Source organism: Erigeron canadensis, chromosome 3 (genome assembly GCF_010389155.1).
Source record: "Erigeron canadensis isolate Cc75 chromosome 3, C_canadensis_v1, whole genome shotgun sequence".
Taxonomy (NCBI): domain Eukaryota; kingdom Viridiplantae; phylum Streptophyta; class Magnoliopsida; order Asterales; family Asteraceae; genus Erigeron; species Erigeron canadensis.
The window spans coordinates 9,530,711-9,592,720 of NC_057763.1; the positions used below are offsets into that span (position 1 = coordinate 9,530,711).

The 62,010-nt window shown below is 38.3% G+C and overlaps 3 protein-coding genes across 3 annotated transcripts; all 3 read right to left on the minus strand.

Annotated features, from left to right (window-relative positions):
• Nucleotides 1-38,073: 38,073 nt before the first annotated feature.
• Nucleotides 38,074-38,941, minus strand: LOC122591476. Its single transcript, XM_043763743.1, has 2 exons — nucleotides 38,467-38,941; nucleotides 38,074-38,231 (listed from the first exon to the last, which is right to left on the minus strand). The coding sequence occupies exons 1-2, from the start codon at nucleotides 38,939-38,941 to the stop codon at nucleotides 38,074-38,076; spliced, it is 633 nt and encodes a 210-aa protein (XP_043619678.1).
• A 523-nt stretch (nucleotides 38,942-39,464) lies between these two features.
• On the minus strand, nucleotides 39,465-40,162 carry LOC122593996 (counting factor 45-1). Its single transcript, XM_043766468.1, has one exon. The coding sequence runs from the start codon at nucleotides 40,045-40,047 to the stop codon at nucleotides 39,697-39,699; it is 351 nt and encodes a 116-aa protein (XP_043622403.1). The 5' UTR covers nucleotides 40,048-40,162; the 3' UTR covers nucleotides 39,465-39,696.
• A 2,451-nt stretch (nucleotides 40,163-42,613) lies between these two features.
• On the minus strand, nucleotides 42,614-43,330 carry LOC122593585 (glycine-rich cell wall structural protein 2). The gene has a single exon (XM_043766015.1). The coding sequence runs from the start codon at nucleotides 43,250-43,252 to the stop codon at nucleotides 42,776-42,778; it is 477 nt and encodes a 158-aa protein (XP_043621950.1). The 5' UTR covers nucleotides 43,253-43,330; the 3' UTR covers nucleotides 42,614-42,775.
• Nucleotides 43,331-62,010: the final 18,680 nt, after the last annotated feature.

Sequence of the window (62,010 nt, forward strand, 5' to 3'; positions counted from 1 at the left end):
ACCACTGAAATTAAAAGATAAACCACCACCTGAATATTACACAACGGACTCTGTTTGAGTTCTTCAGGTAAAACCGTCCATAACCCAGGTTGCTGCTAGCAAGCAAATTAATAGCAGTCATGTTATTTGCTACGCAGGTTTAGTATGCCTCAGGATGCTACCCAGAGCGGCATATTAAAAATAGAGACAGTTCTTAACGCTATGGTGCCAAGAAGACTAGACTACCTTTTTTTTTCTTTTTAAAACGTTTTCCTTTGGCTACGGGTTATTTTTGGATCATTGTAGTGGTCTAACCAGGCTTTTCCCATGAATGGTTAAGTCTTTCCTTGGGTTCGGGTTATTCTTGGCTCATTCAAGTTTATGGTTGTATGGTTTATGCGTTTTTTAATGTATTTGGTAGTATGCTTATTTGAATGGCATTTGTTTTTTTTTTATATACTGAAGTGCACTTTTTTTTTCCAGGCCCGTTCTTTTCTGCGCACATTGCCTAGGCCCAATTCGAGGCCTTTGCCCATTGTGTACGCCCTGTGCCCTTGATAAACTATATATGGTATGTACCCTTGTTATCTCAATACAATAAAAAGTGTTTAGAATACGACTCTTATACCCCTCTCACGTTTAAAATGCAAAAAAAAAAAAACCATACAAGTGTACATGGCTAGTTAATTTTAAACTAAAATGACTCAACAATGTTTAAATGAGCTATATTTGTCGTTCTTCTACCATCCTTGTCCCTGTCCCAATCCCCATCTCTCACTCACTCAGTCATCGGCATATCAACCAGAGCAATATTTAAAAAAATGTATCATATGTAATGCAAAATACCTGTTTGACCAATGCAGAACCCACACCAAGAGGAATAATTGATATCAAAGAAAGAATGGCTAACTTGTTGCTCTGAGTGGCAAACCATATGTGGGATTCTGCCTCAGACATTGTCCTGTTATCCATACACCACCCTTAGATAATCATATACATAATGATTTACCATAATGAAATGCTTGTTTCAACTTACTTTTCAACGTCAAGATTTAGCTTCAAGATCTGTCAATCACCAAACATAAATTATTTATATGTGTGTGTGTGCGCACACGTGTGTATTGTAAGGAAAAAAGAAACAATATCAAATGACAGTTTGAAATCAGGGACCAGAAAGAGGGTTAGGCCGAAAGTGATAGTAAATTACATGGATATTAAGCATTAATTGAGCCGATACTCCCATAAAAAGACTTCGGATTGGATGCCTAAACTGCTCCTCGAACCTACATCAGTATTGCAGATTATAAATATAATAAAACTAAATCTTGTAACAAATTAGCTACACCCTCAGTATGGTCTAGGATTATTACAAGATGCTATAAATCAAGGCCAATTACTAACTTGCAAACATTCGATCTCACAAAGTCGTTGCAAGAAGAAGTGAAGAGCATGTTGGAATTAATCGCTATATTGATGAACAAATCACAGGTATATATATATAAACATTCTATTGGATTGATACTTGTAATATGTTCTTCATACAAACGTCACAGACTTCTCATCGGGTATGTAACCCATACCCTTTGATCGTACAGACACAAACACACTGTTGGCATATGATCATATTATTATAAGTCGCATGTCCGGGAATAATTTAAGCCTACGGGGTCACACGAAATGACACGGTAGCTCGATAATAACAATTGATATATTAAAGTAATATATTAATTAGTTTGATCACGAAATAATTAATTAAACATAGTTAAAGGATTAATTATATTTAATTGATTAAAAAGGTGGATTAAAATGTGAAAATTGGAAAGTGGACTTAGACCTAGGTCCATGACATGGGACGGCTCATCAAGGCTTTCCAAAGCCTTGATGATTGCTTAATTTCCAAGTAATATTAAACTAATTATTCCCTATAAATACAAGGGTTAATTCCAAGGTTTTCATTCATTCATTCACACATAATTAATACTCCTCTCTCCCTTCATATTTGGTTCGGCCGAAACCATATCTAACGGGTTTTGGTTTCATTCGACATTCAAAATCCATATGATACTTAGTACAATTAATGCCTATTATTAATTGTACATGAATTGTTGGGACAACAATTTGGTTACGGCTCATAAGGTTTTCGAATTAAGGGAATAAACAAAGGGTTTGTTTATCGTGATCGGGGTACTAGCATACATTATTCGGGGTGTCTAGTGTGCGATCGTGGAGGGGTTTTGCTTTAAACCCTAAACTAATAATAATCTTATTATTAATAATATTATTGGAAGCTTTGCGCAAAGGTACACGTTTCGATTATTTCTTTGTTAATTAATTTGATTGCATATATGTTTCGATTTCTTCCGTTGCGCTTATTCGTGATCTTGTATGTTTATATGTTTATATATTCTAACAGTGGTATCACGAGCCACATATGTGATCTATTAATTACAAAGATCAAAACTTGAAGGGGGGTTTAAGGGTTGGTTGAATTTTAATTAATTAATTAAAGTGGTTTTCTTATTTTAATTAATTATTAATTTCGTTTTAATTAAATAAAAATCAGGGTTTTGTTTAATTAAAAGTTTTAACCTTGTTCAATGGAGATTGAAACCCTCAAACAAGTTTTGAATTGTGAATTGATTATGTGATGAATTGCATGATTACGTGTATCGTTTTATTTAGTGTTAAATAAAATAGTAAAATCACATGAAATTCATGCAAAATTTTATTGTGATTTTACTGGATATATAAAGAGTTGTATTATGCAAAGAATGTTGATCCAATAATTAGGGTTAATTATTAGATAATTATGTGACAATGTGATTTTTGCGTGTAAATTTTTTGATGAGCGACAGTTTACTAGAAAAATCATATAAAATAATCTGTAATGAGTTAGGAGTCGTGTTTTGGACTGTAGAAGCCCAACACATAGGGATACAACTTTGTAGTTTTGGTCGAAAGCTGAATCGGATCAGAAACAGGTGTAAACTGGTCATCAAGCTGCTAGAAATTTCCAGACAGCAAGTTTTTGTGTTTTATGTGCAACTTCTTTTTGTTTAAAGGCTTACGCAATCAAGGTAACTTGATGCATGTGGTCCTTTTCTTCGGAAGGGGGAGCCGGAATTGAACTTTTGCATGAACCATAGTGACCATGTTTAGGTGGCCCACCTTAACTTGTTATTTGATTAAATAGTTCGGTAAATTAGTAAGTTTATTAATTTTGTATTTTATTTATAAGTTGTATAAAGGTGATGCAAAATTGGTTTTGAAAATAAACTTGACTAAGAACTATCGAAATAGAGATTTCTTTAATAAAATTGGAGTCTTGCAACCTTGAGATACACCGGCTCACCCATTTGAACAAACTCTAAGAGAGGTATAAGTCGCGTTTATCGCATACCTTTGCCCTTGCGCTTCTTTGTGCGTTCAAATGGAGCTACCGAGCTCTCTTGTGTTATAAGACTATACAAAAGATTTTATTAAATATTATGTTTTGAAGATTATGCATGAGTCTTCAAAACATAAACTTTTGATTCACATCAAATGCATTACCCATTTAAAGTTAAGTCAATGCCACCCACTTTGCTAAGAACACTTGCCAGTGCTTTTTGCTCTACGTGAGACGTAGGTGAATTGTATTTCTTCAAGGTGGATTACCACTCGTCGTGAGACGGCGGTGGACTATCTACATGTTCTTAATTCGGCGACTTAAAACGAGTTAAGAGGTGAGACCTTAACCCGTGGCATAAGATGGGACAAAACATGTTTACAAAACGCTTAATACCCCTTTACAGTGTTATTGTAAGTCCCATAAACCTAGGAGTTGCATGAATGCAATTATCGATTTTCGATTACCTTTTGAATGCCGTCATTTCTAGCAGATCAACTGATGAAATGATTGTATGTCAAGTTGGATCCTAGCCTTAGTGAAAGTAATTTGTTAGATGAATTTAACAAGGGTAAAATTACATTTCTTAAGGATAATTATCGGAATACTGATAATTGAACTTTTTGTCTGTTTTGTAGATGGCAACAATCAATACCACTCAAAACATACATCAATCGGCGTTCAGGCTGATGTTGGAAAGGGAAAAGCTTTCTGGACCGAATTTCAATGATTGGTATCGTCAGCTCCGGATTGTTTTGAGAGCTGAGAGGAAATACCAAGTCCTTGATGAGCCAAGACCCGTTGCTCCTGCTGCCAATGCTTCTATTGAAGCATTAGGGGAATATGCGGCTGCATATGATAGACATAATGAGGTAGCTTGTCTGATGTTGGGAAGCATGAATGCTGACCTGCAAAGGCAATTTGAGCATTCATTTCCGTGTGATATGCTTACTGAACTCAAGTCTATGTTCGAGAAGCAAGCTGGCGTGGAATTATATGATCTTATCGATGTACTCCATGACTTGCGACATGAACAAGGAACACCGGTGAGCGCTCATATCCTTAAGATGAAAGGATACTTTGAGCAGTTGGAAAGGTTGAAATTTCCTTATGCGAAGCAAGTACAAATTGGTTTGATTCTCAAGTCCTTATCTAAGGATTTTGAAGAATTCGGACGCAATTATACTATGCATAGCATGGATAAAACCATTCCGGAACTTCTTGCAATGGCTGTTGAATTTGAAAAGAAGTTGCCAAAGAAAATTGCTACTCCCAATTGTCTCATGATAAAGGGAGGTAAGGTCCAAAAAGGCAAACAACCGAAGGGAAAGGGCAAGGCTGATGGCAAAGGAAAGCAAGTTGCTGCTCCTAAACCTAAGAAGACCCCTCCGGCGAAGAAGGAACATCCCGCTAAGAATCTACCTTGTTACCATTGTAATGAAGTGGGTCATTGGAAGCGGAATTGTCCCAAGTATCTTGCTGAGTTGAAGAAGAAGCAGCCCGGTACGTCCGGGACTTCAGGTATGTTCTTCACCATTGAATTATATTCCTTTTTTAAGCGGAATTCATGGGTTTACGACACTGGGTGTGGTACTCATATCTGTAATTCTTTACAGGGGCTTAGAAGAGGAAGGAAACTGAAGCCGGGATCTTTACAACTGTTCGTGGGAAATGGCCTACCTGCAGCTGTGGAAGAGATCGGGGATTATCACTTGGTTTTACCTAGTGGTTTAATAATTGTCTTAAACGATTGTCATTATGCACCTTCTATTACTAGAGGTGTTATTTCAGTTTCTTTGTTGAAAAAAAACCGGTTACGTTAATGTCTTTAATGATATTGGAATTTCAGTTTCTCGAAATAATGTTCATTATTTTGATGCTATTGCTTGTGATGGTATTTATGAAATTGATATGCGTGGTTGTGATTCAAAGGATAGTTCAATGTATCAAGTTAGCAAACGAGTTAAGTCCACTTTGGACTCGACTTATCTTTGGCATTGTCGGCTTGCTCATGTTGGCAAGAAACGCATTGAAAGACTTCAAAGGGACGGTGTCTTGCAATCAAATGATGAATCATTTGAAAAATGCGTGTCTTGTGTTTCTGGCAAAATGACAAGGAAACCTTTTCCAAATAAACCGGAGAGGGCTAAAGATCTACTTGGACTAATACATTCGGATGTATGTGGCCCATTTAGACATGTGTCAAGGAAAGGTGCTAGCTATTTCGTCACTTTTACGGATGATTTCAGTCGTTATGGTTATATTTACTTGATTAAGCATAAACATGAAGTCTTTGAAACATTCAAGGAATTTAAAAGTGAAGTGGAGAATCAACTCGGTAAAACCATCAAGATCCTCCATTCGGATCGAGGTGGTGAATACTTAAGTCAAGAGTTTAAGAATTATCTCAAAGCTTGTGGTATAGTTCAACAGCTTACTCCTCCATATACTCCTCAACACAATGGTGTTTCGGAGAGGAGGAATCGAACCTTGTTGGAAATGGTTCGATCGATGATGATTCATACAACTCTTCCTTTTTCGTTTTGGGATTATGCCCTTGAGACTGATGTTCGCATTCTCATTATATGGTTCCAACTAAGAAAGTTGACAAGACACCGCATGAATTGTGGCATGGGAGTATTCCTCAATTTTCTTACTTAAAGGTCTGGGGATGTGAGGCGCTCGTGAAACGAGATACGCCTGACAAGCTTGCTCCTAGATCTGTCAAGTGCATCTTTGTAGGATACCCAAAGGAAACGATGGGTTACTATTTCTACTTTCCTATGGAAAACACTGTCAAGGTTCATCGATATGCTGAGTTCTTTGAAAAGAAACTCATATCTCAAGAAGACAGTGGGAGGATTGTTGAACTTGATGAGCATCAAGAAGATGTGTCAACTTCTAAAGATACTAGCAATCTTCAACTTGGGGGGGAAAATGTTCAAAGAGATGAATCTCAAGATGAACTTCAAGTTGAAAATGAAGCGATTCCACTTCGTAAGTCCTCAAGGACTATACGTGCTCGTGAAAGATTAAATCTTATGATTGAGTCTGAACAACACGTGGTAGGAGATTTGAATGAACCTCCTAATTTCAATGCTACATTATCAGATCCGGAATCTGAAAAATGGCTTGAAGCTGCGAATGTGGAAATGAAATCCATGAAAAAAAATCAAGTCTGGAGCTTGGTTGATCTTCCACCAAATGGTAGAACCGTTGGGTGTAAATGGATCTTCAAGAAGAAGACCGATATGGATGGAAATATACACACCTATAAAGCTCGTCTTGTAGCGAAAGGTTATACTCAACTCTTTGGAGTTGATTATGAGGAAACCTTTTCTCCGGTTGCGGACATTAGAGCTATTAGGATCATCTTAGCCATAGCGGCGTACTATGACTTTGAGATATGGCAAATGGATGTCAAAACCGCTTTCTTGAATGGTTTTCTAGATGAGGAAGTCTATATGGACCAACCTGAAGGTTTTGTCGATCCAAAACATCCCAACAAAGTATGCAAGCTTCAAAGGTCCATTTATGGACTAAAGCAAGCATCAAGAAGTTGGAATAAAAGGTTTGATGAAGAGATCAAAAAGTTTGGTTTTGTTCAGAATCCTGATGAGCCATGTGTATATCGTAGAGCTAGTGGGAGTAATGTTACTTTCCTTGTCTTGTATGTCGATGACATATTGATAATAGGAAATCACATTCCAATGTTGAAAGACGTTAAATCTTATCTTGGAAGGTGTTTTGCTATGAAAGACTTGGGTGAAGCGGCATTCATACTCGGAATCAAAATCTATAGAGATAGAAGTAATCGGTTGATCGGATTGAGTCAAAGTGCGTATATAGATAAAATCTTGAAAAGATTCAAGATGGAAAAATTCTAAGCGCGGGAACTTGCCTATGCAAGAAGGACTTAATTTATCCAACAAGAATGGTGCTTTTACACCTGAAAAGGTGGAGCGTATGAAGAGAGTTCCTTATGCTTCGGCGGTGGGTTCTATCATGTATGCGGTTAGATGCACTAGACCTGACATTGCGTTCGCGCAAAATATTGTAAGCCGATATCAGCAAAATCCCGGAGAGGATCATTGGACTGCTGTGAAAAACATTCTAAAGTACATGCGTGCTACTAAAGAATTGTTTTTGGTGTATGGAGGAAATCCGGATCAAGAGCTTAAAGTCACTGGATACTGTGATGCTGGATTTCAGACTGATAAGGATGATACCAAGTCTCAGTCAGGGTATGTCTTCATTCTAAATGGAGGAGCAGTAGATTGGAAGAGCAAGAAGCAATCTACCGTTGCTATGTCTGCTACAGAGTCTGAGTATATAGCTGCTTTGGATGCAGCAATGGAAGCTGTCTGGATCAGAAAGTTTATTTCTGGGCTTGATGTGATCCCATCAAATAATACACCTATGGATCTGTACTGTGATAATTCTGGAGCAATTGTCATTGCCAATGAACCTGGGGTTCAAAAGGGTGCCAGACATTACCAAAGGAGATATCACTATGTTCGAGAGCAAATCGAATCACGTGAAATCAATTTACTCAAAGTTCACACAGATAATAACTTGGCGGGTCCTTTCACAAAGGCATTGTCGAAGGGAAAGCTCAACAAGCATGCAGAAGGCTTAGGTCTTAGATATTGCTAAGTTATTTCATGTAAATCTGTGATTAGTATTTGAATAATGGGATGTTAAACAATTGTTATTTTCAATAAATGAATTTTTATACGCGGTATAAGTGGTTTCATTTTATAATAATTGTGTCCTATATTTGCATGTTTAAATCCATGAATATTAGTTCGATATTCTAAATGTCTATTGTCGATTAATTATGTGGGAATATAATTAAATTAAGACAATTGTGAGAGATTGGTGAAAATATTAAAGGGAATATTTTGAAGATGGTGGATCGTACCAAACTCACATGATATTCAAAAGGTGAATATTAGACTTACCCCACAGAACGAATTATCATTTTATGGATCGGCGTCATTAAATGAAATTCGTGAAATGGTTACTTTATTTATCCTTTGACTTGAGATACAAGTGAGTTATGCATGTGTGGATTGCATTTCTTGATATAGTTCCTAACTGTCCTGAATAAGGTAGTAATAAAGGGCTATTTTCAGAAATGTTAAGAAATGACATGGCCAGACACTTGTAGTCATTACAGGATTTGTTCCTTCAATTTGCAACTGAAGTATGATACCAATTGGGCCCCTCATTAATTAATTAAGATGTTTGTATGGCCGTACCCAAATGAACTCAAGAGGATTCTTGACTAATTTGGTAATCTTGATTAATTGTAGAAATGAGAAACATAATCGTTAAATTATGAAATGACATTGATCCATATTCATAATTAACAAGGGTATCTGAACAAAGGGATATTAAAGACTAAATCATTTCAACTTGGCAAATTTTAAGAATCTATTCTTAAATGTTTCCGGGAGCATTGGAGTGTTGCTAGACGCCAACCAATGTTATTGCGTTTATAATAACATGCTCAAGTGGGAGCTGTTGGCATATGATCATATTATTATAAGTCGCATGTCCGAGAATAATTTAAGCCTACGGGGTCACACGAAATGACACGGTAGCTCGATAATAACAATTGATATATTAAAGTAATATATTAATTAGTTTGATCACGAAATAATTAATTAAACATAGTTAAAGGATTAATTATATTTAATTGATTAAAAAGGAGGATTAAAATGTGAAAATTGGAAAGTGGACTTGGACCTAGGTCCATGACATGGGACGGCTCATCAAGGCTTTCCAAAGCCTTGATGATTGCTTAATTTCCAAGTAATATTAACCTAATTATTCCCTATAAATACAAGGGTTAATTCCAAGGTTTTCATTCATTCATTCACACATAATTAATACTCCTCTCTCCCTTCATATTTGGTTCGGCCGAAACCATATCTAACGGGTTTTGGTTTCATTCGACATTCAAAATCCATATGATACTTAGTACAATTAATGCCTATTATTAATTGTACATGAATTGTTGGGACAACAATTTGGTTACGGCTCATAAGGTTTTCGAATTAAGGGAATAAACAAAGGGTTTTGTTTATCGTGATCGGGGTACTAGCATACATTATTCGGGGTGTCTAGTGTGCGATCGTGGAGGGGTTTTGCTTTAAACCCTAAACTAATAATAATCTTATTATTAATAATATTATTGGAAGCTTTGCGCAAAGGTACACGTTTCGATTCTTTCTTTGTTAATTAATTTGATTGCATATATGTTTCGATTTCTTCCGTTGCGCTTATTCGTGATCTTGTATGTTTATATGTTTATATATTCTAACACACACACTCATCATATCCCTGTAATAATAAAGAATGGCCAACAGATGGAATAGCAATTCCCAACATTGGCATCAGAGCCAGAGAATCCCGAGAGCCTGTGAACCCATAATTCGACGGCCTAAGTGTGTTCTACACCAAAGGTATCATTATTATGATGATCACTTTTGGAATCAAAGACGAAGATAAGTCTTACAAAAACTGGATCGCTTGAATATATGCGATCAGTTTGGTAGTGAACAACCGAAGCAGATTGTTGCAAAGAAATCGAAGAAGATGAGACGATCAAGGTGTTACATATGTCTCATTTGAGGACATGCCTACTAGAACTGCCCAAATAAGAACAGAAGGGCCGAATTCAAGAAGGGAAAATAAGTGAAATTCGAGAAGAACGAAGAAGAAACGGGGATTGGAAATGCCACAACAAGCAAATATGATGACATCGTTACAACATCAATAAATTGGCAAGTAATAGGAACGGATGGCGGGGACTGGAATGATATTTGGTACGTTTAAGAGATGAGTACCTAAGGCACATGACACCGAATTTGGAACTTTTCTACAAATTCAAATCAGAGACACGGGGGTCAAGTGTAAACGGCAAAGACCGTTTAAACGTCCAAGGAATTGGAGAAGTAATTCTACAAACAGAAACAAGACAATTCGTGATACCAGGAGTATGTTATTGTTGGAAATTAACTCAGAGATCATATGCTGACTAGTGGAATTAATGACTTCGTTGGAAAATTATGGCAGTTACAAAACAGTTATATACAATGGTTATTATTGTTTATAGTCACAATGTTTAGTATAAGACACAATGGTTATGTATAATCATAATGGTTGGTGTCTATATATATGTAATTGGTATTATGACAGTTGGCAAGCAATCAAAGAACAACGTGTTAAATATTCCTCTGTGTTCTTAATAACATTTGCGGTTTTTATTATTCTCTCATCTTCAAATTGGTACCAGAGCCTGAACAAAAAAATGGACAAAACTACGTCTTTTGGTCACACATCAATTCCAAAACTTACCAAATACAATTATGAAAATTGGAGCATTCAGATGAAAGCGTTATTAGGCGCACAAGACGTGTGGGATTCTGTTACAACCGAATACGAAGAACCGACGGAAGTTGAGATCGGTGCCATGGCTGCGAATCAGTTAAAAGTGCACTGAACGAGAAACGTAAGAAGGATCAGACCGCTCTCTATCTCTTGTTCCAGTCGGTGGATGAATCGGGTTTTGAGAAAATCGCTAGCGCTTCAACGGCGAAACAAGCGTGGGACACGCTCGAAAAGGTGTACAAAGGCGCTGATCGTGTCAAACAAGTGCGGCTCCAAACTTTGCGTGGTGAATTGGAGGCCATGAAAATGAAAGAGACGGAAGGAGTCTCTGATTACATCACCCGTGTACAAACGGTGGTGAATCAACTCAAACGAAATGGTGAAACTCTACCCGATATGAGAATTATAGAAAAGATCCTTCGATCTTTAACGGAAAATTTCAAGAATGTAGTATGTGCAATTGAAGAGTCTAAAGATCTGGATGACTTTACAATTGAAGAACTAGCGGGCTCATTGGAAGCACATGAGCAAAGAAAAAACAGGAAGAAACAAGAGTCCCTTGATGAAGCGTTAAAGGCGAAGGTAACTATCAACGACGAAAAGGCCTTGTTTTCACATCTTAACAACCATGGGAAAGGAAGAAATTCTGGTGGGCGTTTTACCAATTGTGGTAAAGGTCGTGGCAGAGAAAATAACAACCAGGAGAGGCAACAAATGGGCGAACACTTCAATCAAAATTCACGTGGCAGAGGACGCGGACGCGGAAGAGGTGGACTAGGATACCGTCCAAATGTTGATTGCTATAACTGTGGTAAGCATGGTCATTATGCCCGTGACTGTAGATCAGCCAAAAGAACGGAAGAAAAGAATAATTTAGTGACAGAAATAGAGTCGGAAGAAACTGGTGTTCTGTTGATGGCACATGAAGAATAGATCTCAGAAATCGATACTATGTGGTACCTCGACTCTGGTGCGAGTAACCACATGAGCGGACAAAGGAATTTGTTTACTGATATGACAGAAGTTATTCAAGGCCATGTGTCTTTCGGAGACGCATCAAAGATAGATGTGAAAGGACGTGGGAAAATACGATTTTTTCACAATGGGAAAGAAAGTAATATTGAGGGTGTGTACTACACGCCTGCTATGAAAAGTAACATATTAAGTCTGGGCCAACTAATAGAGAAAGGTTATTCAGTATTGATGAAAAATGGTAAACTACTCTTGATGAATAAGGAAGGCGCATTGGTTGCAACAGTCAAGATGTGTAAGAATCTCACGTTTAAACTAAATCTCAATACTGTAGCCGAAAAATGTTTAAAAAGTGATCTGTGTAATAAGGAATCAGTATGGCATCAAAGGTTTGGGCACTTACACTTTAATGGATTAAAGGAGTTAAGAAGAAAAAACATGGTACATGGGCTTCCCAACCTTGACTATGACAGTCACTTCTGTGAAAGTTGCATTTTAGGCAAACAAACAAGAAGTTCTTTCCCACAACAGGCCACCTACCAGGCAAAAGAGTTGCTGGAATTAATTCACAGTGATTTGTGCGGGCCAATCTCTCCTGCGTCTTTTGGAAATAAAAGAAAAAGGAATAAGAAGATTCTTGACAGCCCCATACCCGCCCCAACAAAATGGAATAGCCGAAAGAAAAAACCGAACCATTATGAACATGGTTCATTCGATGTTGAATTGTAAGAAATTACCCAAAGAGTTTTGGGCTGAAGCGGTTTGTTGTGTTGTTTATATCCAAAATAGATGTCCACATGCCAAGTTGATAGATAAAACTCCTCAAGAAAGTTGGAGTGGTGTGAAGCCTACGGTATCACACTTCAAAATATTTGGTAGTGTAGCATATGCACATGTCCCTGATCAGACCAGAAAGAAGTTAGATGACAAGAGCAAAGTGTATTTGTTCATTGGATACGATGAGAGAACTAAAGCATACAAGTTGTATGATCCGGTTGAAAAAGAGATTAAAATAAGTAGAGACGTGTATGTGAATGAAGAAAGCATGTGGGATTGGAGTAATCAACGCATGATTTAGTTTGAAAGCCACACCCAACAGGAGGTGCCAAATATCATCACTCCAACGTCACCACATGATTCTACAGAGGTCACAACCGATTCTGAAAATGATGATGAACCACTGCAGCCAAGAATAAGAACTCTTGAAGATTTATATGACAATACTGAACCCATTGAAATGCATCTAGTGTGTCTCTTAGCAGATACCGAAAATATCTCTTTTGAAGAAGCTATTAGAAGTAAGAAGTGGAAGGAAGCAATGGATGAAGAAATCAGTGCTATTGAAAAAAACAAAACTTGGGAATTGGTCGAATTACCAAATGGGCATGAACCCATAGGTGTGATGTGCGAAATCTAGCTTTAAATTTATAACACGATTTACCGAATAATACTGATAACTACACACTCACAGGCAGTGTACCTGATCGTATGCAGTATAGTGAAAAACTGGTAAGCCGAGATCGTTCGCAAGGACTTAAACAAGCATTTGTAAAAACGTTTAATGATTCAAGTAAAATGGGGGGATTTGTGGCTGAATTGCCACGATGCAAGTAGTTAGTTGAAAATTAGTAATCCCGAAGGATTAATCGAAAAAGAGATTGTAGTTTAAAACAAGAATTTAAAAGTCACCCATCTTGATTTCGCTCAACATAATGTTAGGATTGCACATTTGATTAAGTTCAAATTCAATTTAGTGATTTAATGACCGAGACTCAAATTAATCATTAACCCCGTACCCGTCAAGTTAACTACTTATTCGACTCTCTTGTATAAACTAGTTTCGTTATTAAGACCGGTACCCCGAGACGCCTTTTTATAACTTCCCTAGTTAAACAATTGTTTTGGTCATTTCAGATAACAATTTTGCCTATCGATTGTACCCAACCGTCAACCCGTTAATTCTTATCAAATATTGACTACCCTCTACCGTACCCGTCATAGAACCAAATGCTTCTAGCTAAGCAATCAAAATAACTTTTACCCAAATCCTAGTCGTCACTAAAAATGAGCTCAAATTATCCGCAATCAATAATTGAATAACAAAGAATTAATAGATTAAGTTCATGACAAAATATTAAATCAAATCACTTGAATTAATAAATATTGTGCAATCCCTACATAATGTCTCACTCCATCAAGATGGATGAAAAGGTGATTAGCCACTGATATTGAAATACAAATAACAAATCAGAATGAAGGAATTCATCGTTACCGAGTACAAAGAATTGAACGGAAATAACGAGAATAATCCAATCGTAATATCGATCTTCAAAGATGAGAAATCTGATCAAAAGTCTCCTCCAAGGGTCTACAAAACGGCTGGAAAATGTAACATAGGGTTTTGGAATCAAAAACAAGCTATTTATATGTTTCCCAAAAATACATGTGCAGAATCGTCCATAAGCTGCTGCGCAGCTCCCTTTGACCGCAGTTGATTTCTTGACTTTTATTGACTTTGCTGGAAACCCACTAGATGAGCTGCTGCGCAGCTTCGGTCCTCTGTTTTACAGCTGCTACGCAGCTTATAAGCTGCTGTGCAGCTTGGATCTTCTGTTTTATAGCTACTGTGCAGCTTGTCTTGATTCCAGGTTTGACTTTCGTTGACTTTCACCAAACTTCATCCAAACGACCCGGAAATCATCCGTAAGCACTTATTTCACTCCAAGAATGTCGTTTTCTTCCGAAATACGCTCAAGTATCTGCTACTAACCTGAAACACTAACAAATACCATAAACGCAACAAATGTACACGAAACGACTCATTAAACATGCTAACTTAACTATATAAACCGTGGGAAATGGGTATAAAATACGACATATCAAGGTGTAAAATGGGTTTACAAGAAAAAGATGAATGCTTCAGGAGAAATTCAACGCTACAAAGCAAGGCTCGTTGCAAAGGGTTACCGACAGAAAGCAGGTATTGATTATGACGAAATTTTCGCTCCGGTTGCAAGAATGGAAACAATCAGATTACTTATCTCACACTCTGCACAAAACGGGTGGAAAATATACCAAATGGATGTAAAATCTGCATTCTTAAACGGTGTACTAGATGAAGTGGTTTACATAGAACAACCACCCGGTTATGCAAAAGTTGGAGAGGAGGCTAATGTTCTGAAGTTGAAGAAAGCATTGTATGGGCTGAAACAGGCCCCTCGAGCCTGGAATACTCGTATTGATTCGTTTTTGAAGAAAACGGGGTATGTACGATATCCTTTTGAGCATGCCTTATATATTAAACAAGTTGAAAACAGAGTATTGGTGGCTGCCTTGTATGTAGATGATCTCATTTTCACAGGAAATGATAAGATGATGATCGATCAGTTTAAGGACTCAATGAGTCGAGAATTTGAAATGACAGACTTGGGACTAATGAAGTACTTCCTGGGTCTGTAAGTAAGGCAGGGAAGTTCTGGGATTTTTATATCCCAACACCAATGGAATTGGGTACAAAACTCTCTAAGTTTGAGGGAGGAGAACCAGTGGATGCAAACTTATATCGAAGTTTCGTAGGGAGTCTACGATACTTAACCTGTACAAGACCTGATCTCTCATATAGTGTCGGGGTAGTAAGTCGTTTTATGGAAAATCCAAAGTATGCACACTGGAAAGCATTAAAGAGAATTTTGAGGTATGTTAAGGGAACTGAATCGCTTGGGTTACTTTACTCAAATTCACCAGAATACAAGCTTAAAGGCTACTCCGATAGTGACTGGCATGGAGATGTAGATGATCGAAAGAGCACATCTGGTTATGTATTCTTTATGGGAGAAACAACTTTCACTTGGGCCTCAAAGAAACAACCCATAGTAGCACTATCAACATGTGAAGCGGAATATGGACGGTTTGTCACGCAATCTGGTTAAGGAATCTTCTGCGAGAACTGAAGAATGAACAAACTGAACCAACAGATATCAAAGTGGATAACAAGTCGGCAATTGAGTTGGCAAAGAACCCAGTGCATCACGAAAGAAGTAAACATATTGATGTACGCTTTCACTTCATCCGAGAACAAATAAAGAACAGGGAAGTGCAACTGAATTATGTAATGAGTCGTGATCAAGCAGCCAACATTTTCACTAAGGCACTTCCAGCAGAACTTTTTAATCTTTGCAAGCAAAAGATGGGAATGAAGGATGCAAGGGATCTGAGCTATTAAGGGAGGAATTTGTTGGAAATTAAGTCAGATCATATGCTGACTAGTGGAATTAATGACTTTGTTGGAAAATTATGGCAGTTACAAATAGTTATATACGATGGTTATTATTGTTTATAGTCACAATGTTTAGTATAAGACACAATGGTTATGTATAATCATAATGGTTGGTGTCTATATATATGTAATTGGTATTATGACAGTTGGTAAGCAATCAAAGAACAACGTGTTAAATATTCCTCTGTGTTCTTAATAACATTTGCGGTTTTTATTATTCTCTCATCTTCAGTTATGTCCCTAACGCGGGTCTAAACATTCTAAGTTTGGGCCAATTGATGCAACAAGGTTTTGATGTGATCTTCAAGAATACCAATTGTACGGTGAAGCGTTTATTTGACAATACAAGCAGTGAGGGCTGTAGCGATACAGAAAAGGAACAAGGTTGCGTAGGAGAAGATGCAGGGCCTCATATGTTCAGAACGAAGGCCATGGAGGCCGTGATGAATTATTGTGACTCTTTGTATTATAAAGAGAACACAATTAATGAAGAACTAGTGAATGGAAACCAAGAACAAAAGGTACCCTCTAAATTTAATTTTGAAAACTTTGTTGGGTTCATGAATATAGTTGACAACTATGAAGAATATATGGAACATAAAGATGTGGTGAAAGACTACTTTGAGAAATTAGTGATATGGTTCTATAAAGAATATTTGGAAGTAACGGAAAGGCCCATGCCTGTGAAGATACATGGCATAAGGGTATGCCTTTTAGAGCTTTACCTTACAGTGAAAGGAATGGGTGGAATTGCCCAAGTTACAATAAAAAATAAGTGGATTAGAGTTGCCTATGCAATGGGGTTCCCAAAGGAGTATGCACAAGGTTTAAAGGAATGCTATGGAATGCATTTGAGTCTCTTAGAAGCCTATTATGATGTGGCTAAGGAATATTCCAGTGGTGTTGTTGTACCAAAGGCAATGGACTGCACAGGTACAAGTGGAATAAAGGCAGAGGAGTTGCCTAAAGAAGAGACTGAACCGGGCTGCAGTGGAACTAGTGCAAGGCAGGATGACGAAAGGTTAAAGGGCGGAACTTTGTTCGACAATGGTGAAGAACTGATAATTACTTCTGGAGACTATGACCAAAACAAACCCATCAAAGGCAATGCAACCAGAGACAAAGAAGAAAGTGGCAAGGGAATGAGTGTGGACAAAGACAGCAATGATGGTGACTACATCATTATGGGAGACTAAAAGAAAGAAGACCTGAAGAAGTATGTATATTAAGATCGGGGAGGAGTATTGGGCTTCAATCTTAATATACATGGATATGTGTTATACGTATATAAGTCAGTCAAATATTGTGTGTATTATATTGTAATGTAAAATAAAGCCATAGTACTAAAGTGTAAATACATGGCAGTTAGAGTCCTACAGGGACGTGTCTGTTAGAATGAATCGGTATTAAGGGTTAGAAATGCCGGTTAGATAAGTATAAATATTAGAAGATGTTATACATATGAAACCATTCGAAAAGCAGTTAATTTATATATCTTTCTGTTTATTCGTTCTCTTATACACACACACACTCATCATATCCCTGTGATAATAAAGAATGTCCAACAGATGGAATAGCAATTCCCAACAGAGCAAATACATTATGTTTGTAACAAGTGGATAACACATGGGTACATGGCATGTATACACAACTTTAAGGTTAGCTCGGGTACATGGCATGTATACATGTCTCATGCAACTCCAAACTGTTGAGTGTTGACTGGCATTGACTAAAAATACCAGCACATAGTCATAAGGCTAGCTCGGCAAACGTCCAGTCTGAGGACGAGTCGGGAATAGAAGCATATTTAGCGACTTCATATATATTAACTAATATTTTTATAAATGACAACTAACGCTATTAAAAAGAAATGGTGCCCCTAACAATTAGGCCTGAGATGGAGGTTGAATTTGCCCCTTCCTAGGTCCGCCTCCAAATACAGCATGCGAAACCGACCAATAGGACAACTCCATCATTTTTATCCAAATTTTCATATTCACATCTTTTGGTTCTCAACACATGCATTAAGGTTTGCCAGAAAACGAACCAAGCTATGGGAAAGATTTAACTTTAATTGGGTAATACAATTCATGTGAATCAAAACTTTATGTATGAAGATTCATGCACATCGTCATAACATACTGTTTAATAAAATCATTTTTATTGTCTTAACAATACAAAAGAGCTCGGTAGCTCCAATTGAACGCACAAAGAAACGCAGAAGTAAGGTTTGCGCGAAGCAATTAAGAACCCACTTCTTTAGGGAGCTAGCGCGTCCCGACTTATACTACTGTTAGATTTGTTCAAATGAGTGAGCCGGTGTATCTTAGGATTGTAAGACACCAATTTTATTAAAACAAAATCATATTTCACTATGTATTAGTCAAGATTATTTTTACAATAATAGCAAAATAATAAACTTACTTTCTATTAACAATTAATCATTCAACGATTTATGGTGGGCAACCTAAATCATGGTCTCTATGGATTAATGTACATTTTTAGGAATGGCTCCTCCTTCATAGAAGAGGACCACATACATCAAGTTACGTTGATTGCGTAAGCCTTTAATTAAACAGTATACAAACATACAATTATCAAATAAATACATAGACTAGGGTGTTGTCTGGCAGTAGCTTCACGACCAGATTTGGCCTGTTTAACAACAGAATTGGCCTCTGAGCAGAACTATAAAGTTGTAGCCCTATGAATCGTGCATCTACAGACCAAAGGAGAGCTCCTAACTCATTAAGGTTGATTTTATATGAATTTTTTAATTTACTGGTGTCAAACAGAAAATATCACACGAAAAATTCACATTGTCACATAATGATAAAATAATAAACCATTATTATCGGACCTTGAACCTAAGCAACATATATCAATACTAGATTGGTGTCCGCGCTATGCAGCGGCGGTGAGGCAGTGACGATGTAGCTATTAACGTAAAAATAATTTCATTGCGGTCAGCGATGTGATGAAGTTTTGCGGTGGGATGTGAAAGTTCATTACATAAAATGCATTGAATCAAAGTTAAATACACACTATGATATTTCATGTAAAGTTGTTTACATTTTGAAATACTAATCCAATCAAAATAAGTGACATATTCGATATTTTTACGGGATTATGTGTCCCAAAAATATAAGAAAATATCAACAAATGTACATTATGCGTAAGAAACTTCCAATCATGTTCATCGTAAGTAACTTGGTTTCTCTTCCAAATTGTGTGACGAATTACCGGCCGAATAATTAGCCCGTTCAATTACTTTAAACTAAACCATTGAGATTAGTGTCCAAAATGTAAGTAAACTATGCGTAAATTTACATTGTGCATAGGAAACTATATATGTACAATTTTTCAATGTATGTGACAGCAACCTGATTTAATCAGTTTAGTACATGAATTGTACTAAATAACGTGTTTATGCATAATTTCTCACGTTTTTGAATATTAATCTTAATGAATCAATAAGAAATGGAAGCTAAGGAACTCTAGAGTTAAACATCTAATTCAGTATTTCTATTTTTATTTTTTCAAATGTTGCGAACATGTGGGTTCTGCAAACAATAAACTGCCAACAATTGTTTCATAAAGAGGTAAAATTTGAGGGATGATTTTATGTAGATTGAAGACAGAATTTGTTTTTACTACTTTATGTGGATTACCTGAATCAAAAAAGAACATTAATGAATTGCTTAAGTTTTTTGTTTCTCGAATATGCCGAATATTGCCAAAATGTACCGAACACAAATATACCGATCGACTACATAAATACCGAATAAGAACTGTTTCCGTTCAAAGCAAAAACTAAACATAAAAGTTCACGAATTCTAGATTTTTGAGCGAAATTAGATGAAACAAAAAATGGTATATGTGTAAAGTGAAATTCCAAACACATCTAGAGATTTAATACACATTCAAAAATAGAGAAAATCCACGAAATTGAATCAAAAATAGTTTTCGATATATGTATAATCCCTTTTTAATATAAATGAATGAATGTCAGATAATTATTATTGATCCAATGAGGGCTTTATATAGAGCCAATTACAACTTGTTCTTCAAGTAATAAGGATAACTATAAGGAAACTATGATTGACTAAATAGATAGAATATACAAAACAATATATATTAAGTAACTTCCTTAATACGCCCCTGCAAGATGGCGGATCCATCAGTGACGCCCAGCTTGGATCTAAATTTGAGAAATGGGCCTTTGGCAAGTGGTTTGGTCAATGCATCAGCAGGTTGATCAGCCGAGTGAATGTGAAGAACTTTCAATTTGCCTGCGGTAACCCGCTCACGTACAAAGTAATAGTCAAGTGCGACATGCTTCATCCGAGAATGGTAGACAGGATTAGCACACAAATAAGTAGCTCCAGTATTGTCACAAAAAAGTTGTGGAGTGGAAGAAAACGGCACAACAAGAGCTTTATATTCCGCCTCTGTTGATGACCGTGAGACTGATTTCTGTCGAGATGACCGCCAAGAGATAATATTAGAGCCCAGATAAACTAAGTAAGCAGATGTGGAAGCCCACCATCATTTGTGCCACCCCAGTCAGAGTCAGCAAAGGCAAAGTGATGGTCCACTAATGCACAACTTATGTTATATTTAAATTAGACAAGAAGGTAAATAAGCTGGTAAATAACAAGAACAATATCAAGTTCAATTGTAGTACATCAATGCAAGGATAATCATATATATCATTGATTAAACGATGAATACATGGTTGATCTTACACACTTGACTTACAAGAATACAAAAGAACAGAGGTAATTGCTAAGTCTAGACACACTAAAAACTTAAACAATTACAAGTGACACACACTTTCAAGGTGACTAACACACTTGATACAATGCGGCTGTGTTGCTTTATATAGAGGAAGAATTAGGGCAACACAGCCTTCCTTTGATAGAGATAGATGGTGGTTGTCGACATCCCATTGGCTGAGGAGACTTACTGAGTAAGTAAGAAGAATGTAATATGAAGAAAAGATGTATTTTATATCATCAAAGTGAATTACAAGATAAAGCATAAAGCTTTTACAAAGTTAAGACATCTACAGATTTGCAGCCTCTATCTCCCAAACATCTTCCAGCTTGGCAATCCTTAGTACTGGATCTTCTCTTCTTGCTGGCTTCAATAACTCTTCATCTATCTTGCTGATGACTGATCTAGCACTTGACATCTTGGCAAACCTTCTTGTAATGCTAATCAAAAAACCAGCCGACACTTTTTCAATTTCAGCCAACTTGAAGAAGAGTTGATCATTTTGGAAATTTTGGAAGAATATGCCAGCAGGGGACTCCAGTATTCTTCCTTCTTCAAAAATGCTTCTGGGGGGCAATCGAAGGTTCAGTGTGGCATCACCAGCAAGAGAAGGGAGAGCTGCTGGCAAGGTTTGATGCATTTCCTTTCTTTTTCTTGTTTTCTTGCCAGCAGTTATTGAGGTAGCTGCTGGAGCTCCAAGCACTAGCCTCAGCATAGGCAAGTCACACTTGAACTTTGTTTCAAAAACTTTTGCCTTTTCAAAGTACTCCCTCAGCATGTTCTTCAGTTGATCGTAGCTAGGAGCCTTTTTGTCCTTTATTAGCATATACACCTCAGCCCATTCCGAGGCACTTAGTGTAGTTGCCTTGACACCTTCATACCTGACAGGCTTATCAGCACCTTCCCTTAAGATCTTCAGATTTGTCTTTAAGCCCATGTCAGCATGACAGGCTTCTACTACCACTATTCTTTGGGGCCGCCTCCTGTCATTCATATGCTTCAGCCATTTAGCCTTTTCACTATCAAACTTGGCTCTCTTTTCACTCACCTGCTTCTCTACTTCATCATGTTTATGCCTGTAGAGAGCTTCAACACCACCTGATTGTAGAATCATTCTTTGCTCAGCATCCAACTGGTCTTTTTCAAGGAGTGGTAGTTGTCTTATGAATTCCAAGTTTTTCTTTTCATTTTCTTGGTTTTCTATAATTCTATCCAACTCATTGATAGCTTCTTCTTGAGTTTTACCCTCAGCAGTCAAGGCTAAAATGTCAATCATTTGATGTTGATGACCTGCTGGGGATTGGATGGTTAGAGATTCAGCAGAGAATGAGGTGGCAGCAACTTGAGGTTCCTTGAATAATCCAGACTCCGTGAGTTGTTTCCTTTGACTATCGGTCATTGGAGTGATTTCAGCATTTGCCAGATACCGTCTATGAAAGATTCACTGCTGCTGGATGCTTTCTTTGCTGAGAACCTTACAGCAGTTCCAATTTTGCACAGCGATCGTGAGAACCCTCAAATGGCCTGCTGATCCTTTTTGATAACATTTGTATAAGTGCGCAGCTTCGCTTGATCAGCAGCCATAGAGACAGATTTTTCCTTAAGAGTCTCGATGCTGGCAGTGTTTTCGTTCTGCTTGCTGTACCAGCTCTCCAAGATCTTCACCAATCTGTCATCTTCATGATTTTTAAGTTGAAAAGCGAATGTAGCAGCCTTGGTGAGATCATTTAATTGGTGCTCCACCCTGGCCAGCCTGTCAAAAGAGTTAGTGGAGTAAGAGATACCCAACTCTTTGACAGTTTGAGAATCGACAGGCTTGACAGTAGAAGAACATCCAGGAACACTTTGAAAGGAAGAGGGCATGCCAAGGGAGGGCATAGTGTTCACTGGTTGCAAGGGTGGAGTCTGAGGTCTGGCAGAAAAAGTCAGCACCTCAGTTTCTTCAGTATTAGCTGCTGCATTATCATCAGTAGCAGCTTGTTCAACATTTTCATTGATGGCAGCTACATTTTCATCAACAGCAGCAGCCTCTTCATCAACCTCCATATCACTTGCCTCAATTTCATCAGCCTGGTTGGAGGAATCCAGCTGGAATTCATCAGCAACAAACTCTCCCAACTCAAACTTACTTTCATCATCACTAACATCTCCTTCAGCATCACCTTCAAGATTTTCACCACCAGCATATAACCTTTCTTCAAGAGCAAAATTTAGAGGGGTAGGGGAACCGGGTGCCTCAGCTTCAGTGTTTTGTTCCACCAAAGCATCATCGGCCGTAGACTTTGTTGTCTCTAGCATCACCTGTGATATGGCTGCTGACAACGACTCAGAGGGTTGAGAAGAAGAAGAGGGAATAGGTTGTTCGGTGGACTCAACTCTAATAGGCTGGGGTGGCCCTTGAACTTCACCAACCTCGCCTACAGAAGTTTGAGGTGGCTGCTTTCGGTTACCCTTAGCTGCTGATGGGCTGGCTGGGTCTCTATTGTCCGTGGGCAGTGAGGACTTCTTAACCTTAGTAGTTTTGCCCTTTGGTACTCGCTGCTGCTATTTTGGGACAGCAACAGGAGGTGAAGTGGAAGAAGATACAATTGTTTTGGTTTTCTTGGGAGCTTTGGAGGTTGCTGGGGGGATTATCAGCATACCAGCTCCAGCAGGGTTAGGTTTATAGATTTCAGGATATACAGAATAAAGTACCTGCCTCATAGCTGGAGTGAGCACAACATACTTGGAGTCAAATTGCTCAGGGTCGCAAGCAGGAGTTTTATATACAGAGCTCGCCACCCTTGGAGAGAGAAGATAGTGAGCACCTTCAGGAAGATATTCTTCCTTCAGTTTATGCTTGAAGATCAGCGATAGAAATCTTGAAAATGGTACAGAGCTTGACCTGTTCCTTATGGTGACCTTTCCCTTTAGGTCTTCAAAAATGACACTGGCAAAGTCTATATTTCGACCATTTGCCAGTGCATAAATCATCTGTATTTGAGCAGCAGTGGCTTGATCAAATGAGCCACTATTTCCACCAAGGCACTGAATGACATGAGTAAATAGCAACCTCCAGACCCCAGGCAAGAACTTCTTTTGTGGATTGCTATGAACAGGTGTGGGTGGAATTGTGTTAGATCCGTACCCAATGGACAACAACCATTCCTTCCAAACATCTGTTTCTACAAGTCCAACAAATGGTCGTTCTTCAGTCTGATTGGGAAGACGAAGAACTTGTCTCAGTAGATCCACATAGATAGATATAGTACGCGTCCCTTCCATGATGGTACCAGTAATGGTGCTATTTGCAACTTTGTAATCGCATGTCCACCAGAACTCCCTTAGGAGGTGGACAGTTATTTCTTTAGGATCGCTATAAATAGCCCTTCTAACTGGGCAGCCCATTATGAAGTCAAGCATTGAGAAGTAACCTTTGATTTTGATGGGATCTCTTCAGATCCCAGATAGTTATTGGCCTTGATAACCAGCTTCGAGGCTTAGAAAGACACTTGATTAGAAGGATTAATGCCTTCATTATCATAGATTTTGGAGATGAGATAAGAAATATTTTGTTGTTCAGGAGCAGATGAAGAAGCCATTTTAGATGAGAGTGAAGAAGAAAGAAGATTAGAAGATGAATGTTTTAGGGAATATGAAAGATTTGAGAGAATATGAGAGATTTTGGAAGTTTAGAGAAAAAGAAATGAACGTAAAAGAAGGTGAAAAGGAAGAGATTTGCATATATATGGCATGGATATGGGTCCCATGACTACAAAAAGTGAGTCGTCACATGTACTCTTTCATACGTGGCATAAAAATATTATTTTAAAATTATAGGCCAATGTATGTATGTACGTATGAGAGAGTTATGATGTGACTATATGAACCACGATTTCAATTGTACTCAAGTTCATACGGCGCGTACAATGTACAAGTTGTCCATTTGGGAGAAAATCGAGGTAACCGTTTGAGATATATATAATAAAATATTAACAAAATACGTAGTGGAATACACTCAAATAAATTGAGGTATCCACTGAAGAGTTTATTTTATTAAAAAGGAATGGTTACCAAGTTTTAATCAGCACCACAAGGAAAGAAAAAGTGGATGCTGATGGGCATTAAACAATTTTTGGCAAAATGTCAGCCATCAACGGATTTTAGATGTCTTTACCAGCAGCCGTTTGCTGCTGGACTAAATAGGGACTTTTAGCACCCTATTACTTTTATTATGTTTTTTCTCAAAGCATCAGGGATCAACGGATTTTAGATGTCTTTACCAGCAACCGTTTGCTGCTGGACTAGATAGGGACTTTCAGCACCCTATTACTTTTATTATGCTTTTTTCCAAAGCATCAGGGATCAACGGATTTTATGTGTCGTTACCACAGCCGTTTGCTGTGGACTGGATGGAAACTTTTGGCTTTCCATTGCCTTTATTTTGCTTTTCCCCAAAGCAACAGGGATCAGCGAGTAAAAGGAAAAGCTCGCTGATGACTTTGAGTTAAAAAGTCGCTGCTCATCTTCATAAGAGGAGGATGGGCAGCAAAACATGAGTGATCATGTTGCTGAACTTGTAGGATCACCATTTAGCATTCCCAACCTGCTGACGAGATCTTTGAATCGCTTTTCATCTAGTGGTTTAGTGAATATATCAGCGAGTTGATCATCAGTGGGGATGAAGTATATTTCAACATCCCCTTTCATGACATGATCACGAATGAAGTGATACCTTATGTCAATATACTTAGTTTTGGAATGCTGAACAGGATTATGTGTGATAGCAATAGCACTAGTGTTATCACACATGATGGGGATTTTAGAAAAATCTAGGTCATAGTCAGCAAGTTGGTTCTTCATCCAAAGCACTTGTGCACAACAACTTGCTGCTGACACATACTCTGCTTCAGTAGTGGAGATGGAAACTGTATGCTGTTTCTTACTAGACCAACTAGTCAGCCTTCCCCCCAACAGTTGACATCCACCACTGGTACTTTTCCTATCTAACATGCAACCAACATAGTCAGAATCAGAGTATGCAACTAAGTCAAAGTTAGAATCCTTGGGATACTAAAGACCTAGAGAGGAAGTCCCTTTGAGATATTTAAAGATACGCTTGACAGCGAGCAGATGAGACTCCCTGGGTGATGCTTGATACCTTGCATAAAGACAAGTAGCAAACATAATGTCTGGACGACTCGCTGTGAGATACATTAGTGAGCCAATCATCCTACGATAGAAGGTGGGGTTCACATGCTTACCATCAAGGTCAGCATGGAGATTGTTTGGAGGAGACATGGGAGTAGGCTTTGTGGTGATATTAGACATATCAAATTTGGCCAGCATGTCTCGTATATATTTTTCTTGGTTTATAAAGATGCCATCAGTAAGCTGACGAATTTGTAGACCAAGGAAGAAGGTTAACTCACCCATCATACTCATTTCAAAGTGAGAAGACATTAGTGAGCTAAACTTATTGCAAAGTTTCTTGCTGGAGGATCCAAATATGATGTCATCGACAAATATTTGCACATAGAGAACATGAGCACCCTTTCTATAGATAAAGAGGGTGCTGTCTATAGATCCTCGCTGACACTCATGAGAAAGAAGAAATTCAAAAAGAGTGTCATACCAAGCTCTGGGAGCTTGTTTAAGACCATATAATGCTTTATAAAGACGATAGACGTGGTTTGGCTTGGCTAGATCTTCAAAACCAGGTGGCTGCTCCACATAAACTTCTTCTTCAAGTTTTCCATTTAGAAACGCACTCTTGACATCCATTTGATATACAGTGAAGTTTCCATAAGCAGCATGTGCCAGGAATAAGCGTATTGCTTCAAGTCTAGCCACTGGAGCAAAGGTTTCGTCATAGTCGACATCTTCTTCTTGAAGGTAACCTTGAGCTACTAACCTAGCCTTGTTGCGTATAACAACACCATCTTCGTCCATTTTATTCCTATAAACCCATTTAGTTCCAATGGGTTCTTTGCCAGGAGGAAGAGGAACTAAGAACCAGACATGCTGTCTTTGGAATTGTGTTAGTTCTTCTTGCATGGCTGCAACCCACGATGGGTCAACCATGGCCTCTCCAATATTCTTAGGAGTAATCATTGACAAGAAATTAACATATAGACATGTGTTTCTAGTCGCTGATCTAGTCACAATGCCCTGCTGAGGATCACCAATAATTTGGTGAGCAAGATGACTTGAAGTCCATTTAAGTGATGGGACACTTGATGAACCTAGAGTGGCAGCGGAAGACATTTGTATGGGATCAGCAGGAGAAGAATAAGAGGAGAAATCAATGGTAATTGAAGGATCAAGAGGAGTTTGATCAGTGGAGCCATTTGACTGATTTGAGTTATCAATGAAGGGGTCATCACCAGACTCCATGTCTTCAGTGTTAGCTGAAGCATCATGAAACTCATCATTAGCAGAGTCATCAACTTGCACATCATCAGCCAGTGATCTAGGTTTGGCTGATGCAGCATGGATTAGGCTCAAATGACTCAATCGTATAGATATGAGCAGCAACTTGCTCCAGCTCAGGATCTGCTGAACTGTCCTCAGTGAGTTGCTGATCAAAAGGAGACGAGCAAGAAGCATCAACAAATGAGTCAGCATCCTCCGTAGGAGGATTAGTGAACTCGTTGAAGATTTCTTAAGTAGAAGATGGCTGGATATCTTTAAGAGCATATGAGCTTTCATCAAAAGTGACATGAATGGATTCATCCACTTTTTGAAGTCGAGTATTAAATACTCTAAAAGCTTTGCTAATGACAGAGTATCCAACAAAGTAACCATCATCAGCTTTAGGATCAAATTTGCCTAAATGATCCTTACTATTAAGAATAAAGACAGGACAACCAAATACATGGAAGTATTTGATTTGAGTTTCTTTCCTCTTAACACTTCATATGTTGTCTTGTCATGTCTTTTAACAATGAGACATCGATTTTGAGTGTGACAAGCAGTGTTGACTGCTTCAGCCCAAAACCTACTGGGAAGTGAGGACTCACTGAGCATAGTACGTGTTGCCTCTATAAGATTTCTATTTCTCCTTTCAGCAACACCATTTTGCTCAGGAGTTCTAGTGGAAGAGAAGTTTTGTGAGATCCCTTGATCAGCACAAAAAGTTTCAAGAGTGGTTTCTAAACTCAGTGCCATGATCACTTCTGAGTTCTTTGACCCTTATGCTGTTGAGATTTTCCATTTTCTTAATGAATTTGATAATTTCATCAGCAGCATCACTCTTAGAATTGAGAAAAATTGTCCAAGTGTATCGTGAATATTCATCCACAATTACTAAAGTGTATCTGCTACCCTTTAGACTTTGGACATTTACTGGTCCAAAAAGGTCCATGTGAAGAAGGTGAAAGCAACCCTTAACAGAATTAGCTTGTTTTGTTTTGAAAATAGCTCTATGGCATTTGCCTTTTTCACAAGCACCACAAAGTCTATCTTTTTCAAAGGACGGAGGAGAAAGGCCACGAACAAGGTTCTTTTTGGCCAGTGAGTTTATGGTTTTGAAGTTCACATGCGACATACGTTTGTGCCATAACCAATTTAACTCGGATGCTGACTTAGCAAAGAAACAAGTCTCACTATCAGTCTTGATGGGAGTGAAGTCTACAAGATATACATCTCTTTTTCTTGGTGCAACCAAGACGACTTCCTTGTTGATGTTTACTACAGTGCCTTGATGTTTATCAAGGATTACCTTGTAGTCAGCATCACATAGTTGACTTATGCTGATGAGATTATGCTTTAATCCATTTACATAAGCAACTTTTGAGAATTTTATGAGGCCATTAGAAAAAAGACCATACCCTTCAGTCTGTCAAGTGGAGTTATCACCAAACACCACTGTAGGACCAGGTGCCTCTGTATAGTTATCCAGCAGGGACTTAGAGCCAGTCATGTGTTTTGAACAACCGCTATCCAAATACCACACTCCTTTTCCTAGCGAGCCCTGCATGGATGAAAAGAAAGGATTTAGGGTTCACTTTGTTCATCCATTGCCATGTCAGCAGGATTAACTAAAGGTACTTCAGAGGAGGATATTGGCTCTTCAGAGAGAGCCTCCTCAAGAGTAGTGTGATTTCCCACAGAGACAAGACCAAAGGTGTTATCTTCATTGGAGGGCATTATGCTGGTTTCATTACTATGAAGATATGCATAGCTGCTCACTACATCAGGAGCACTATACTCGACCAGCATTGAAGGTTGCCCCCAAGCATTTGAAATAACCCTCTGAGAATGGGGAATTTCAAAGCGTTGAGCTGCAAAGTATTCAGCAATGCTTGCATTTGTGACAGAGGAGGTGTCACTGATAACTGGTTCAGTAGAGAGGTTCTCACTGATCCGTGTAGAGGAAGAAGATGTTTCAGTAGCTGCAGAGATGTTTGGTTGAAATACAACCGCTGGAGCATCTCTTGGGCTGAATAAAACACATTCAGAGGCAACATGTCCTCTGCTGCTACAAAGATAGCATTTTTTGTCAGAGGGGTTGCCTTGATTCTGAATGAGAAAGTCCCTCAGCTGAGAGGAAAGATCATTTACTCGCTAAGTAAGTTCATTTATTTGAGGGGTAGAGGAAGAGGAAGCCTTGCTCTTTTGCTTAGACTTGGATTTATTCCTTTGTCTAAGTTTAGGAGGGGGCAATTGAGGAACAGGACCAAGGATGGATTCACCATGATGATTTTGAGGATTTTGATGTCCTCTAATCATGGTCCATGCTTGCTTTCCAGCAGGATAGGAAGAAGAGGAACCCTGTTGAGACTGATTCACATGGTTAGGAGTTGTGGATCTGACTTGACGTTTTGGAGTAACTGACCTCATTTTCCTATGAGGTAGGTACTCCCTGTTAGACACTGAGGATTGACTGTGCTAAGAAGGCACTTATCCTCTTTGTGGAGTAGTAGGTCTCATTTGCTGATGTGGCAAATGTCCCCGCTGAGGAGTTATAGGCCTTACCTGCTGATGTGGAAAGTGTCCTCGCTGAGGAGTTATAGGCCTATTTTGAGAAGGCAGTCTTCCTCTTTTAGGAGTAATATGCCTTAGATTTGATTTTGAAGGCATAGATTGAGATGCTGTATTAGTTTGAGTATCAACAGGTACAGCCTTTGTGGGAAGTACTTGCTGATGTCTTGCATCAGCGAACCTAACCCGTCTGTTCATTAGATGATCATGTTCAGACATGGGATTAGCCTGGATAGGTTCCAGCTGAGAGAAGGATTGAGCACTAGAGTGTTGCTGAACGACCTGAATAACCCGCTGAGGAGTACCATAGTCATAGGGAGCAGCAATAGAGCTTCTTTTAAAGGGCTCAGCACCTTTTGCAGATAGACGCTGAGGAGCAATGGGTACATACCCATCACTTGAAATATCCCCTTTAAAGGTTCTGGGTGGAGAATGTTGTATTCTCTCTTCATGTGGCATCATGCCAATAAAGGGAAGATGAGAGAACATGTCAAAAGTACTGGTTGAGGAACTGGTACTTTTAACAGTTGAGGTAGAGGGCACACTGGTGGACGCTGTAGCCTTAGAATCCATCTCAGCATGGTTGTCATTTTGTCCCTTGACAAAATACCACTTTTTCATCTCTTCTTGAGAGATGGAAGATGAACATGGTGGAGGAATAGAGATTTCAGGCTTTACATTATCATTGAAAGAGGCAGCGATAGAGGCAGCAGCATCAAAATTGCCACCAATCACTGCTTGTACTTGAGCAGGGACTTGCTCGCTCAAGCATTGATGATGAAATTTGGAAGCCTTTGACCAGGAGGTCACAATCTTCTTTAGATTAGAAACTTCAACCTTGAGAGTTTCATTCTCAAGCTGGAGTTTCTGAGTCATCAACTCATGAGATTGAAGTTCAACATGAACATTTTTCAATTTCACAAGTTTTTTAGATTTTTCACTTAACTCTACTCCAGCAGAGTTAAGTTTAGATTGAAGTTCAGCACGTAGACTTTCTATGAACTGAAGATCACAAGACAAAGACTCAATAATTTTGGTATTGTCTTGATTAGAAGAGGAAGAAAGAAGAGAGTGTACCTTTTTAACAGTGACGTTTACCCACTGACTAGAGGAGACTTGATCCTTTGTCAGAGCATCATTGTCAGCAAGTGCCATGAGGCACATGGCATCAACATAATCGTCGTCATTAGACTCATCTGAGTCAGCCCAATCATGTTCTTCAGCAATTAGACCTTTTGCTGGAACTTTGGCATCCTCTGTTTCAGCCACCTTAGCCTTTAGCTGATAGTATTTGTTCCTATATTCATCAGCAGATTTAGAAGGATTAGTTTTGGGAGCAGCAGGATTGGGAATAGAGACTCTGCACTCCTTCTGGTAGTGGCCTTTTCTGCCACACCTCCAGCACTCTTCCTGTGATTTATCAACAGGAGGTTTGAGGGGAGCAACCGTTTTGCGATTGTTCCACCTTCTGGAGTATCTTCTACCAGCAACAAGGGCAAAGCCCATGAAGTCATTGAACAAATCTTGTTTGTCTTCATCATCCAGCTCATCAATGAAGGTTTGAATAGGTGCTGGAAGATTTGAAGTACTGGCACCATCATAGAGATCGATGGGCTCAGTAGAAACAAGAGCGATAGGGTCAAAAATAGGATGGGAGGAGATGCTGACAGAGGAAGATGAAGAAGAAGGGTCAGCATGTCTTTTGGCATCAGCAGAGGCTCGAATATTTTGAGCCAATGCTCTCTCTTCAAATTGAAGAGTGCCAAAAAGTTCTTCAAGATCAAAATCTTGGATTTTCTTTGTTGTACGAAGAGTTTGTCTTAAGTTTTTCCACTTAAGAGGAAGAGAGTCGATGAATTTATGACATACTTCAAAGTTATCATGAGTAATGCCAACATTTGTCATATCATTGAGCAACCCTTTAAAGCGAGTATAGGTGCTCTCAAGACTTTCATCAGAAAGAGAGAAGAAGTTTTCATAAGCTCTTTTCAAATCAATTTTCTTGATTTTGATGAGGTCAGCAGATCCTTCATAGGTGCTGACAAATCTGTCCCATACTTCCTTTGAAGAGGGATACTTGATGACTAGCTTCATGATTTCAGTAGGAAGAGTAACGATAATCATGTTTTTCAATCTAGCACCAAGATTTACCAGCTTTCTTTCTTCATCTGTCCATTGAACCTCTGGTTTAACCAGGTCAGTGACTATTTTAGGAGCTTCAGGTGTAGCTCCTGGAGTCCTTTGGACATACATCGGTACGTATGGACCCTCAGTTAATATGGTCATTAAATAGGGTTCCACACCAGAGATGTGAAGAAACATCCTCTCCTTCTAAGACCAAAAATCTTTGGGCTCGAACTTAGGAGGTTTCGACACATAGCCAAAGTTACGTGTGTTCACTAGGCTGGGAACAGAAGACATGTTCTTGTTTTAGAAAGAGAGGGTTTCAAGAAAAATTAAAGAACAGAAGTTTTAAATGTAAACACAAGGAGGCAAATAGATCTTGTTCCAATGATTTAGGAACGGTGGCTCTGATACCACTTGATGGTCCACTAATGCACAACTTATGTTATATTTAAATTAGACAAGAAGGTAAATAAGCAGGTAAATAACAAGAACAATATCAAGTTCAATTGTAGTACATCAATGCAAGGATAATCATATGTATCATTGATTAAACGATGAATACATAGTTGATCTTACACACTTGACTTACAAGAATACAAAAGAACAGAGGTAATTGCTAAGTCTAGACACACTAAAAACTTAAACAATTACAAGTGACACACACTTTCAAGGTGACTAACACACTTGATACAATGCGGCTGTGTTGCTTTATATAGAGGAAGAATTAGGGCAACACAACCTTCCTTTGATAGAGATAGATGGTGGTTGTCGACATCCCATTGGCTCATGGTACTTGAATCATGTGCCCTTGTCTTCTATACCAAATCGGGTATGAGAGAGAAAACTGTTGCTTTGGTCCCAACATGTACCTTTGCCATTCAAGGCAAATTACAGTTGGTTAACCACCATGTGACTTCTTGTCTTCATTTGGTTTGAATACTTCCCGCCATGACAAACATTTGGTCAGCATGCAACCCGCTGAAGAGAGTCACCGGACTTGCTGAAGACTTGTTGACTATACATATCAGCGAGTAAGTCTTGTCAGCGAATCCAAGACTCAACACAAAGAGGGACATAGACGAACCACGATTGAGAAATAGTCCATGGTAAATGGTACCTTTAAGGTAGCATAGAACTCTCTTTAAAGATTGAAGGTGTTTTTCAGAAGGTGAATGCATGAATTGTGACAACCGATTCATAGCAAAGGAGATATCTGGACGAGTGAATGCAAGATATTCAAGTGAACCAACGATCTTGCGATAGGAAGTGATGTCAGCTGATGGAGAACCATCAGACATGGATAACACGTCAGAGGATCCAAGTGGAGTGGTAACATCCTTAGCACCAACCATGTTAACATCACGAAGAAGATCAGCAATGTGTCGATGCTGAGACAAAAAAATTCCAGAGGAAGTCGGAATTACTTCAATGCCAAGAAAATGATGAAGCATGCCAAGGTCTTTGACAGAGAAACGAGTAGCAAGGGTTTTGACAAAACTTTCAACAAAGATAGAATCATTTCCAGTCACAAGTATGTCATCAACATATACAAGGAAGTAGATGAGCTTAGAATCACAATTATATATGAAAAGTGAGGCATCCGAACGAGATTTGATGAAACCAAACCCAATGAGAAAAGAAGCAAGTTCGAGATACCAAGCACGAGGTGCCTGTTTCAATCCGTAAATGGATTTACGCAGACGACAGACTTGAGTAGGAAATTGTTTATTGATGTAGCCTGGTGGTTGTTGCATGTATACCTCTTCATGGAGAGTACCATGCAAGAAGGCGTTATTAACATCAAGTTGCCGAAGAGACCAGTTGTGAGAAAGGGTGATAGCAAGAACCAGGCGTATGGTGGTAGGCTTGGTAACCGGACTAAAAGTGTCAAAGTAGTCCTTCCTGTATTGTTGATGAAAACCTTTCGCAACCAAACGAGCTTTGTATTTGTCAATGGATCCATCTGGTTTGCGTTTGATTCTAAAAATCCACTTGCAACCAATAGGGGTATGAGAGGAGGGAGATGTAAGTTCCCAAGTGCCATTAGCAATAAGGGCATTATATTCAGTGTCCATGGCTTGACGTCAAAGAGGATCTTGAACAGCTTGTTTTACTGTCCGTGGCTCAAGTGAAGGTGGGATTGGATGAATGGTGGTTGTGTTAACAAATGATTGATTGAAATATCGTGGATTAGGTTTAAGAATGCGAGAAGTAGCATCTGGCCAGTACCGGTAGATACAGCGTCCGTGTTAGAGGGAGGGACAAGGTCGTTGGAAGCAGAATTTGATGAGCCAAAGGTAGGGGCATCTGGTGGATTTGATGAGCTAGAGATAGGAGCATCCGGTGGATTTACTGGTGTGGAGTCATTGGAGGTTGTTGATTGAGTGGGCATGGGTGGATTTGAGGAAACGGTAGGAAAATGGACGATAGGGATAGGTATTGGGCTGGATGTAGTAGATGGTTGTGGCGAGATTGGAAGTAACGGAAGATGAGTAGGAAGACGGCTAGGATTTGAGTTTCGGAATGGAAATTTATGTTCAATAAACTGAACATGGCGAGAGTGATACAAGCGGTTGGTGATGGGATCAAGGCATTTATATGCTGCCTTAGAGTTGGAGTAGCCGAGAAAGACACAGGTAACAGATCGAGGTGCGAGTTTAGAGGAAGCATATGGTTTAAGCCATGGGTAACACTCACACCCAAATGGTTTGAACTTGGAATATGATGGGGCAGTGCCATAAAGAGCCTGAAAGGGAGAGTTGGAGCTGAGAACAGGGGTGGGTAAACGGTTGATGAGATAAATAGCCGTTTGAAAGGCATGGGGCCAGAAGTGAGTAGGAAGACCAGAATAATGCAAGAGAGCAAGACCGGTTTCAACTACATGACGATGACGGCATTCAGCTGTTCCATTTTGTTCAAGAGTGTGAGGAGGGGTGGTGAAGTGAGAAATACCAAGAGATTGGAGTAAAGGTTTAAGTGCAATGTATTCACCTCCATTGTCAGAAAAGAGGGAGACAAGAGGATGTTGAAAATATTTTTCCACTAGAGCTTTAAACTGTGGAAATAAGATGGACACATCAGATTTTCTTTTAAGAGGGTAGAGCCATACAAACATGGTATGAAAGTCAACAAAGATAACATAATAGGAGAAACCATCTATGGATTTAGTAGTTGGTCCCCACACATCAGTGTATACAAGTTGTAGAGGTTTAGTTGTATGAAATGAAGTATGATGAAAAGGAAACTTATGACTTTTATTCAATGAGCAATAAGTACAATGAAAAGTAGAAGCTTGAACATTTATTTTAAGACCTAATTTACGAACAATGGAACTTAAAATAGAAACAGACGGATGCCCTAACTTATGATGAAGCTCTAGAGGTGACTTGAGCTTGAGGTGAACGAGGAATGGTGTAGACATCATTTTGGTTGAATCCTTGCATTAAAGGCGCCCCCGTACGAAGATCCTTAACAAGAAAGTGAAAAGGAAATAATTCAACAGAGACTGAGTTAGTACGACAGAATTTAGCAACAGAGATAAGATGACGTTTTAAATAAGGAGAACATAAGACAGATTCGAGGGTAAAAGGTCTTAAAGAGTTGGACAAAGTAGTTGTGCCAGAACGAGTAATTTGGAGAGTAGTACCATTACCAAGGACGATTTCGTCCGGGCCGCCATAATCACTTAGCTGATGAAGACCCGAACTATCCGGTGAGAAGTGATTTGAAGCGGCGGAATCCTTTAGCCACGATGGTGTAGGTTGCTGGCTTTGATGTGTGGTGTTATTTGCTACCGAATTGGCATTCATGATTTGATTATCTCGAGGAAAGCGAGCAAGAGTCCTGCAATCCCTTGTGTTATGTCCTGCAAAACGACAATAGTTACAATATAATGAGGGTCGATTGGCTCGAGCATTGTTGTTGTTTTGTGTTGGCTGATTCTGATAGTTGTTGAATGGGCGTTGCTGACGAATATTCGACTGCCATTGCTGCGATTGTTGCTAGAGTTGCTGAAGTTCCTGGTAGAGTTATTGTTTTGGTATTGATTATTGTTCCTATTGGTAGTGTAGTGGTAAGTTGAGGAACAGTAGTTACGGGTTCGGATGGTTTGAGTGATCGTTTAACCTCAAGAAGAACATCAAATAATTCAGGAAAAGTAATGGTGGTTTCTCTAGCTTTGAGGGCAGCGGTGGTGGCTTTATAGTCATCACCTAGTTGATTCAGAATATGGACCAGGAGGTCTTCATCTTGAACCGAACTTTGGGCGAGTGCGAGGTCATCTAAAATCGACCTCATGTCAAGGAGGTAATCAGTGATGTTACGTGTACTGCAGGGGTTATTGGACAACTTTGATTTGAGTGAAATAATTCTGGATCGAGAAGAGCTAGCATAGCTTGCGGTTAACCGTGTCCAAGCTTGTTGTGATGTTTCAGCAGATGAAACAATGGGCTGAATTTTATCGTCACAGCTTCCGAGCAAGGCACTGAGTAACATCTGATCTTGGCGATACCATTGGATATATGCTGGATTGGGATTTGAATGGGTTGTAGTTTTGTCTTTCTCTCTTGTTGTCGTGGTAATAAACTGCGGTGGAACAAGATGGGTGCCGTCAAGAAACTTGTATAAGTCAAGACCAATAAGTGTAGAAACAACTTGTTTCCGCCATACCGGGAAGTTTGTTGCTGTCAATTTGATCGGAAAGTGTGAGGTAGCTTTGAGTTTGAGAATTGTTGGTGAATTAGATGATTCTGTCATAATGATCGAAACAAAAAAAAAAAAAAACAAAGGTGCTGCTTTTGTGATACAATTGTAAGGAATAAAATAATAATTCCTTATGCTTTGACTACAATATAGTATGTTGATAATTAAAAAATTGAAGTGATCGACCACTTTTGTTTGTGATAATAAATTTGATTGAAATTGGACGGTGATTTTTAGGGGTGGTTTAGATGATTGCTCGGTAGAGCAATTTTGGCTCGTGATACCATATAGACGAATGAATGTCGATAATTATTATTGATCCAAGTAATAAGGATAACTATAAGACTAAGAGGAGTGGTGTCGGGGGAAGGAGGGGGCGACTTGTGCCATGTGGCATGGAGGATAAAAAGAGTTGTCCCTCAAAAAGGGTGGAAATGGGTGGGTTTTTAAGTAAGGGGCGACTTGTGCCACGTGACACTTTCAATGATTGGTTTTAATGATTGATTTTTTTTTGTTTTAATTTTTTATGATTTTCATATTATTTTAAAAATAACAAAATTTCTATAAATAGTAAAATAAAATACTAACCATTAAAATTAAAATCCAACACATACAAACTAAAACATAAAAACCACACATCAAACACATAAAAAAAAAATTTATTCGATACACAAACACAAAAAAATAACTAATAACTAATCATCATCGCTAAAGTAGTCATCGACTTCCAGTGGCACGTATAGTGGATGATTTCCCCTCTTGTTTTCCCAAAGATGATCTACCAGATCCGCTAAGAGCATGTTGTGGGTTTGGCTATTTCGTACGGCTTGTGAATTCGCGATCTGTTGCTCCATTGGAGTTTTTTGTTCCCAATACGTCGGGTCTAGTGTCGGGTCTTCATATTGAAGTCTTGACAAAAAGCTTTATCTTCATCCTCCAATATCATATTGTGTAGAGTGATACACGCGTATATCACGTCATGCATCCTCTGCTTGTCCCAAAACCGTGAGGGAAAACTAACAACTTTCCAACGCTTTTTAAGAACCCCGAATGCTCTCTCGATATCCTTTCGCGCCGATTCTTGTTTTTTCTTAAAGTATTTTCTCTTTTCATCAATCGGGTCAGTAAAAGTCTTCACAAAAGTGGAATACTCAGGGTAGATGCCATCTGTCAAGTAGTATCCGGCTTAGTAGTAGTTGTTTGCATAAAAACCCGCTGTAAATTAAACAAAAGCTAATATTAGTTAACAAAAGCATATATAATATATTACTACATATAATATACTTAAACGTTAAGTACGTAATTAACCTGTAGGTGCCAAGCCAGATATAATTTCTTCCAAGACTGGGGACGCCTCAAACACGTTGATGTCATTGTTGGACCCCTGCTGACCAAAATATGCATTCCAAATCCACAAGTCAGTAGACGCAACCGCCTGAAGCATCAATGATGGTCTACCAACATCCCCTCTCGTGTGCGAACCGCGCTATGCGGTTGGACACATCTCCCATGGCCAGTGCATGTAATCAATACTACCGATCATACCAGGGAAACCATGAAGCTGCTCATGCACATCGTATATTCGTTCAAGATCCATAGATGTAGGTCTCCGTAGGTATGTCGATCCATACATTTCATTTATACCTATTTAAATTATTTATAAATACGTAAATGAATTAGTATAACTAAATATTATGTACGTAACTATATAATATGTACGTAACTATTTAATATATAACTAAATATTATGTACATAACTATATAATATATTACTAAATATTATGTACGTAACTATATAATATGTACGTAACTATATAAAATGTAAAATTAATATAAAATGTACGTAACTAAATAATATATAACTATATATAAAATGTACCTTTACAAAAATATATCAGCAACTCCCGGGAAGTCCTAGCCGACATCTCCAAATGCTCGTCAAACAAGTCGACGCTACACCCATATGCTAATTGACGAAGCGCGGAGGTACTCTTGTGTATCGGCATGAAACCCAGCTTCCCACGAACATCCATTCTTTGTTGAAAATATGGATACCTTTCTTCCAAGTCATTTGTAATTCTCAAAAATAGCCGCTTGCTCATACGATAGCGCCGTCTAAAATCCCTCGCGCCAAATACGGGTCGCTCAGCAAAGTAAAGGCAGACCAATCGCGCGTATGCCTCCTCACGTCGACGTTCCAGAACCGTTCTTCTTCTAGGAGAAAGTTGGTCTTCCTCGTCCTCCTCGTCTTCCGCGGCTTGAATCATAGTAGTAACCGTCAAAGCAACGGTACTAAGAATAGCGTCGTCGAGATCGATTGAATCATCGGATGAAGAGGGTGATGGAGGATCCATATCCGTAGTATATGTATATATCTATGTAAAAATGGAAGAAGATTTATGTGTGTGATGGTGTATTATATTTGTATATATGTATATGTAAAGGGTGTAGAAGATGAAGTTATTTATAGGAGGTGGAAGAAGAAAAAAAGAAAAAAAAAGAGCCGTTAATGGCATGGGAAAGAGGAAAAGGCATTGATTTTCGGAATGGTCAAAGAGGAGTCGGGCGAGGTGGGTGAGTCGGGCAAAAGAGAAGTCGGTGGATGGGGGTGGTGTGGGGGGCGACGTCGGGCGGAAAGAGGCGAGGGTTGGCCGAAAAGTATGCCACTCCGTTTAGTCTAAGGTAACTTTGATTGACTAAATAAATAGAATATACAAAACAATATATATTAAGTAACTTCCTTAATATTTAATATTTAATACCAATAGTTAAGAATTATTTATGTCAAATGAACTTATTAATTAATGATCACCAATGATTGGAAATGATCTAGTTTAATTTATGTAAAGTTATATCAGGTATTTTGTATACTTGAGCGAGAAAGAGGTTAGATATACAATATAGTGTGCGAAATAGATTACTACATAATGATGTTTCACATTAAGTTTTTAAGTTACAAATTACAATCACGTACATTACATATATGAGTATTAAAACTCTCTTATTGATTATTATTAGGAAATGACTAAAGTAATGTTCTAAATATAATCACTAAACATAGATATTTATCTCAACATTTGCTCGACCCTCCTCCACGACCACCACCCTCTCATCCACGTCCTCCCCTTCGCCCTCCGCCAGATCCGGCTCTAGATCCAGCTGAAGAAGCAGCAGAGGATCCGGCTTCCGAGCCACCTCCTCCAGACCCAGAACTCGAACTAGAACTAGAGCTCGAGGAGCTAGAGGACGAGCTAGACCCAGAGCCAGAGCCAGCACCCGCACCTGCACCCGACCCTGAACCACCACCTCCCAACCCGATACCAATTCCAGCACCTATACCTACACCTATCCCCCCCAAATCCAACCCTAAGTCCTTTCTTGCCACATGACTTTCGGTCACCATGACCAAAGTGAAAAGTAGAAGCAAATTGACCAAACTAAGTGCCTTCAAGTTCGCCATACTTAAAAAACCAAATGAAGATTTGCTTACCCGCGTATAATGTACCTATAGATTGGCCAATGTATAAATCTCAAATATGTGTTGTCTAGCTTGTTATTTGTGATGCCAAATGGAAGATATATATGTATTTATAGGTGGTTTTTGGTGGGTTGGTGAAATATTAAGCAAGAGTAAGTGGTGGACACATGGATTTGGGATTAACATGCTTTTAGTTAAATGATGGTGAAGGACATAGTTTCGACCCCACTCTTGATGAATTTTGATCGAGGTCCATTTTCGTTATAATTAAATCGTCAAAACCACCACCCCGCACTAATTCGATAAAGATAAGTTTCATATTGACTTTGGTGATATATACTCGCACTGATTTGCAATTTTTTAATTTGTGGTTTTTAGCTACAAAAACAAAGTGAAATTGAAGTGTGAGGGAAGCAAAGACTCGTGGCTAGGAAATGATGTGGCATGAAAGTGGAGATCTCATCAATTTCTTCATTGTTGCCCACCCCACAATCTTCAACTTATCAAAAGATATAGAACACTTCGTTTATTTACTTATTCATTAATTTATATCAATAATGTTTTAAAGATTGGCTAATACCAATTGAATTGATACCTAGTTGATCGGTCGGTTTAATCATATGCAATTTTTTAGTATAAAATTACCATTATAATTCTTTATTTATTAGTATAAACACTTAAACTGACCAATGTTCTGCATTTTCATAGTTAATTAATAATAACTCATGTCCCTTGCTTTTAATATTTCTATTGTTAATTATATTTAATATATATCATAATTGCTCACTTGTTTGTGAAGTATAAACTTACTATATATTTTCGTTGAATTGTAACATTTTTATTTTTTTTTGGTTTTTCATTAAATTTTAAATGTCAGCAACATTTGTATGTAAATGCAAGTTGACTAGTCAACCCAATTTAATCGGTGAGTTTAACTAATGCCGGACACCAAGCTTGTTCAAATAAGATATATAGCCGGTTTTTAAAATATATATTGTCACTACTATTTGAATTCAAAAAAGTGATGTATCACATCTCTATAGGTCGTTTGTGCAACTAGTAAACCATTTTGCCCGATTGCATCAATTTTGGCTTGAGTCATGTGTATGTTTTCTACGCATGGCTTGTCCTTTTACAGATGAAGCCGTCTTCAAATTATAGTTGTTATATTACGTGTCAATACATCATCACATTTTGTTTTCTATAGTGTTTCTAGGAAAAAATGATTCCTACACGAGACTAAGCAAGAAAGTGGATTACAATTTGGGTATAGTTGCTTTTGTTCTACTGATCGATATATTATAATTTTCTGAATATCAATAAAATCTTTATAGATTTATATATTGACGTCTTCTAATAATTTAATTTTTTACACCTATTTAATTTACAAATAAACAAGACTTGGATCAAGTTGTGAACATTTATTGTATTTGAGATGGAGGCTAAGTTATCTGAAAAGTGATGTGTTTGAGATGAAGGTTTTATGTGAAAAGTGTTTGTAAAATGTATATAGTTATTGTGGTTTTGTGATAAATGGGGGTTTAAATAAGAAAAAAAAGGGGTTTCTTTTTGTCCGTTGTAAGTGGGGATCACTTTCTAGCCGTTGAACGGTCGATTTCTCTCAACCCTCCCCTACCTGCGCATGGCTTGAACCAGGCCAAACCCAGCACTCTTACAGCCTATATGATCGGCAACGGTGTTTTTGGCTTGGTTGACCCAACCTTCTGTCAGCCTGTGCTCCACTCCGTGAGTCCTTACACCTTTCAAAAGCATTTACGTCTTATCATTTAAGACGTAAATGCTTTAACCTTCTGTCAACCCTCCCTTTTTTACTTTTAAGTAAAACCGGAAGCAACTTTCACTCTATATTTCCAAGTAAGATCAGTAAAAGTATTTACGTCTTATAACTTTACAATACATCGTATAGTCGGTTAAAGATATATTGAAAGTTACTTTATTTTTACTTTACGTTGTAACTATTCGATGAAAGGCATTATTAAAATTTATACATTTGTACATATCAAAAGTTATAATTTGGTTTAAGAAACACCACCTTAATTTCTAGCTGGTTGCACCATCAATATAACTTTACAATTCATGAATCCAATTAAGATGAAGCAGTTTTGATAGTATCCGAATTGGTGATGCTCGTTTTTTTTCTTATTAGAAAGTTTACTCACTTTACCAAAGGACCTAAATTCCCATTTAGAAGCGAAAGTACTTCAACTTTTTACAACAGTTTGACAAGTATGTAACGATTGTTTTTATATACCATAATTTTTTAAAAGTATATTGACATTTTAAAGTCACACAATTCTCTAATACTCATATTAAAAATATGAAAAGAAAACCTCCAAAACAATTACAGTAAATATGATAATCCTCTACCATCGCTTAAAACAATATCACACGTACTATTTTGCCGAAAATTCAAGTCAACTAAACGTTGGCTTTAATCAAAAGTTTATGAATTGATCAACAGTAGTATTAAATAATCGAAAAGAATAATCATAAATGCAACACAAATAAACACATCATTACAACTGCATGACGATAAATCATAATCATATATAATACATAAACATAACCAAACACTTTTCATTGAAAACTAAGAATGACATAATTTACGAAGTACTATAGTTATGCCTTCAACATGCATGCAATGCATAACTTATTCATAGATATTTAAGTAAGAAAATTGCAGAATTGCTTATTTACGATCTCCACCGTCACCACCTCCGCCTCCATGTCCAGATCCATATCCACTACCTTCACCCGAACCTTCACCAGAGCCGTTTCCACGTCCACCACCTCCTCCTCCACCACCGCCGCCGCCACCACCTCCACCACCCCCGCCTCCTTTGCCTCGACTTCCTGAACTAGATCCAGCATGAGATCCAGCTGACGAACCAGCTTCTGATCCTGCTCCACCTCCTCCTCCTCCAGAGCTCGAGCTAGAACTCGAACTGGAAGAGCTAGAGGAGGAACTGGATCCACTAGAGCCAGCTCCCGCACCGGACCCTGAACCACTTCCACCGAGTCCAATCCCAATTCCCGTACCTATACCTATACCAACCCCACCCAAATCCAAACCCAAGTCCTTTCTTGCTACTCGACTTTCGGATATGATGACCAAAGTTGAAAGTGTAACCAAAATAGCTAGAGAGAGTGCTTTAGTTTTCACCATATTTGAAGACAAACGAAATCCTTAACTGGCAAGACAATTAGGTTAGCTATAGCTTATTGCTTGTTTATTTATCCGAGAGACGTTGGTCTATTTATAGGACGTTGTAGGGGTTGGGTTAATAACTAATTAAACATAACATAGTGTAGTGGTGGACACGCATGGATTCATGATTAACATTATTGTATTATTGGTATTTCGGTGTGTTGAAACGTGGTGAATGAAAATTTTAATATATCATCTTAATTTGTCCCCACCATTGTCGAATTAAGCATTCTGCCATAAACACATCCCAATTCGATATAACACTTATACACCTATTTTACAGAAAGTATACACTTATACTTCCCGTGCGGTACTTTCACTTTTATGGTTAAAAGTGAGTATATTTACGTATACTATAAAAATACCCGCGCAATACGGCGATGTGTGGCAGCGTGGCGGAGGTGGCAGTTGTAAATTGTAGTGAAAACGGTGGCGAGTAAGATAGATAACGGATGTAAAATAAGTAATTTGATTTAAAGAGTTAATTAAGGTAATTTGGTAGCTAAAAGATGTATGTCATAAATGTTTTAAGAGATTAAGAGATTCCAAAAATAGAATACCTAAGGGATTATTGATAAGTATATTGTCATATCATAAATAGTGTTTATATCGACCAATGTGTATTATCTTGAGTCAAGGATTCGCTGACCAGACTTGGTCGCTGACATGTGTCGGCAGTAGCGAGTCCACTGACTTTTCTTCAGCGGATGGTTTCTCTCTAAATTGTAAGTCAATGCGGGAAGAATTCAAATAAGAAGAAGACAATAGTCACATGCTAATTTCTTCCAACTGTATTTTACTTTGTAAGGTAAAATATGTAGGTGGACCAAAGGAAGGGTTTTTTATCTCATACTCGATTTGGTAAAGAAGACAAAGACTCCTGGATTCAAGTACTAATATCCAATTAGATCTCGACAACCACCATCAATCACTATCAAGACAAGGTTGTGTTACCCTAACTCCTCCCCAATATTAGGCAACACAACCGCAACACAATGCTTTGTGTTTTATCACCACAAGTGTGCTTTCTTATTCTTTCTTTCTTGTAATTGTATAAGTTTTAGTGGGTCAAAACTTAACAATTTGTATGTTCTTTTTTTCTTGTAAGTCAAGTTCTAATATCGACCCTGTATTCACTATTTAATCAATGATACATATGATTAAACTTGCATAAACTCTTGTAATAGAACTTCGCATTTGTTATTGTTCTTTATTTTTTGTTCTTTACTTTTTTTTATCTAAATTAATTAATATAAGTATTGTAAATCATGGACTGTCAAGTGGTATCAGAGACATTTTTCTAATCTATGGAAACAAGATCTGTTTGCATACTTGTATTCATCTGAATATATGTATTTTTCTTTTCTTCTTTCTTCCTTTAAAAAACTTTTCTTAAAACAAAGATATGTCTAACGTTCCTACTTTTGTAAACAAACGTGACTTTGGTTTTGTGTCAATTCCTCCAAGATTTGAGTCTGATGACTTTGGATCTTGTAAGAAAAGGATATTATTAAACATAGTGGGAGTAGAACCATATCTTATGACCATATTGACCCAAGGTCCATATGTGTACCCACCTTGGTTCGTAGAACACCAAGAGCTACTGCTGATGATCTTGAGATAGTGATAATATGATTGTCACCACTCTTTCTACTGACATCATGAAGCTGATCATTAAATATCTCACCTCTAACCAGGTATGGGATAGATTGTGTAGCATGTATGAAGGTTCTGCTATACTATTGCTACCAAAAGAATTGACCTCAAATGTGCTTATGAAAATTCCTCCAAGTATAGGATAGATTGTGTAGCATGTATAAGTTTTAATCCTTACCTTTTGATGGAATCTTTCAAAAGGATTTGATTTCCTTACAAATCAACAATGCAAACTCTATTAATCTTTGATTATTCTACTTTGATATTGAATAGGTATTCCAAATCCGAAATCCCTAATCTTTGTTTATTGTTTGAGACTTTGTATAATCAACAATACAAACTCTACTAAATCTTTGAAAACCCTAACTCTTATTGATTGTAATTTTATGATTTTTGTGATATTAAATTTTGATTTATGAGTTTGATAATAAGAAAAGCTATAGTAACATTAGGTTTATTCTTTAAGATAACTTCATATATGACGAATTTGACTGCCACGCAGGAGTATTTTGAAGATGATAACATCTAGATTAAGATGTTTTAGTCAAAGACAACATAAGTTGACTCATTTTGAAGCTATAAAGCTTATGTGCAAATATTTAGTAATGGAAATTTGTTAATATTTTTTTCGCTGTTGTTTTGGCTGTTGTTAATTACCTATTTTGTCACTAAAATGTTTTTTTGTTACAATTTCATAGCTGCTTTTGAGATAGTTTAAGTAATGTTTTGCTTACTAAATATGTAGTCCTTTTCAATGATCTTGTTTTGTTGTTAACTAAAGTGTTGTTTTGATGCAGATTTGGAGCTACTCGGGAGTCCTTTTCAATGATCTTGTTTTGTTGCTAACTAAAGTGTTGTTTTGTTGCAGATTTAAGGTTCCCAGGCTGCTGTTTTAAATTGTTTAGGTGATGTTCTGTTTACCTAAAACTGATGTTAATAGTTTGTGTTAACGAACTGTTTTTAGTCCCAGTTAACTAGCTGTTTGGGTGTGGTCAAGGACTATTTTGATGTTATTAAGAGGTTGCTTTTTGGTGTAGATTTGGGGTTGTTTTAGACAGCTATTTTCCTGTTGAACAGTCGATCTAAAAATGTAGTTCGATAGACGTTTGACGTATGCGATAGTTCGTTTGTTTTTAAGGTAAATTTTTCCCCCACTCTATCAAATTCTTGGATCCGTCACTACTAGTTATTCATCTTTTAAAACATATAGCTAAAAACTCATATTAATTTATTGCAATTGGATTTTAAAGCTTTAGTTCATGTGGTAATTAATTGTGATGTTAGTTGTAGACGGCTCTAATAAGAACTTACGGGTTTATGCAAGGCTAGAAAAAGAACTAAACGCAATAAATTCAATCCGTTTTAACAACCCGATCATAATGCATTAATGCTATACAGGTCGAGTATAATTGATCTATAAACCTATATATGTAATATTTACAAATTCGGGTCCCCATGAAATCCGACGACTGTAGGCAGTTCTTTACTTTGTTGTTTAATGTCTAAGCCCGATAATGATAGTTATAATCATAGGTGAACAAGTATGTAAACGGATATATCTATTACATATTTATATAATATGTAAAGAAGTAAACTAAAATTTACAAAAATACTAACGATAAACATAGATGCTGTAACGTGAGTTAAAGAATTTTGTATTCAACGTCCAAAGTTGGTATAATTTATTTTGTTTTGCGAATATGAAATTGGGTTATTTAAGAACTCATAAATAAAAAATAATTCAAGAACTATTCTGGGTTAATTATTTTTTTTTTTCTTTTTTTCTCTCTTTAATTAAATAATAAAATTCATCCAAATCATTCAAAATGTTTTATCTCACAAACTGTAAATCATTAGACGAAACAAAAACATGGGTAGTCTTAAAATTTCGTCCTCTTTCATTAGAGATCCAATTCGATATAATTTTGACGATTTTTTAATTTTCTTTTTTTTCCCTCTTCTACTTGTGTATTTGTACATGTGTAGAATCATTGTTTTCACATGTAAATTAGTAAATAAACATATGTACACAACAATGAAGGTTAAGGGCGGAGCCATGATGGCCAAGGGCGGAGCCCGTCAGTCCATGGCGGAGCCATAGCGCCTAAGGGCGGAGCCCGTTAGGTAGATCACCCATCATCGGTCACCCCCTATGATCTATCATCCTCTATGACCTATCACCCCCACTAGCTTTGGTTTGTGAATATCCTTAAGGGCAAAGCCCGTTCCGAATCATAACTTTTGTTCAACCTACACATGTGTAAGTACAAAAAAAAAAAAAAAAAGTCATCAAATTAAAGTATATCGAATTGGATCTGTAATGAAAGGGGACAAAATTTTAAGACCACTCATGCTTTTTGCTTCGTCTAACGATTTACGGTTTGTGAGATAAAACATTTTGAATGATTTTGGTGAATTTTATTATTTAATTGAAGAGAGAGAAAGAGAGAAAACATGAGTGGTCCAGAATGGTTCTTGAATTTTTTTTTAATGAGTTATCAAAATAACTCACCCCTATATAATTCTAACTGTTATGTAATTATCATAAGGCATGTGATTGAAAATAAAGCTATTCGTGTTATGGGTTTGCATCATGATCAAAGACATATACTTGAATGTCAAGTATAAGATCAAATTATGTTTATATTTTAATTTTTAATTATCTTTCATAATAATTTTTTTAATATGTCTCAACTAATAATGACAGTGATGAACCTATGACTATTGCACTACAACTTGCAATATATAACACTTGAAACCGTATATCTTTAAAATTATAAGTTTTTATGATTTAAAATGTATGAAGATTTAATATTGATAATATCGCAAGTTTCGTGTGCAATGTTAAACACGGATCTAAAATATAGTTTTATTATATACGATAACAAGAGAATACATGATTTGAGTAAAAACGAGCAAACAGAAATTAGCTTGTATTTTATTAATTTAAAAAAATGCAATAGAATGTGAAAAGAAGCAATATATTGTGGCTGATGAGAAAAGCGCATATCGTGCGAGTGGAGGTTCACATAGTAGTGGCAAAAAATAACATCATTGATAAAAATTGTTGGCTTGCTTCTCAATCCACAATTCAGGCACTTTATATCATAGTGGAACTATACAATTATTTACTTACGCTTCAAATAAATATTAGTTCCACCATGCAGATAATATTTTTAAATTTTGTTTAAACATGCGTTTAATTAGAAGTATTTTTATATGAAACTGGAAAACCTTAGTCGTGACAATTGTATCTTATCTTTGTTGAATGACAACTTCGTAATACATATATCCGCATTATCAATAATATGGAACTCTCAAACCAGAATAGTCAATTCTTTAACAAAATTTCTTTACATCTTTATTGATAAGCAATCTTAACAAAACGTACTACTTCAAATTAAAAGTGCCCAATAATATGCTTAACGAGGATCAACATCTCGACTAATTGGTAAACCCTTGGTTTCTCGAGATAGTTTTGTTACTACAAGAAAGGAAACACACATTAAATATCTTGACCTGAGATGAACCTCGAATTATGGCGTTATGTGCGATCTATATGTTGGGTTTGTTTTCTCGTTAGCCCCATCAAAATGGCCTATATCCAAGAATCCCTTTAGCTTTTGTTGACTTTGGTGGCTAGTTGCTAAGGAATCATGTGATGCAAATGTACAACCACTATCACTTTGTCATAACAATATATTGATCAAATTAAATTCGTTTAGCCCGAATTTCACATACAGCAACTCAGAAAACCTTCAATCTCCAAAGATTAAATCGTTGAATCGTTCTAATTTTGGGACAGAAGCTTAACAGCATCAGCGCCAACATTAAGGACGGTTGAATTTGTCTCAACTGCTCTGAAACTCAAGTTATAGTTTATGGGGTAGAAAATCTGGTGATATTGTTCTTATTCTGTCTTTGTTTTACTTTCATACATCTTGATGTTTTACTTCAAGTTTATGATGATTGTTGTATGCCTCTAGTATATCTAGGAAATGTCTGATTGTATTTATTTATTATTGGTGATATTAAATTTTAAACGGACTCATGGTCCGGTGGTTTTTACTACCACTTTCAAAGGTCCTTAGGGTCCGGTAATTGTATACTTCCTCTTTCCCACTAAAAGTGTCATATTTGAAATTTTCAAATCTAACATTTCTAACTTTGACCTTAAATAATTTTTTTCGTGTTAGATAACGTTTGATGAAAGTTATATAAATTGATTGTGGTTTAAAAGGTGTTTTCATTGTTATAACTTTCATCAAGTTTTATATAACACAAAAAATATATTTACGGTCAAAGTTTATAAACAATGATTTTGAATATTCAAAATATAACATTTTTCATGGGACCGAGGGAGTAATTTTCATCAACTATTATTTAATACACAAAAAGATATATAAGGTCAAAGTTGAAAAAAAAAAAAAAAGAAATTGATAATATAAAACAACACACATTTAAGACGAATGCGGCATGGGATGAACCTAGTACTCTCGAAATCCATTTTTAATCCGGCCCTTATATAAATGTGGGATATGTAAGACCCGAACCCAACTGGATTCTTTCAAGGTTAAAGGCTTCAACAATTGGTCATCAACCAGATTAATGATTAAGGTATGTAAGTACACATTTTGTATTAATGGCAAATCTAAACTATTTGTGCTCACATGTAAAAATGTTTTTGTCTTAATAAACTTTCATAATATGTATTATGTATAAAATATTAGGTATATTAAAGTATTACAATGAAATTAATAAAACAATGCAAAATTTACGACTTGGTCATTATGTGCCGATCAACTTAATTGTGACACGGCCAATTGCTATCTCACAATAGTATCGAGCTAGGCTCTTATTTACGACCTGATTTGGCGAAGGCTATATATATTAAGCTATGAAATCTATCATTCGATCAACATTCATAATTCAATAACAACAATTATATCAAAACGTACTGCAACACTAAAAACACTAATATTACAAATATATAGGACAATAAAGAAATTAATGAAGTACCATTGCGTTTGCTATCCCAAACAAATAAATTCAAGCCTTAACGACTAAACTTTCAAGCCTTAACTAGAAAAAAGAATAGCTTGTTGGTTGTTTGTTACTCCAAAAGGCGTTGGTGTATTTATACTATTACGTTATAGCTAGGAGTTGCATGGTTAATAACGATCGACTAAACTTTCACACTATGTAGTGGTGGACTGTTGGATCAGGGATTCGCTGAGGGACTCAGCGAGTGGCTCATTCAGCGAGCTGTCAGCAAGCTGTCAGCAAGCTCATACATCTGCAAGCATAATCTATCTTCAAAGTCTAAAGGATATGTTCAATGACTCACCGTCCAGTATTTGTTAGTCAAATATGAGCGGGAATTTGAAGATTAGAAGAATGGTCCCAAGGACACGTGTTGAAAGATCAAGATGAAGACATGTGACCTTGTACTACTTCGGTGCAGTGAAGTTTCTCTTTCATACCGTTTTTGGAAACAAACAAGATGAAGGAAAGAGGCTTCTGCAGATCTGAATGATCCACCAATAGATAGTTGACAACCTTCATGTGTCAACATCTACTAGGGTAGTCATGTGATTCCTTATCTGCCTATAAAAGGAATCACTTGACCTAGCTACCAAAAAACTGGTTGGTGTGTTCCACAGTTTACCTTATTTTCTCTAAGTAATTTGTTAAGTTTTTGTGTGTTCAAAAACTTAACATATTTTTCTGTTTATTGTTTATTGTTGTTGTTATCAAAAAACCATTCATGTTTTCATCGTTTAGTTGAAATACATAAAACTAAACAAAGTTCTTTACATCTCATCTCTGTTATTGTTATTTCGTATTTACATTATAAGTTAGTCAATACAAGCAGTGCATTAGAGGACCATCAAGTGGTATCAGAGCCACCGTTCCTAAATTATTGGAACAAGATCTGTTTGCCTCTTGTGTTTACATTATTTTCTTTCTTTTCTTCACAATTAAATCTAAATTTTTTTCTTTTCTGTTTTTAAAAGATGTCGTCTGTACCCACTCTTGTTAACACGCGTGACTTTGGTTACGTTTCTATTCCTCCAAAATTTGAGCCAAAGGACTTTGGTTCATGGAAGGAACGGATGTTACTACACATAGTGGGTGTAGAACCATATCTTATGACCATTCTAAATGAAGGTCCTTACATTCCCACATATGTTCAAAGGACACCAGGTGCAACACCTGATGCTCCTGAAATTGTAACAGATCTAGTCAAGCCTGAAGTCCAGTGGACTGAAGAAGAGCGAAAGCTCGTCAATCTTGACTCAAGATTGAAAAACATAATCATCACCACCCTTCCCACTGAGGTGATGAAACTAGTCATTAAATTCCCCACTTCAAAAGAAGTTTGGGAAAGACTAGTAAGCACTTATGAAGGGTCAGCTGACTTGATTAAAACCAAGAAAATTGACCTCAAACGTGCCTATGAAAATTTCTTTTCTCTTCCTGATGAAAGTCTCGAGGGCACATATACCCGATTTAAAGGGTTGCTCAATGACATGACAAACGTTGGCATTACTCATGACAATTTCGAGGTATGCCATAAGTTCATCGATTCTCTTCCTCTAAAATGGCAGAATCTTAGACAAATCCTCCGTACCACCAAAAAGATTCAAGAACTGTTTGAGGAGTTGTTTGGCACTCTTCAATTTGAAGAGAAAGCCTTGGCTCAAAACATTAGAGCCTCTGCTGAATCTAGGAGACATGCTGGCTCCTCTTCTGCTACCAGCACTTCTGCAAATCCCTTAACTGACCCTCTTGCTCTCATCTCTTCTGAGCCCATCTATCCCAATGATGGTGCCAGCACCTCTTCTCTTCCAGCATCTTTTCAAGCTCTTGTTGAAGAGCTTGATGCTGAAGAGAAACAGGAAATGTTCAGTGATTTTGTTGAATTTGCCTTAATCGCTGGAAAGAAGTACTCCAGGAAATGGAACAACCGTAAGTCGGTTGCTCCATATAAGCCTCCTGTGGATAAATCACAGGAGGAATGCTGGAAATGTGGTAGAGAAGGCCACTATCAAAAGGAGTGCAGGGTTTCTATCCCAACTCCTGCTGCTCCAAAATCTAACTCATCTAAAACTGCTGATGAATACAGGAACAAGTATTATCAGCTCAAAGCGAAAATGGCTGAAACTGAAGAGGCCAAAACACCAGGCAAAGGTCTGGTCGCTGAAGAGCATGACTGGGCTGATTCAGATGACTCTGATGATGAGGAGTATGTTGACGCCATGTGTCTCATGGCTCTGGCTGATAGTGATGCGCTGACAAAAGACCAAGTCTCAACAAGTCAGTGGGTCAACGTCACTGTCAAAAAGGTACATACTCTTCTTTCAACTGCTGATGAGGACAAAACCAAAATTCTTGAATCCTTGTCATGTGATCTTCAGTTCGTAGAAACTCTGCGTGCTGAAGCTCACTCAAAACTCCTTTCAGTAAGTTCTGAATTGAGTGAAAAATCTGATAAACTCAACAGACTAAAGAATGTTCATGTTGAACTTCAGTCACATGAGTTGCTGACTCAAAAACTTCAGCTTGAAAATGAAAAACTCAAGCTTGAAGTTCTCAACCTCAAGAAGATTGTGACCTCTTGGTCAAAAGCTTCTAAGTTTCATCATCAATGTCTTAATGAACAAGTCCCTGCACAAGTTCAGGCAGTGATAGGTGGAGATTTTGAATCTGCTGCCTGTATCGCTGACATGTTTAAAGATGATGTGAAACCGGAAATCTCAATTCCTCCTTCTGGTATTACTTCTCCTAAGGAAATGAAAAAGTGGTATTTCGTTAAAGGAAATGATTACCACACTGAAATGGACGCTGGATCCTCCACATCTCTCTCCAGCGACCCTTCAAATTCTTCTGAAGCTAAAGTAGTTAGCTCATCCTCATCCTCAAATAACATATTTTCCCATTTGCCTATTGGTGGCATGATGCCACACGAAGGCAAAATTCAATATTCTCCAAATAAAACATTTCATGGAGACATTTCAAGTGATGGGTACAAGTCCATCGCTCCTCAGCCCCTTACTTTGAACAGCTCGCTGAGGCGTGCTATAGTCATAAGGAGCAGCAACGTTACTTCTTTTAAAAGTCTCAGACTTATTCATAAGGAGCACGCCTCAGTCTATCCCATCAAATTCTTTTCCTTCTAAAATCTTAAGTGCTGATGTATCTCAGCATGAACGCCTCATGGAGAGACGTGTAAGGTTTGGAGATGTTAGGTTTCATAATGAAGGCTCATCTCAAGCCAAACCGGTTGTCCATCAGCGGGCCTCTCATTCTTCTCCACCTCGATCAATTCTGAGACACCCAACTCCTCTAAAAAGTAATGTGCCTCAGTCGGTCAACAGACCAACCACTCCTCAGCGAGGAAACATTCCTCAGCAACAAATGAGGAATACAACTCCTCAGCAAGGAAACATTTCTCAGCAGCGACTAAGGAGTGTTACTCCTCAGCGAGGAAATGGTTCCCAGCACCAAGCAAGGAGTGTGACTCCACAAAGGGGACACTTGCCACATCAGCAAGTGAGATCCTCCACTCCCAATAAAAGACAGTTGTCTTCCCAGCAGTCACAATCGTTTATTCCTCTTGTGGAATATCTCCCTCATAGGCAAGGGAGGTCTTCCACTCCTAATTGATCTTCTAGATCCACCACTCCCAATAGGGTTCTTCAATCCAAGACTTCCTCGTCTCAATCTGATCTAAAACAAGCCTGGAGTGTGTTAAGAGGCTCACAAGTGGCCTCCTCTTCCACTCCTCGTCTAGATGACCCCACTGGCAAATCTCTCTTGGGTCCCCCTCCTCTCTCAAAGAATTCTCGCAAGCAAAAATCAAAGCCTAAGTCCAAGGCAAAGACTAAGGCTTCAACCTCTTCTGACCCAAAAATTATTGAACTTGCTTAACAGGTCAATGACTTGTCTTCTCAACTTAAAGAATTCCTTCTTAGCAATCAACAAAGCAATTCCTCTAACAGGAAATGATATATTTGTGGCATGAGAGGACACATTGCTACAGATTTCTATAACTCAAGAGATGCCCCTGAAGTTGTAGTGCAATCAAATGCTCACACTTCAGCCTGTGCCTCTCTAACCAACCCTGCCTCATCTTCCATAATTAGTGAGAGTCCTCCAAATGAATCTCTCTTCATTGACATTGGGTCTGTGGGGACTCATCAATCTAATCTTGCCAACTATATTGCCTCTCAACGCATTGAGATTCCTCATTCTCAGAATGTCATCTCCAATTCGTGGGGACGACCTGCAATGCTGGTTGAGTTCAGTGCTCCCAACGTTGTTAGCAACTCAGTGGTGCTTCAAGAATATGAGAATAACATGATGCCCACTGATGAGAATGACAGAACTCATATGCTTCCTGACTTAGGAAACCACCTCACCCTTGAGGAAACTTTCTCCGCTGAGTCTTCCTCCACCACTGATGCACCCATCATTACTTCTACTGACATTCCCGTCAGTGAGTCTGAAAGTGGACCAGACTAAAACCTTCTGTCTTATCCTTGCAGGGTTCACTGGGAAAAGGTGTGTGGTATTTGGACAGTGGATGTTCAAAACACATGACTGGCTCAAAGACCTTGTTGGATAACTATGTAGAGGCTGCTGGCCCAAGAAAACGAGATGTATATCTCGTTGACTTCACTCCTATCAAAACTGATAGTGAGACTTGTTTCTTTGCCAAGTCAGCTGCTGAACTAAATTGGTTATGGCACAAGCGTATGTCGCATGTGAATTTCAAAACCATAAACTCACTGGCCAAAAAGAACCTTGTTCGTGGCCTTCCTCCTCTCCCTTTCAAAAAAGATAGGCTCTGTGGTGCTTGTGAAAAAGGCAAATGCAATAGAGCTACTTTTAAAACTAAACAAGCCAACTCTGTTAAGGGTTGTTTTCACCTTCTTCACATGGACCTTTTTGGTCCAGTGAATGTCCAAAGTTTAAAGGGTAGTAGATACACTTTAGTGATTGTAGATGAATATTCACGATATACTTGGACAATTTTCCTTAATTCTAAGAGTGATGCTGCTGATGAAATCATCAAATTCATTAAAAAAATGGAAAATCTCAACAGCATAAGGGTCAAAGAACTCAGAAGTGATCATGGCACTGAGTTTAAAAACCACACTCTTGAAACTTTTTGTGCTGATCAAGGGATCTCACAAAACTTCTTTTCCACTAGAACTCCTGAGCAAAATGGTGTTGCTGAAAGGAGAAACAGAACTCTTATAGAGGCAGCACGCACTATGCCCAGTGAGTCCTCTCTTCCCAGTAGGTTTTGGGCTGAAGCAGTCAACACTGCTTGTCACACTCAAAATAGATGTCTTATTGTCAAAAGACATGACAAAACTGCTTATGAAGTTTTAAGAGGAAAGAAACCTCAAATCAAATACTTTCATGTATTTGGATGTCCTGTCTTTATTCTTAATAATAAGGATCATTTAGGGAAATTTGATCCTAAAGCTGATGATGGTTACTTTGTTGGATACTCTTCTTTTAGCAAAGCTTTTAGAGAATTCAATACTCGTCTTAAAAAAGTGGATGAATCAATTCATGTCACTTTTGATGAAAGCTCTTCTGCTCTTAGAGATATCCAGCCATCTTTTACTGAAGAGATCTTCAATGAGTTCATAAACCCTCCTATGGAGGATGCTGACTCATATGTCGATGCTTCTTGCTCGCCTCCTCTTGATCTGCTACTCACTGAGGATAGTTCAGCAGACCCTGAGCTGGAGCAAGTTGCTGCTCATATCTATACGATTGAGCCAGTTGAGCCTATCTTAAGGTCAATCCATGCAGCATCAGCCAAACCTAGATCACTGGCTGATGATGTGCAAGTTGATGACTCTGCTGATGAAGAGTTTCATGATGCTTCAGCTAACACTGAGGATATGGAGTCTGCTGACGACTCCAACATCAATGATAACTCAACTCAGTCAAATAACTCAACTGATCATCCTGACACTGAACCCACTGTCACTATTGACCTTTCTTCATATAATCCTCTTCCTTCTGTTCACATCTCCCCATCTTCTGCTGATACTCAACTAGGTTCTTCAAGTGTTCCTTCACTTAGGTGGACAGCCAGTCATCCTGCTCACCAAATTATTGGTGATCCTCAGCAGGGCATTGTGACTAGATCAGCGACTAGAAACACATGTCTATATGTTAACTTCTTGTCAATGATCACTCCCAAAAATATTAGTGAGGCAATGGCTGAGCCCTCTTGGGTTGCTGCCATGCAGGAAGAACTCACTCAATTTCAACGACAGCACGTCTGGTTTTTAGTTCCTTTACCACATGGTAAGGAACCTATTGGTACCAAATGGGTCTATAGAAATAAAATGGACGAAGACAGTGTTGTTGTACGCAACAAGGCTAGGCTGGTTGCACAAGCTTATCTTCAAGAAGAAGGAGTCGACTTTGATGAAACCTTTGCTCCAGTGGCCAGAGTAGAAGTTATACGCTTATTTTTGGCACATGCTGCTTATCGAGACTTCAAGGTCTATCAAATGGATGTTAAGAGTGCCTTCCTAAATGGAAAACACGATGAAGAAGTCTATGTCGAGCAGCCACCTGGTTTTGAAGATCCAGCCAAGCCACATCATGTCTATCGTCTCTATAAGGCCTTATACGGTCTTAAACAAGCCCCCAGGGCTTGGTACGACACTCTCTCAAAATTTCTTCTCTCTAACAACTTTCAGCGAGGATCCATTGATAGCACTCTTTTCATCTTTCGAAAAGGTGCTCATATACTATATGTCCAAATTTATGTTGATGACATTATCTTTGGATCCTCAAGCACTAAACTATGTCCAAATTTATGTTTAGCTCTCTAATGTCATCTCATTTTGAAATGAGTATGATGGGAGAATTAACCTTCTTTCTTGGTTTGCAAATACATCAGCTCACTGATGGTATTTTTATCAACCAGGAAAAGTATATCCGAGACATGTTGGCTAAGTTTGATATGTCTGACATTTCTCCAAAGCCAACCCCCATGTCTCCTCCCAATAATCTCCATGCTGATCCTGATGGTAAGCATGTGAACCCCACTCACTATCGTGGGATGATTGGCTCGCTAATGTATCTTACAGCAAGTCGTCCTGATATCATGTTTGCTACTTGCTTATGTGCAAGATATCAAGCATCTCCTAGAGAGTCTCATCTTCTTGCTGTCAAACGCATCTTCAAATACCTGAAGGGCACTATGACCTTAGGTCTTTGGTATCCCAGGGAGGCAAATTTTGATCTAGTTGCTTACTCTGATTCTGACCATGCTGGTTGCATGTTAGATTGTAAGAGTACCAGTGGAGGATGTCAACTGTTGGGGGGGAGATTAACTAGTTGGTCTAGTAAGAAACGGCATACAGTGTCCATCTCCACTGCTGAAGCTGAATATGTGTCGGCAGCAAGTTGCTGTGCACAAGTCCTCTGGATGAAACACCAACTCGCTGACTATGACTTAGATTACATTAAGGTTCCCATTATGTGTGACAACACAAGTGCGATTGCTATCACACATAATCCTGTTCAACATTCCAAAACCAAACACATAGACATTAGGTACCATTTCATACGTGACCACGCATGAAAGGGGATGTTGAAATTTATTTCATCCCCACTAATGATCAACTCGCTGACATCTTCACAAAACCCTTAGATGAGAAGAGATTTAAAGATCTTGTCAGCAGGTTGGGAATGTTGAATGGTGACTCAACTATCTAACTTACATGAGTCAGCAAGTTTAAGTTTGTCTTACTTGCGTAAAAACAAAATAAAGGCAATGGAAAGCCAAAAGTTTCCATCTAGTCCAATAGCAAACGGTTATTAGTAAAGACTCATAAAATCCGTTGATCCCTGTTGCTTTGGGAAAAAGCATAATAAAGGCAATGGAAAGCCAAAAGTTTCCATCTAGTCCAATAGCAAACGGTTATTGGTAAAGACTCCTAAAATCCGTTGATGGCTGACAATTTGCCAAAAATTGTATCTCAGCGAGCATATGACCATCTTATTTAAAATGTGTTCTTATCGATACGTTCGCTGAGACATGTTCTATTAAATAACATAAAACATATTAAATAAAACATAGGACTCGATCTGAAACTCACTATTTCGCATGTAACTATGTTGGCAACATGGCAGTCTTGTGCGCCACATATTATTCACCTTTACAAAAAGTTACCCACTTGTTTTACTCGAGTACGTCATCTGTCCACTTGAGACCATGACTATGCCTCTGTTGGTCTGTATCTGTCAGACGCATACGGCGCATACTCGAGTATTTTGAAAATATCTTTTTTCTTTTTTTTCAAAACGTTACTCACAAAGGGTTTTATAAATATAAATTTATATAGGGTTACAGTTGTTAAACAACTGTAGATGTTGAAAATGAGGAAAGAGAAAAACTCTCTTTTGTCCTTTCATTTCTGACCAATCACATTCCTTCACCACACCCTATATATATACAACTTCATACCCATACTTCCTTTTTCATGCTTTCTTTCAACTATTCATTCTCTTCAAAATCTCTCAAAAAATTCTTCATCTTCTCAAAATCATCATCTCTGCTTTCTCCATTCTCTGCATCTTCATATCTTTTCTCTAAACTTTAAAATGGCTTCATCTTCTCAAACTCCATCTGCTTCCGCCGCCACTCAAAAGTCTTATCTAAATTCTTCTTCCTTTTCTCCATCTGCTAATATTGTAAAATCTTCAAAGATCTCTTTCAATGCTTCTGAGATGGTTGTTAAACCTAATAACCATCTCGGCTCGTCTGAAGTACCGAAAGGTACAAAGGATATAAGCCAATACTTGATTTCATTCATGCTTCCCCTGCCAGTCACTGTATAATGGCAGATCCGGAGAAGATTTATGTTCATCTTCTTCGTGAATTCTGGTGGACGTGTAACTATGACGAGTCCACCCAGTCTATAGTGGGTATTGTTCGAGAAGGAACAAAGTCCATCTCTATCACTCCAGCGTCATTACGCCGTACTCTACGCTTCCCACAAGAAGATGGGGACAATGTGTTTGTGGAAGCTGCTGGAGATGACGAGTGGAAGGCATGGTTGCCTTCCATCGGGTACAATAACAACTTGAGGAACCCTCCGGCTATCCCTAGCAATCCACTTAAACAAAATCTCCCAGGGATATGGAGGGTTCTATTCACCCATGTGATTCAGTGCATGGGTGGTAACTCTGGGTCATATAATCAGGCGTCTTCTACTTCGATGCCTATTATTCATGCCTTAGCGGAAGGAAGGTTTGTAGATTTTGCCTTGTTGATCTTCAACGATATGAAGAACAAGGTCTCGCTGAACAACAGATCTCACACAGTGCCCTTTGTGAGAATTTTCTCCCTCATCTTCAAAGAGGCGCTGGGTGACGAGTATGATCTACCAAATGCTGCCATGATACAAGTTGCACGGGTCGGTAGCAACATCTATAAGCAACCTGCTGAACACTTGGTTGCTCGCCTCACTCCACACATAAAAGAGGTACTCTTCTCCCTAAACTCTTCTTTATACCCCAAAAGCAGCGACTGGAAGGTAGCACTTCTTTCTGATGAATGGCTGATACGGTCGCTGCGACGCTGCAATGCCTTCTAAGGCTGGTTCGCTGATAAACCCCCCAGCGACCTCCAAAGCCTCTAAAAAGACCAAAAATATTCCTAAGGCAGCGTCCCCAACTAAAAATCTACAATCTTCACCCTCCGCTGTCGTCCCAAAACGAAAGCGGAGTGATTCAAAGGGCAAACCAAAGGTTAGGAAGTCCTCTACGCCCAAGGACGATAATACCCAAGCCACCCTATCAGCAGCCTCCCAACAGGCTGTTGACGAGTTAAACGGGGGCAGCAAACAGCCACCTCAAATTTCTGTAGGAGAGGTTGGTGAAGATATTGGGTCACCCCAACCCACTAGAGGTCTTAGTCCAAATCCACCCCATAAAAATATTCCCTCTTCTCTTCAAATACCCTCTGAGTCGTTGACAGCAGCCAGATCACAGGTGATGCTAGAGCCAACACCCTCTACGGCCGATGATACCTTGGTGGAACAACACACTGAGGTTGAGGCACCAGGTTCCCTTTCCCCAAACTCTATCAATGTCTCGGAAACTGTTTGTGCAGGGACCGAGACTAACATTTTTGCAGACTTTGATATGGAGAATGAATACGGCAGCGAGTTTGATCAACAAGATTCTCATGCCGAAGTTACACTCGCTGCCGCTAAAGAGAGTGAAGAAGAAGTTGTTGTAGGTAAGGTCTTTGAAGGTGATATGGGCTTTATAATGATTGGGGAGAATCAAAGAAATGAAGAGATGCCCGAGATGCTTGCTGACATGCCTCCTCCTCCTTCTTACTCCCCAAGGCCCACAGAAATTTTTGAACCTATAGGACACTTTGGAGAGTTTAAGACTGAGCTCAACAATGAAGAATTGCAAAGAAAGAAGGAGCTGTGCAAGAATCAACGTATTAAACTAGGAGTGTATGTTGAAGTTGAAGAACTGGATGATGAAGTAATAATGGAAGTGCCTCCTATGCATCATCCAGATTTCTTTGGCACTCCTTGCTCCAAGTACCCAGTCTCTCTAAGAACACTAAGGATGCCAGAGCTTGACGATGAAAGAATATACACCGCAGTTGATTTACCTGGACTTGACTATGTTGAAACATATCAATTGCAAGAGTTGCTGAGAAGAATTCAGGTGTGCCAAAGTCAAGGGAATAGGCATGGGTACTTGTATGTGTGGTGGTTGATCAGGTTGCCCAAGTACATTTAGAAGCGCATACAAATTTTCAATACTTGGTGCATAGCAGTGATAATCTCAACGATGGGCTGGCTGAGCAGAAAGATGTAATTATTAGATTGATTAAGGCCCAGCAACACACTGCATCAAATGAGAGGCTCTTCAAGCAGAATCAAACCCTTCTAATGCAAGTATGAATCGGGTTAGTGTCTCCAACTCCTCTATCTCTGCCTCGCTGAATAAACTTAAAGAACAAATTGCTAAGTTAGCGATGGCCACTGAAAACACTGCCCTTCTCTCTTCTCTCCAACAACTCTCCCAATCAAATATTCTTTTTACTGCTCAACTCAATCACCTTCAAAACTCCATCAACTCCTTCTCTCGAAATCAAAGAAATTTTCTCTCAACTCTCACCAATGAAATAGCCTCTCTCAAATCTTCCTTAAATTTCTCTTCATCGGCTGCTGATAAACTCAGGATAGAGGAATCCATCAGCAGCCAACGCAAACTTGAAAGGGAGGTCTCTGACCTTAAACAGATGATGAAGGAAATGATGGGTATCCTCAAGAATAAAGTGGAAGTAGCAATACTCCAGCTACTTCCAAGGGGGAGAAAACTGCAGTTAACGAGGAGACCCCAACTGCTGAAAGTGTCCCCCTCGCTGCCAAAGATAGTGTACAGGCAGCAAGTGTTGAGGGGGAGCACGCTGAAGAAGGAAGTGCAAAGCCCGCTGAAGTTGTGACAGCGAGGCCAATAAATGTGTCAGCTTTCAAACCAACTGATGAGTTTCATGCTGCCCTTGTAAGAAGGATGCTGATAAGGGAAAAGCAGCGGCAGTAACTCAAGGCAACCACCTAAGGTTCCCATCTCAGCAACTGCACAAAAGACAAGCTCATGTCTGGAGCTCTCCCAAAGTCTTCTTCAAAAACATCTGCTGAACTCACTCCCACTGAGATAGTCATCCAAGAAGAACTGAAGAAAAAAGAGATTCAAGAAGAACTATCTTAGAAACTGATAAGTGAGCTGATTGTCAATGAAGAACTTGAAGGTGCTGACGATGAACAAAATGTTAGCAAGCAGTCTAGTGGTTTGGAGCTCTCAAGAGGAAAGAGTTTGAATTCTTTGCAAGTAAGGAGAAGAAGCTTGAAGAAGCACGCCAGCCTATCTTACTTCAGAGAGGTAAGGCAAAGACAAGAAGAGATCATATGGTCAAGCCTACTCTTACTCAGCAACGAATGATCTTCAAGTTCAGAGGAAAGGTGTGCCCAGGTGTT

Excerpts from the sequence above, each read along its gene's own strand:
- LOC122591476 (XM_043763743.1), bottom strand. The coding sequence starts at position 38,941 with ATGGATCCTCCATCACCCTCTTCATCCGATGATTCAATCGATCTCGAC. Across the intron at positions 38,232-38,466 it reads GCTGATATATTTTTGTAAAG|GTATAAATGAAATGTATGGA; the intron begins GTACATTTTATA and ends TAATTTAAATAG.
- LOC122593996 (XM_043766468.1), bottom strand. The coding sequence starts at position 40,047 with ATGGCGAACTTGAAGGCACTTAGTTTGGTCAATTTGCTTCTACTTTTC.
- LOC122593585 (XM_043766015.1), bottom strand. The coding sequence starts at position 43,252 with ATGGTGAAAACTAAAGCACTCTCTCTAGCTATTTTGGTTACACTTTCA.